The following is a 72,089-nucleotide window of genomic DNA, read 5'->3' as shown; positions in this document are numbered from 1 at the left end:
GCCATTAAAAAGAATACATTTGAATCAGTTCTAATGAGGTGGATGAAACTGGAGCCAATTATACAGAGTGAAGTAAGCCAGAAAGAAAAACACCAATACAGTATACTAACGCATATATATGGAATTTAGAAAGATGGTAACGACAACCCTGTATGCGAGACAGCAAAAGAGACACAGATGTATAGAACAGTCTTTTGGACTCTGTGGGAGAGGGAGCGGGGGGTGATTTGGGAGAATGGCATTAAAACATGTATAATATCATATAAGAAATGAATCGCCAGTCCAGGTTCAATGTGGTATACAGGAAGCTTGGGGCTGGTGCACTGGGATGACCCAGAGGGATGGTATGGGGAGGAAGGTGGGAAGGGGGTTCAGGATGGGGAACACGTGTACACCCGTTGCAGATGCATGTTGATGTATGGCAAAACCAATACAATATTGTAAAGTAAAAATAATGATAATAATAATAAAGAAAAAAAGAAAAAAAAATTTTACAATCTCATCGACTTCTAAAATTCTAATTTCTTGGTTTTCTAACTAGAAAAGATCTACTTAATATTATTTGATACTTAGCACCACAGATATTTTGGAAAAGGGGAGATACATTATACAAGCTATTCAGAGTACATAGTTAACCATTTTGCTACATTCTTAATGTTTTCTGAAGTATATGAAAGACACATTTATTGATGTAAGCTACTAGGACTCTCTTTCCTTCCATTTGTATCGCAGTGTATGTCCATTACAGACATATTTTTCAAAAAAACAAAATCTAGTACATTTTATTAATTCATTCATTTTGTTGAATATTTGTTTTAAGCCAGATAAAAGGATATAGCAATGACTCAATACACATATGCGCTTTTGAAACACTAAGGATAAATCCCTACCCATTGTTCTTAGCGGGCAATGCAGGGATGACTGATATCTTTCACTTAGTAACTCAACTCCTTGCATCATGCCCTTGGATGATATAAAGAACTTTTTGGATTGTTGAGTCTAGACATAGCCTCAAAACTGTTCACAAAACAATGCCCCAGGCATCCAATATCAGTTGGTTAGAGTTGTCACATGAGATGAAATCTATTTGTCATTATTGGGTGTATGAACAGTATTATCCTGTTGGAAAGAAGAAAATAGGCACAGTGCAGCAATATCTCATCCTAGAAGCAATATCAAACTGATATGACACTGAAAGGAATATAATACAAACCTTGAGATGTAAGTTTTGCTTGATTTTTACCTTTGAAAAGATTGACTAGGTTTCTGATAATCTTGTTAACTACTCTGTGAAATACTTAACTGGCTTGGATATAGTTACATTATTCTTAGCCTCAGATTTGTTGTTGTGTGCTCAGTCGCTAAGTTGTGTCAGACTCTTTCAACCCCATGGACTATAGCCTGCCTGGCTTCTCTGTCAATGGAATTTTCCAAGCAAGAATACTTGAGTGAGTTGCCATTTCCATCTCCAGGGGATCTTCTGACGCTTGTCTCTTGAGTCTCCTGCACTGTGCCACTGGGAAGCCCCAGGTTTGTTGCTACTAAAGTTTTAAATGATTTTGTCATAGTGGTTTGTTTGGGTATTTTTGTTTGTTTGCTTTCTGTTTTGTTGTCATTATTCTTGTTCACAATTCAGAAATTAGAAATCAAATTTTCAAAAGACTGAAAATAAATTTAAATATGTAGGAGGAAATCATATAATCAGGATATACTTCTAAGTGGGGATATACTTAAAGTGGGACAAACATGTCCAGTGTTATTTACTGCGCATAGAGAGGCTTAAGGAACACGGGTTATACTCATCCTACAAAGTACATATCTATAAGCAAATATCATGCAAAAGATTTTATACTTGTCTGTCCATCACTTGGTTGTGGATATTTCATTATTTGCTCTAGGGTGCCAGTACACTAAGACCTTCAGTGTACTCTGACTAAGTATTAGTGTGTTTTAATTCCTGAGCATATTAGATATACATGTGTGTTCTTGCTCCTCTAGTAAAGATATATGAGCTACCTTAATCCAGGTGGTGCTAAATGAAACAGGGTGAAACAGATACAGTGCTTATAGAATGGCTAACCATGAGAATATTTCTCAGAGTTTGACCTGATTGTAAGAAATGTTTTGGACTTCTCTAGCCCATGGAAATTGAGGGACAGGTCAAGAAAAATTCACTTTGAATGCAAAAGATTAGGAAACAGACTAGAAGCCATCTGAATTTCACAGGAGACACATTGGTAATCTCTGTGGGATATAAGTCATTTTAAGAGTAGGGAGAAACAGGGATAATAGTCATGTAAAAAAAAATCAATTTGTAACCACTGGGAATATAGAATGAAAAAAAAAATGTGTCTATTCCAATCAAAGTTAAGCTGAAACACAATTTATTTCTCCTGTCAATGCCATAAAAAGAGAATGATATTCAGAGATCTAACACCTGTATATCTTTAATAGATCCTTTATTCCTCTACATAAAACACTAAAATCTTTGCTCATTCTAGGCCAAGAGAAAATATCTTATGCTGAAATATCTGTCAGTCTTCTAAAAGTAAGATCCAGGAGCGAAGAGGATTGGAGCACAAATCAAATTATACTAATTTTGTTAACATTCTTTACTTATCAGAAAGATACAAATATACTGTGCTTTATTGATTACTACTATGCAAATTTTAAACTGTGGATTTTTTTTAACACCTTAATATGTGCACTGGAGAAGGGAATGGCAAACCACTTTAGTATTCTTGCCTTGAGAACCCCATGAACAGTATGATAAGGCAAAAAGATATGATACTGAAAGATGAACTCCCCAGGTCAGTAGGTACTCAGTATGATACTGGAGAAGAATGGAAAAATAACTCCAGAAAGAATGAAGAGATGGAACCAAAGCAAAAACAACACCTAGTTGTGGATGTGACTGGTGATGGAATTAAAGTCCGATCCTATAAAGAACAATATTTCACAGGAACCAAAATGTTAGGTCCATGAATCAAGGTAAATTTGAAGTGGTCAAACAGGAGATGTCAAGAGTGAACATTGACATTTTAGGAATCAGTGAACAAAAATTGACTGGAATGGGTGAATTTAACTCAGATGTCCTTTATATCTACAAGAATAGATATGGGGCAAGAACAGATATGTGGGCAAGAATCCCTTAGAAGAAATGGAGTAGACATCATAGTCAACAAAAGAGTCCAAATGCAGTTGTTGGGTGCAGTCTCACTCAAGAAAATGACAGAATGATTTCTGATCGATTCCAAGGCAAACCATGCAATGTCACAGTAATCCAAGCCTGTACCCTAACCAGTAATGCCAAAGAAGCTGAGGTTGAATGGTTCTATGAAGACCTACAAGACCTTCTAGAACTAAAACCCAAAAAGATGTCCTTTTCATTATAGGGGATTGGAGTGCAAATTTAGGGAGTCAAGAGATACCTGGAGTAACAGGCAAATTTAGACTTAAAGTACAAAATGAAGCAGGGCAAAGGCTAATAGAGTTTTGCCAAGAGAATGCACTGGTAATAGCAAACATCCTCTTCCAACAACACAAGAGAGGACTCTACACATGGACAATACCAGATGGTCAATACCAAAATCAGATTGGTTATATTCTCTGCAGCCAAAGATGGAGAAGCTCTATACAATCAGTGGAAACAAGACTGGCAGCTGACTGTGGTTCAGATCATGAACTCCTTATTGCCAAATTCAGACTTAAATTGAAGAAAGTGGGGAAAACCACTGGACCATTCAGGTATGACCTAAATCAAATCCCTTATGATTATACAGTGGAAGTGACAAATAGATTCAAGGGATTAGATCTGATAGACAGAGTGCCTGAAAAACTATGGATGGAGGTTCATGACATTGTACAGGAGGCAGTGATCAAGACTATTCCCAAGAGAAAGAAATACAAAAAGGCAAATGGTTGTCTGAGGAGGCCTTACAAATAGTTGAGAAATGAAAAGAAGATAAAGGCAAAATAGAAAAGGAAAGATATACCCATCTGAATGCAGAGTTGCAAAGAATAGCAAGGAGAGATAAGAAAGCCTTCCTCAGTGATCAGTGCAAAGAAATAGATGAAAACAATAGAATGGGAGAAGTCTAGAGATCTCTTCAAGAAATTTAGAGATACCAAGGGAACATTTCATGCAAAGATGGGCACAATAAAGGACAGAAATGGCATCAACCTAACAGAAGTGGAAGATATTAAGAAGAGGTGGCAAGAATACACAGAAGAACTATACAAGAAAGATCTTCATGATGCAGATAACCACGATCACTCAACTAGAGCCAGACATCCTGGAATGTGAAGTCAAGTGGGCCTTAGGAAGCATCACTATGAACAAAGCTAGTGGAGGTGATGGAATTCCAGTTGAGCTATTTCAAATCCTAAAAGATGATGCTAGAAAGTGCTGTACTCAATATGGCAGCACATTTGGAACTCAACAGTGGCCACAGGACTGGAAAAGGTCAGTTTTCACTCCAATCCCAAAGAAAGGTAATGCCAAAGAATTGTCAAACTATTGCACAATTGTGTTCATCTCACTCACTAGCAAAGTAATCCTCAAAATTCTCCAAGCCAGGCTTCAACAGTATGTGAACCATGAACTTTCAGATGTTCAAGCTGGATTGGAAGAGGCAGAGGAACTGGAGATCAAATTACCTACAATAGTTGGATCATTGAAAAAGCAAGAGAGTTACAGAAAAACATTTACTTCTCCTTTATTGACTATGCCAAAGCTTTTGGCTGTGTGGATCACAACAATCTGTGGAAAATTCTTAAAGAGATGGGAATAGCAGAACACCTTACCTGCCTCCTGAGAATACTGTATGCAGGTCAAGCAGCAACAGTTAGAACTGGACATGGAACAGCCTGGTTTCAAATCGGGAAAGGAGTACATCAAGGCTGTATATTGTCACCATGCTGATTTAACTTATATGCAGAGTACATCACGAGTAATGCTGGTCTGGATGAATCACAAGTTGGAATCAAGATTACTAGGAGAAATATCAATAACTTCAGATAGGAAGACGACACCACACTTATGGCAGAAAGTGAAGAACTAATGAAAATGAAAGAGGAGAGTGAAAAAGTTGGCTCAAGAAACAACATTCAGAAAGCTAAGATCATGGTATCCGGCCCCATCACTTCATGGCAAATAGATGGGGAAACAATGGAAATAGTAAGAGACTTTATTTTCTTGGGCTCCAAAATCACTGCAGGTGGTGACTGCAGCCTTGAAAACAAAAGATGCTTGCTACTTGTAAGAAAAGCTATAACTAACCTAGACAGTATATTAAAAAGTAGAGACATTACTTTGCTGACAAAGGTCCATGTAGTCAAAGCTGTGGTTTTTTCAGTAGTCATCTACTCATGTGAGAATTGGAGTATCAAGAAAGCTGAGAACGAAGAACTGATGCTTTTGAACTCTGGTGTTGGAGAAGACTCTTGAAACTCCCTTTGATTGCAAGGAGATCCAACTAGACAATCCTAAAGGAAATCAGTCCTGAATATTCATTGCAAAAATTATGCTAAAGCTGAAACTCCAGTACTTTGGCCACCAGATGCAAAAGAACAGACTCTTTGGAAAAGACACTGATGCTGTGAAAGGTTGAAGGTGGGAGTAAAAGGGGATGACAGAGAATGAGGAAAAGGGGATGACAGAGAATGAGATGGTTATATATGGCATCACCAACTTGATGGACATGAGTTTGAGCAAGCTCTGGGAGTTGGTGATAGACAGGGTAGCCTGGTGTGCTGCATTACATGGGATGGAAAAGAGTCTGACACGAGTGAGTGACTCAACTGAACTTAATGATATGCACGACAATTTTAGCCATTTAATTTAAATGAGTCTCCTTACATATAGTAATAATTAAAGTGTGGCAGATTAAAGATGGCTAGAGATTCTTTGATGCTCCACCATCCAGAGGTGTGTTCTCTGCCCCTCTCCCTGTTTTGATTCTGGAATTTCTCTGTGACTGCTCTGAACAATTAGATTCAGCAGAAATGGTGCTGTGCCAGTAATGGGTCCAGGCCCTCAGAGACTGGCAGCTTCCTTTCTCTCTTGGAACGCTCATGTTTAGGATACTGTCTGTCAGAACACAGCTGCCATGCTGGAAGAAGCCCTGCCGCATGGAAAGACTACATATTGGTGCTTCAGTGATCAACCGCAAATAAGAGCCTAGCCAAAAGGCCAGCAAAAACTGTGAGTCATGTAAGGGAGATATTTTGAACTCCCAATTCTGTCAAGCCTTAAGATGACTGCAAGACCAGTCTACATCTTCCTTCACCTACATGATAGGCCCCAGGAAAGAACCCCCTAGTTTTGTGCTGCTTCCGCTCAGTCATGTGGGATGATACATTATTGCTATATAATTATGTTCTGATTTTTAAAATTATTTTTGCACAACAATAGAAGGCTAGAACTTAAACTAAAAATTAAAAATCAGTGTGATCAAAGTTTCATTCAATCAGATTTTTTTCTTTCTTTCACTTTCCATAACTGTGTTCAGCCATATTGTGGTAACTATCACAATGTTGATATTCCCAACAGCTAGAACTGCAAAATGATAATGAAATAGAAGCATATTCTTATTTAGATACTAAAAAGGACATTGCAGAGTTGAGAAATAGCTGCCAGATTCTGCCTCCCTCTTGCCTTTTCCCCTCCCCCAAACACACAGATAAACTCAGCCAGGAAACTAAAGGCAATGGAATGTAACTGGCAGTGGTAATGCTGATATATTCTTTTTTGTGCCAAAGCAGTCTCTTGGCTATATCCACAGCACTGTTGCCCAAACAGAGGATCTTCTGTTTTAGGGCTGAGCATGGAAAGAATTCTAGTCCTTTGCCTTCTTCCTTTTACCATTTAAATTAGTAGAAAACATTTCCTTATTTTGCTCTCTAAATAATTTTGCATAAATGGAAATGGTACCTGTACTTACAACATAAAAGAGATCCTTAAATGCTTGCTGGAATTAGCAAAGTTAGTTTTCATTCAGGGACACTGGATTTGAATGCCCTGAGCTCCTTACTAAAGTGCTCATTGTTTTCATTTATGCCTTCACCCTTTGGGGCCTTGCTCTCTTCTCAATGCTGTTTAGGAGAGTAATACAACATGTGCTAATATCATAGCCCTTGGTGCTCAGACGCATAAAGCAGAAATAACAGGCTGATTCAGTACTGATCTTGGAAAACGCAGTCTGCTTAGACAGAAGTCTAGGAGAGAAAATTGGCAAGAATGAAGAAATCAGACAACTTCATGGGAAAACCACTGAGGAAACAGAGAAGTGTTGAAAGCAAATGACGCCCAAGTCTATTTTTCCATGAAGATATTGAGAGAAAGCTTGATGTCTATCTGTCTGGAGTACACTGAATGAAGACTGTGGATGTGGAAGGATACCCTTCATTTTTGGAGAGCCCTCTGAGCTCTATCTTTCTTTGGATTGTGAGCCAAGTATATATTTTTTTCTTCATCACTGTTAGTAGGAACCAGAAATACATCCTCTAAGCTAAAGAAAAATAGACTTCTAGCTGCTTCATGTTTGTTGAAGCTTCTTCTATATTTACTAATAGAAGTTATTCAGTGCCTATCACATTTAACTTTAATTTAACCTCAATTCTTCTGAACAGGAATTTCAGGCGACTTCAAATAAACTGATATAAACATAAAAGGAGGAAAAGGGAAATGGAATGACATTGATAATATTAACATATTCTATGATGAGCTTAAAATCTGGCTATGTTCATCCACAGAGGGTAGGCAGAAAGAAAATTTTAAAAGAAATCATAGCTCAGATATTATAAAAGAGATGTACTTTTGACAGTGGAGATATACTTTTATTTGATGTAAAATGTTCAGCATTGTCAATTACATGGGACTTTGAGTGACATAATAGGCAATATATTCACATCAGTTTATATGAAATGCAGAAGCAATTTTTTATACTCTTACAGAACTGATAGAAGAAACTCTGGGGTGAGAGATATGATATGAATTTGGCTTCAGATAAGACTACATTCAAATTTTGGCTGTCTTATTTTCTTCTCATCTGAACTTGGTCAAGTGACATCTCTTAAAATATGGAAATAATTGTTTTTAGCATCTTTTTTCATCTTTGTCATCAGTACCATAACTTGTATCTCCTACTCAGTGCAAAGCTTATTATTATGAATAAGGATTTGGGATTTAAAAAAATAAATATTGTGCATTTGTTATAGGCAAAGATTGACAACTTCATTTTTAATTTTGAACAAAATCAAGTTGTCATATTCATTACTCATAATTATTCACAATATCTTCTTCAGAGACCTCAAAGTGTAATATAATCAAGTTTGTGTCATTTTGTGTTTTAGTTAGTCCCAATATAGATTTATCAGCATAATCATTCCATAAGTATCCTAAATGATAAGTATATATTTGTCATTTGGTTCCTATTCTGGATTAGAATTTAATCCATCATCTTGACAGATGACCCTTCTGTAGGTAGTTTAAATTACAAAAGATCTATACCAAAAGTATCTCTTTTCAATTGAATTATTGTCTCCTTTATAGCAGGAACCATGTCTGATATTTTCTCATTACTCTTCAGGCTGCCTAGGAAAGGATTAAGCACAAGATTAGTGATGAATAAATACTTGGTGATTTATTGTTACAGGATTTAAGACTGATAATTTTCACATTTTTTTTCACTGAAACTCAGACTTTATAACTCTAGAAAAGACTGATCAGTGGTCCTTGAATTGATTGTAATGTTAGCACTGATTAGACATAGAGATATAATTTAGTAGTTATGACAGTCCTCTGGGCTTTCAAGTCAAAAGTAAAGAAGGCAAGATTTTCACTGTGAAAAATATATATATAATTAATGATTTATGAAACTAAGTTTAATTTGGGAAATCAAATTTCTTTGGCCAGCTCATTTCTGTTGGAGTAAATTTGACATAGAAAATACCTTGATTTAATTTTGTCATCCTAAAACTAACATAACAAAAAACTGGCCTAATAAAAATTCTCTGGCCTAGATATGGTTCAGAATTCCTGAAATTGCACTGTGAGTATATTTGCTTTAAATCACAGAATTCAATATTATAAACACATATATAAATATGCAGTTTTGTTTCTTATTTTTTTGAGATAAGACAGTCGTAGAAATGGGTTCAATTTGTTTTTTTGATGTTACAGTGTGTCTGGGAAATATTTCTATGTAAATATATGGAGATATAACCCTATTCTTTTTTCTAATTTTAAAGTTCAAATGTAAAATTTAATAATCATAAAAATACGATAATTTCATTTCTAAAATGAAAATGCCTGTAAAACCAACTCATCAGGTGGATAAATATTAAAATATTACCAGCACCTCAGATAGCCCTAATATGGCTCTCTCAGTCAATATACCCTAAAGATAACTATCATTCTGACTTCAATCATAATAATTTATTTTGCTGCTTCTAAAAATGGATTTATAGCACATGTACACTTTTGTTTTCATATTCTTTTGTTCAACATTATTTTGTGAGATTTAGTCATATTATTGTGAGTAGCAACTTCTTAATTCCATGTACTATTTCTTTCGGAGAAGGCAATGGCACCCCACTCTAGTTCTCTTGCCTGGAAAATCCCATGGATGGCGAAGCCTGGTAGGCTACAGTCCATGGGGTCGCTAAGAGTCGGACGCGACTGAACGACTTCACTTTCACTTTTCACTTTCATGCATTGGAGAAGGAAATGGCAACCTACTCCAGTGTTCTTGCCTGGAAAATCCCAGGGACGGGGGAGCCTGGTGGGCTGCCGTCTCTGGGGTCGCACAGAGTCGGACACGACTGAAGCGCCTTAGCAGCAGCAGCAACTATTTCTTTAAATGAACATTTATATGGATTTTTATGTTATTTATATTTTTGGTCATTTTAGATGAAGCTAGCATGAATATGTCTGTACATGTTTCAGTGGACAGAAGTACTCATTTTCATTTGGATATTTGTATAGGAGTAAAACTGGTAGGTCATCGCTTTGCCAGCAAAGGTCCATATAGTGAGGGAAAGCTGTTGTTTTTCCAGTCGTCATGTATGGATGTGAGTGTTGGACCACAAAGCTGAGCACCAAAGAATTGATGCTTTCTAACTGTGGTGCTGGAGAAGACTCTTGAGAGTCCCTGGGATTGCAAGGAGGTCAAATCTGTCAATCCTAAAGAAAATCAACCCTGAATATCCACTGGAAGAACTGCTGCTGAAACTGAAGCCCCAAAACTTTGGCCACCTGATATGAAGAGCTGACTCTTTGGAAAAGACTGGGAAAGATTGAGGGCAAAGGAAGAGAGGACGACAGAGGATGAGATGGTTGGATGGCATCACCAACTCAATGAACATGAATTTGAACAAATTCTGGGAGATAGTGAAGGACAGACAGACCTGGTGTGCTGCAGTCCATGGAGTCACAAAGTGTCAAACATGACTTAGCAACTGAACAACAACAAATTTCCTGTGATAAATATGCTGTTGTTCCCCCAAACCATAAATATATTTATTCATTGGCCCCACCATTTCAAGTATCAATGTAGAACTAAAATAACTGTCTCTCTGGCTCCACAATTCACACAGTTACATTTTACATAATTGGACTAAATATGATACATTCTGACTACAATCCTCCCTAGTTTAGTATAAAATTATACTTATCATATGATTAACAAAAACCAGTGAGCAAGTACAAAGTGTGTTGCCATGCTAGGTTGCATATAGTAGAATTTATAAGCATTTTTTTCAACTTAGACCTATGTAACAATAATATCTGTATATTATGAAAAATCTATATATTATTGTGACTCACCATTCTTGTTAAGTATAGGTTAGGATCTTTAACATAGAGAAAAGAATGTGTTCTACTCACAAAAATTCATCATAATTTATAGCTTCACATTTTTTCTTCCTTTCATATTTAATGCAAGTGAATGACAATGACATTTTTGCAGGAATAATCTTCAGTCCAGTTCACTAATTTGCATTTAAAAAATCAAAACAAACAAATGTTTACATATACATTTTATTGAAGTATACAGGTATGCAGAAACTTACAAAGATCATAAATGAACAGTTTGATGAATTTTCACAAACAAAACACACCTAGGTAACTGACCCCTGACTCAGAAATAGAATATCCGAAAAACAGGAAAAAAAAACTCTCATGACATTTTTCATTCATGAATATCCACAATCCTGAACTGTAATACTATCCATTATTTGTTTCTTGTTTTTAAACTTATATGAATATGCAGTATGAATTCTTGGTGTCTGCCTCCTTTTTCAGGATTATCTTTTGATATAAGCAGTTTTAATCTGTTCATTCTTATTATTGTGTAGTTAACTATTAAGAAACAAAAGCAGTATTTGTATTTTCAATTTTTGATTGTTAGCTAAATGATTTCCAGTTTTCTTATTATGAATTTAAGAATATAAATATGTGGGTAATGTATTTTAGTGACCATATACTTGCATTTCTATTGGATATATATAGGTAAAATTGGATTTTTCTGGGTAAATTATAATTCTTATTTAGACTTGGTACAAACTACGAAGTGATTTTCCCAAATGAGCTCAACTATTTATACTTTCACCAGGAATGTTTGAAAGATCTGTGACTATCTCCTCCAAATTCTTCTCTAATTTTTGTCTGTTATTTCTCTCATTCTTTTTTTCCCTCTGTATTAATATCTTATTCTTTATTTCTGCCCACTTCACAGTTTATCTCCCTTGCCCCCTCTTTCACACTTGTTCTCTCTCTCCTTTCTTTTTTCTTATTTTGTCCTTTTTGTTTTACCCTTTCCACTGGTATGCTTTAGTATCTGATTATGTTTTACATTTGCACCTATCAGAAGAATAATTATGTTGAGAACGTTTTCGTATGTTTTTGGTCATTTGGATCCCTGCCTTTGTAATGTGCCTGTGAAACATTTTGTCACTTCTTTTCTTGGACTGTAATTTTTCTTATTATTTCTTATTTATATTAAGAAATAATATTTATTATTATTTTCTTATATATTTTTATAATATTTTTCTTAAAATATGTTTTAAGAAAATAATATTTTTTATTATTTTTATACATTCTATACATAGCATAAAACAGCCCTGTTATCCCATGCTATGGCTTGCCTTCTTTCTGTATCAGTGGTGTTATTTGCTGACCAGTATTTATCCTTGATGTTGTCTAAACATCAGTCCTCTTTGATTCATGCTTTTTATGTTCTACTGAAGAAATTTTTGTGTATTTCAACATCATAAACATATTCTACCTGATTTTCTCCCAAAACTTTATTGTTTTTGTCTTTGCATTTAGACATATACTTCTAGAAGCGTTTCAGTCAATGATGACAGGTGGGATAAATTTCATTTTTTTTAATATGTGTTTCTATTTGAACTAGCACTGATTATTGAAAATAAATTTTTCTAACTCTACTGGATTATCAAGTTTGTCACACATACAATTTACTGTATGTATAGATTGCTGTTTCTGGATTCTCTATTTTGTAGTATTGTTTTGTTTTTTTTTTTTGCTCTGCTGTTGCTAAGTCGCCCTGGGATTCTCCAGGCAAGAACACTGGAGTGGGTTGCCATTTCCTTCTCCAATGCATGAAAGTGAAAAGTGAAAGTGAAGTCGCTCAGTCGTGTCCGACTCTTAGCAACCCCATGGACTGCAGCCCACCAGGCTCCTCTGTCCGTAGGATTTTCCAGGCAAGAGTACTGGAGTGGGGTGCCATTGCCTTCTCCATTTTTTTGCTCTAATACTACTTTATTTTAATTAGTAAAGCTTTTTAATAGATCTTGATTTCAGTATGTAATTCCTTCAGCTTTATTCTTTTTTAAGATTACTATTCTTCAGAATATCTTATCTATTTATACACTCCTCCACAAATGCACATGCACAAATAAGCAAACCCAAATACTGGGATTTTTACTAAAATTGAGTTTACAAGTCCATTTGCCTAAAATTGAAATTTTTATCAAGTTATGCCTTCCTACTAGGCACATGTTATGTCTCTCCATTATTTTGTGTCTTAATTAGTGATTTCTAAATCTCATTGTAGAGGTCTTTCAAGTCTGTTAGACATATTCCTAGGTTTTTGATGATTATTGATGCTATTAAAATTTAATTATATTTTCAAACATAATTTTCTAGTTGTCTAATGCTTGCATTGTGATATAATTTATCTTTGCATATATGTAGTTTATATAGAACCTTGAGAATTGTGAAGGTGAGACCATCAAACATCCGGGTTGACCAGAGACTGTGTATGTTTGCCACATGAATCGTGTTCATGTGTCAACCACTTGCATATCCCTGGCAGAAAGAGCCCACAATGCCCAGAGATGATGCCAGAGAGACCATATGAAACAGAAAGCGGACTGAAAAATGACCTGAATTAGTATTAATACATGCTCTCTGCCCGCCCCCCTCATCTTTCAGCACATGGTGGAAACCTTACTGGCTTGCAGTGTCTGAGCCCTATCTTTGGCTAAAATATAAGCTATGTAAACACAAGCTTGACCTTTAAACAGTCAGGCTTAAAATCAAAACAAGGAAGGCATCAGCAGCTGCACATTGTTCAGGAAACAGACTTCACAAATTGACTCCTGCTGTAATACTTGTACAAAATGCATGGGAATGGCCTTTGAAGGCTCTGAAATGTAATCATACTTGATAGACTGAGGAAGGGGCTTTCCTGATGGCTCAGAGGGTAAAAATTCTGCCTGCAATGCAGAAGACCCAGGTTCGATCCCTGGGTTGGGAAGATCCCCTGGAAAGAGAATTCTTGCCTGGAGAATACTATGGATAGAAGAGCCTAGTGGACTACAGCCCATGGAGTCACAAAGAGTCAGACACGACTGAGAGACCAACACACACATACACACACACACACACACACACACACACACACATAGACTGAAGAAGAAGACCATAGTGCAAAGCATCATTCACCTGATAATAAGATTGCTATTGTTTGCCTCCAACATTTCTGGCCAGTGAGGAAGTGAGCACTGGGTAACAGAAAGGGCTCCAGGAGAAACCTTCCAGTTCTGGCTCAGAGAGTAAAAGAACACGCATCATGCTCTGAGTGAGGCACCTCCTCTCCTTTTCTCATATTTTCCTTCCACTACTATGTGTCTCAGGCCATTCCACAGCAGCCTTGGCAGCAGCACAACAGGAGCCCTGAGGAGCCCAAACTCTAAAAGAGAAGCATCTTCAGCTCCCTTTGCTGGATCTGTGTTCTAAGGATGGTCGGATCAGCCCCCATTATTTTTTTTTATAATTAATTTTTTTTGGAGTATAGTGGATTTGCAATGTTGTGTTAGTTTCTTCTGTACAGCAAAGTGAATCAGTAGCCCCATTGCTTTTATTCTCTTTCTTTCTCTCTCTTTTTCCACTGCTTGAGTTACACTTTTATCCTTTTAGTGATGTCCTTCATTAATATAATGTGGTCTAATTTTCCCACTTTTAGTAAAATACAAAACATATAGATATCATATGATTCTACTGTACAAAGTTCAAAATAGGCAAGTGTTTAGAGAAGTATTTTGGGATGATAAACCTATTTTGAAAAGCATGGAACTAACTACCATACAAATCAAGATAGAATTTAATGGAAAGGGACACTGTAGTGAGCTCAGTCAAAAGCAAAAGTGAGTGAGTGACTCCAGGGTCATGAAAAATGAAAGTGAAAGTGAAAGTAGCTCAGTCATGTCCAACTCTTTGCGACTCCATGGACTATACAGTCCATGGAATCTTCCAGGCCAGAATACTGGAGTGGGTAGCCTTTCCTTTCTCCAGGGGATCTTCCCAACCCAGGGATCGAACCCAGTGTGCAATGGAAACTTGAACTGAATGCATACTACATAAGTAGAGAGAATAAAACTCCTTCCTCTACTTTGTACATATTTGTATTAAAGTTTTTTATTCATATCAAGTAACTTACTTTGGTTCTATGATACTCTTGGGTTTTAAAATGTCAGCTTGCTTTAGTCTCTGTGTGCAACTATTGGCTTCATAAATATCGGCCCATCATTTTACACACACACTCAGGTTACAAGGCATTCTCAGTGAGACATTTCATTTTGAATTACTGTGCTTTAACTTAGCATATATGCATTACATTACTCTTAGCAGGACATTCTTAGCCCTCTTCCTCAGTTTCATTTCTTGATGAGACACTGAGTATCCTTTGTGAGACTCTAAGTATCTTCATTGTCTGTCACTACCTCCTTTAGATTCTTTAGTGCTCCTTTTAGATATAAACTTTTTGAAAGACATCTGTAATAGCCATCACTTATCAAATGCTTGCTATAAATTTTATACACATCATCTCATGTCATGCTTAAAATAGTGAGGTTAATATTTCACAAGTTTAAAGAATTGAGATTCAGAGAAGTTGAATAGCTTGGCCAACATCAGTCAGATAATTTGACATACTTGAATTTTAGATCTGTCTGCTTCAGTCATTCATTCATCCATTCATTCATCCACTCAGTATATGTTAATGGCCTGCTCTCATGCCTGTTGTTTGTAACACACTGGCAATGGGGGACAGTCAGAATCCCCTCCCTCATGGAGTTGACAACTATATAAACACTAATGTATGAATAAACAAGCAACACTTACATAAATCCATAATTGCAAGTACTTTCTATATGCTATAGTGAATGCAAATCTTCTGTAGTAGAGATTGCTAATTGACTTGTACAGAGACTGACATGTCTAGACTAACCCTTTGCATTATACAACATAACCCTTCATATTAGGAGTGGTACAGCATCTGTTGAGGTGGGACAAGCATATCTGAAAATTAGTTTCAGAGTGATTCCACCAGATTTCTACCTCACAGAATGAGGTATTAATTAGTACTCAGTAACATCAGTCAGAACTTCAGTCATCCACAGACATAACACTGGTCCTCAGTGTAATGAACAAGCAGGAAGGGGCTTCAGAAGCTGAGTTCTGAGAGGCTGTTCATGAAAAATTGATCTAATTGATTTTTCATGTTTATCTTCTAAGACAGTGGTTTCCAGCTTTTGGCAATAAGAGGACCCCTTTTAATTTTATGTGTATTCACAAATAATAAAACATGTATTTTTGATAATTTTGAATTGGAAAAAATCCAAGTCTAAAAGCTTTCACAGTATCAAAAACAATAAAATTATTTTATATGTTATTAATTAGTAAAGCATCTTGATGTATTTAAAAACAATAGTATGTGTGTTTGGTCTCCAAGTGCTTTTATTAACTTTACTAGGGGACTGATGGAGAAGGCAATGGCATCTCACTCCAGTACTTTTGCCTGGAAAATCCCATGGACAGAGGAGCCTGGTGGGCTGCAGTCCATGGGGTCCCTAGAGTCGGACACGACTGAGCGACTTCACTTTCACTTTTCACTTTCACACATTGGAGAAGGAAATGGCAACCCACTCCAGTGTTCTTGCCTGGAGAATCCCAGGGACAGGGAAGCCTGGTGGGCTGCCGTCTCTGGGGTCGCACAGAGTCGGACACGACTGAAGCGACTTAGCAGCAGCAGCAGCAGCAGGGGACTGATGGATGTGTCCCCAAACTGTGGGTACAAAATGCCCTGGCTACATTACCTGTTAGTTGTGTGATCTGAGCATGATTACTTAACCTCTATATGCCTCAGTATCTAAACAATGATAATGTCAAGAACAGATATAATGAAATATATACAAGAAAAATTTAACGGCTTAACGGTATGTGTTTGTGTGTGTGGGTGTGGGTGTGAGAATGTGCACTATGCCTGCAGGAGACACCAGAGGCATGGGTTTGATCCCTGGATCAGAAAAATCCCCTGGAGGAGGAAATGGCAACCCATTCCAGTATTCTTCCTTGGGGAATTCTATGGGCAAAGGAGCCTAGCAGGCTACAGTCCATGCGGCCACAAAGAGTTGGACACAACTGAGCGACTGAGCACATTTAGCCATTTAGCACATGGTTAATATCAGTATAGTTAATGTAACAAAAGTGAAAGTATTAGTCACTCAGTTGTGTCCAACTCTTTGCGACTCCAAGGATTGTAGCCCACCAGTCTCCTCTGTCCATGGAATTCTCCAGACAAGAATACTCTAGTGGGTAGCCATTCCCTTTTCCAGGGGACCTTCCCAACCCAGGGACTGAGCCCAGGTCTCCTGCATTGAAGGCAAATTCTTTATCATCTGAGCCAGTAATAAAAAATATTAATATACTGGTATGTACACATTATGCCAATGTACACAATGGAAACAGTGAGAGACTTTGTTTTCAGGGGTTCGAAATCACTGCAGATGGTGACTGCAGCCATGAAATTAAAAGATGCTTGCTCTTTGAAAGAAAAGCTAAGACCAACCTATACAACATATTTAAAAGCATGGACATTACTTTGCCAACAAATGTCCATCTAGTCAAAACTCTGGTTTTTCCAGTAGTCATGTATGGATGTGAGAGTTGGACTATAAAGAAAGCTGAGCACAGAAGAATTGATGCTTTTGAACTGTGGTGTTGGAGAAGATGCTTGAGAGTCCCTTGGACTGCAAGGAAATCCAACCAAGGATCTCCTAAAGGAGATACTAAAGGAAATCAGTCCTGAATATTTATTGGAAGGACTGATGCTGAAACTGAAACTCCAATACTTTGGCCACCTGATACGAAGAACTGACTCATTTGAAAAGACCTTGATGCTGGGAAAGATTGAAGGCAGGATGAGAAGGGGATGACAAAGGATGAGATGGTTGAATGGCATCACTGAATGAGTTTGAGTAAGCTCTGGGAGTTGGTGATGGACAGGGAAGCCTGGCGTGCTGCAGTCCGTGGGGTCGCAAAGAGTCAGACATGACTGAGAGTCTGAACTGAACTGATGTACACATTTCATTTGAACATTATTTGTGTCTAACTCTTCACTTCCCCTGGTCTGTGCAGACGTGGCCTCAATACATGAGACTATAATATTATGTCCCTGAGTGATTCTTGAGTACTATCTAGAAGAAGTACCTCATGGGTCACTCCCTGGTGGCTATTCTGGGTGTAGAGAGAAACTAAGTGCAAAGAATGCAGACCATGTGCTCACTCGGGCACACCCTGGCACCTACTACCACAGTTAGTGTTTTTCATTAGATCTGCATCCCCAGAAGCTGCTTACTTGGTTGCCACACCCCATTTACTACTCAGGTTCCAGGATGGATGTACAATTGGACACCATGGACCCAGGCTTCCTGATCCACCTACCAGAGATCCTAAAAGAAAGAGGAAATGTTTGATGTCTCCTGAGACTGGAAAGAGGCCTGAAACTTTGTGATGGTCAAGAAGAAAGTGGTTGGAAGACTGGATGAATGTGTGATGCTCTGAGTGTGGTCTAAGTGAAAATGTCCATCTCTCTAGACCTTGCCTGGGGGCGGGGCCATCTAGGCATCACTGCTCCCAAAGCCCCTTCATATATAAGGTAGGAATGCTAGGGCTAAAGTGAGGACCTGGTGACACAGTTGGATCCTGACTCTTAGGCAGGATTCCTGAAGGTATTCACAGAAGAGGTCTTTAGGAAAAGAAGGGAGTTATTGATTTAGAGGAAGCATTTTCTGTGACTTTTCATAAACTTAGACATGGATGACTCTGTCTGTGACTTTCTTCTGTTTGCTGTTTTAAAACTTTTTTCATTAAACTTGAAATTGTCAAGTTAATCACTTTTGTGGTGACTAATAGTGTTTGTGGGAAGATGAGAGATGAAAATAAGCCCACACCAATATACACATAAGAAACAAATGGACATGATCCCCCTCTTTTTTTTTTTAATTTTATGATTTCAAGTGGAGTTTTGAGGAATGAAACTTCTTTGAAAGTCATCAGATCTCTCATAGCAAAATTCAAGGAATGATTATAAAGATAAATTTAACCTGAAAAAAATTTATAATCAGTGCAAATACCTGGGTACTCTCCAGACAAATCTTATGCTCATCTTCATAGATGCAGCAACTATTCCTTCTGAGTCTATACCTCTAACTGCATATTTGTACTCTCCATTCCTGTTTTCATTTAGAAAGGAAAGTTAGTCATGCCTAGAATTTCCTTAAAGTTTATAAACAAAATGATTTATATTTTCCTGTCTATAAGTATAAAGGAAAAAAAACAACTAAGTTTTCATACTATTTTGGAGAAAAAGGATGAAATTCCCAAAAACAAAACAATAGCAATGCCAAAAAATTCAACTAAATATAGATATAACAAAATAAGAAACATAATAATATAAGAAAGCAATAAAAGACAACATTTGTTTATAAGTTGTATAGTGATGAGGACTGGAGAAGGCAATGGCAACCCACTCCAATATTCTTGCCTGGAAAATCCCATGGACAGAGGAGCCTGGTAGGCTGCAGTCCATGGGGTTGCTAAGAGTCGGACATGACTGAGTGACTTCACTTTCACTTTTCACTTTCATGCATTGGAGAAGAAAATGGCAACCCACTCCAGTGTTCTTGCCTGGAGAATCCCAGGGACGGTGGAGCCTTGTGGGCTGCCGTCTCTGGGGTCTCACAAGATCTGACATGACTGAAGTGACTTAGCAGCAGCAGCAGTGATGAGGACATCTGTGCATTCAAAGGAAAGTATAAGGTTGAATTATTGTGGAAAGTTTCAAAAATATTACACAAAATTCCCCTTGATATTCTAGATGGGCAGCACATGAAATTAATTGAATTGAAGTAAAATACAAGTTATAAAGATAGAGAAATGGGGAAATGTCATGTGGATTTATCTGGTAGCGGGCTGTGCATTGGACTTCTTTAAACACTGACTAAGGCTGGCATATAGGGAAGAAGCTTCAATGAAGTCAGTCAGTTCAGTTTGCTCAGTCATATCTGACTCTGCGACCCCGTGGACTGCAGCTCACCAGGCTTCCTTGTACATCACCAACACCAGGAGTCAACTCAAACTCATTTCCATCCCATCAGTGATGCCATCCAACCATCTCATCCTCTGATTTCCTTGAGGATGGACTGGCTTGATCTCCTTGCAGTCCAGGGGACTCTCAAGAGTCTTCTCCAACACCACCTTTCAAAAATATCAAGTCTTAGGTGCTCAGCTTTCTTTATAGTCCAACTCTCACACCCATACATGACTACTAGAAAAACCATACCTTGACTAGATGGACCTTTGTTGATAAAGTAATGTCTCTGCATTTTAATATACTGTCTAGGTTGGTCATAACTTTTCTTCCAAGGAGCAAGTGTCTTTTAATTTTCATGGCTACAGTCACCATCTGCAGTGATTTCGGAGCCCCCAAAAATAAAATCTCTCACTGTTTTCACTGTTTCCCCATCTATTTGTCATGAAGTAATGGGACTTGATGCCATGATCTTTGTTTTCTGAATGTTGAGCTTTAAGCCAACTTTTTCACTCTCTTCTTTCACTTTCATTAAGAGGCTTTTTAGTTCTTCACTTTCTGCCATAAGGATGGTGTCATCTGCATATCTGAGGTTATTGATGTCTTCCAGCAATCTTGATTCCACCTTATGTTTCATCCAGCCTGGCATTTTGTATTTCTACATATAAGTTAAATAAGCAGGGTGGCAATATACAGCCTTGACATACTCCTTTCCTGATTTGGAACCAGAGTGTTCCATGTCCAGTTCTAACTGTTGATTCTTGACCTGCATACAGATTTCTCAAGAGGCAGGTCAGGTGGTCTGATATTTCCATCTATTTAAGAATTTTCCACAGTTTATTGTGATCCACACAGTCAAAGGCTTTGGCATAGTCAATAAAGCAGAAGTAGATGTTTTTCTGGAACTCTCTTGCTTTTTCAATGATCCAACAAATGTTGGCAATTTGATCTCTGGTTCTTCTTCTTCTAAATCCAGCTTGAACATCTGAACATTCCCGGTTCATATACTGTTGAAGCCTGGCTTGGAGAATTTTGAGCATTACTTTGCTAGCATGTGATATGAGTACAATTCTGTGGTAGTTTGAGAATTCTTTGGCATTGCCTTTCTTAGGGATAGGAATGAAAACTGACCTTTTCCAGTCCTGTGGCCACTGTTGAGTTTTCCAAACTTTCTGTTATATTGAGTGCAGCACTTTCACAGCATCATCTTTCAGGATTTGAAATAGCTCAACTAGAATTCCATCACCTCCACTAGCTTTATTCATAGTGATGCTTCCTAAGGCCCACTTGACTGCATTCCAGGATGTCTGGCTCTAGGTGAGTGATCACACCATCATAATTATCTGTGTCATGAAAATATTTTCTGCATAGTTCTGTGTATTCTTGCCACCTCTTCTTAATATCTTCTGCTTCTGTTAGATTGATACCATTTCTGTCCTTTATTGTGCCATCTTTGCATGAAATATTCCCTTGGTATCTAGTTTTCTTGAAGAGATCTCTATTCTTTCCTATTCTGTTGTTTTCCTCTTTTTCTTTGCATTGATTACTGAGAAAGGCTTTCTTATCTCTCCTTGCTATTCTTTGAAACTCTGTGAAGTACTTTGAATTATTTAAAGATTAGTTTTGACTCATCCTATAGTGTGTTTCATGTAAGAACAGTCAAGAAACACTGCATAAGAAAACCTGGTTTTTGCCACCTCTTAGTAATTCATTTAACTTTCAGTTTTCTAATAAATGATCTCTAACTTTCAAAACACCATGGGTATAAATGAAGAACAACTGCCTGAGCTTTTCACAAAGCTCTAAAGCCAAATAAAATAATGTGTGTGAATTTATTTAACATACTATATAGAGTAAACTAATAATCTTGACACTAATACATGCACTGTAAGTTAAGCATTATCAGGTGAAACAAGCTGTCTGGCTAAATTTTTGAAAAGACAAAAATTGAAAATGCCTTGGAATTTTATTTGGAAGCATTCTTTTATAAACTAGTATCCATCAAAATGTAAAATTATGTAGATTTTATCTCACAAAAAATATGTTTGAAATTCTCATTGTAATGTTCTTCAAATTATTGCAGAAAAATAACAACAAAAGGCAATAGGATGAGTGGTATCTTGAGCATAAAGATTACTTACATGTTTAGAAGCAGTTACTAGTCACTGTTTGTGAAGAATCCACCTGCCAATGCAGGAGATGTAAGAGATATGGGTTTGATCCCTGGGTTGGGAAGATCCCCTGGAGAAGGAAAAGGCTCCCCAACTCTAGTATTCTTATCTGGGAAATCCCATGGGCAGAGGAACCTCATGGGCTACAGTCCACAGGGTCACAAAAAGTTGGACACAACTGAGAATCTGTGCATACTAGTCACATGTCCTTAAGAAAACTTTTATCTAAGTACATGAAGAATTTGGCAGATAAAATCAAATTATTATGATTATAGCTCTCAAGAATTCCTTAAAACTATTTTCTCTATGCAATTTGGAAAATTGAGTAAGAGAGTATGGAAGAAACAGTATTCTTGACTTGTTTGAGAAGCAGTGTAATATGTTATGTTGTAAGTAAAACTGAGTTGAAAATACAGATATCAATGACAATTTAGTTTCAGAAGGGGGAGGATTCCCTCACAGAGCTCTCTGTTGTATAAACTAGGTTAATAAATGTAACTCTGAGAATTTTAGAAGAGAATCAGTAACTAGAAGTATGTAAAGTAAAATGTATATAAATAGTAACATAATAAAAAGATGAGACACCTTCTAGTTCCTTTCTAATGAGTGGACTAAGGGTTTTTTTTTTGGATATTGTTTAAGACCAAGAGGAACATGTGACATAATGATCAGAAGAAAATTTACTTTCCCTACAAAATGAACTATTTTTAGACAATGATATACAGAAAAGATTCAGGGAAACAGATTTTGGCATCTTGATAAATCTCTCAGGTGTGAATTATCTACTTAGGAATTTGTTTGAAAACAATTAATTCATAGAAAAAATGAATTGCTTATGATAGAGCAACCTACCTGGAATAAAGAACCAGAAATCTTGAGAGATGTGGCTCTTGGAAGTTCTCTCACTCGAGAAGAGAAAGTACTTGGGATCTAAATGAATATTTTCAACACTTCCTGAAAAATGCAGTTACCTCCGTTAGCTTCATTTATCTTTAATTGCTTTTTCCCATTCTCACTCTTTGTTAATGTTTCCATGCATTTTATTTCCACATATATTTTACACTCCCAGGCACTTAAAATGATCTTTTATACTTTTTCAGTATGCATGTATATTTACAATTTCATTTTGCTTCATTCCTTTGCATATTCATGCACGTTTCTAGGCTTGGTATTCTAGTGCCTTGAGAACTTTTATCTGAGGTTTTTAGGGTTGATTTTTCTGTTTGTTTGCCTGAAAATATTTTCATCTCATCTGCCTTTTGGAATTGCAATTGCATGCTTACTAGATCTTCTCATTATGTACGGTTGTCTCTCATTCTTTTCTTCACGTTTTTCTCTTTTGTTTTCTCTGTATGATTTTACCTGAGTATTTTACATTGATTTATATTTCTACTTACTGATTCTCTTCTAAAAGTATCTGATTTGCTGTTAAACTCATCAATTTGATTCATAATATTAGTTAATATATTTTTCAGTTCTTGAATTCTAAATTCATTTCTTAAAGATTTTCTTCTCCATTGAAATTATCCACTCTTTCTCTTGATTTTTTGCATATATTAATCATAGTGTTATGAATTTGTTAGATTAATATTTTTAAAGAAAAGTCACAGGGTACTGGATAGAGAACTTTGGTTCAACAAAAAGCCACAGGGGAAATTGATACAGGGAGTTTCTTACTTACATTCCTGGAGGAAGTAAGCCTCAAGGTTTCACATAGGAAGGTCAAGGCAGGGTATAGACAGAGACAGAGATGGGACCTGGGACATATGCTTTTATTAGAGTTATGGTGGTGGGTGTTTTGTGTTCCTAGACTAAGACTGATTGGTCAATTCAGACCAAAAATTTTAACTGGATTTTGGTAAGCATGGTTAAGGTCTTAACTGAGTGATGCACAAGGAAAAGACCCTAGAAGGCAAGGGAGACTGTCGATAACAAAGGCTATTGGAAAAGATGTATCAGGAACGTACATTTATTCATGTCTCTGCAGAATGTTGTCTACAGTAAGCAGTCATATGAAGGGTGTAATGTCATCTAAGGTGTTCCACGGGCTGCTCAGCCAAAAAAAAAAAAAAAATGGATGCTTAAGCAGCAATACCATGAGATTGCTTAAACTCTTGATGATATGCTTAAAACTCACATCTATTTCCCAGAAACCTGAAATTCTCATATTTATAGGACAGTCTAATGCTGTCTTAACGCTGTCTCTTGGGATGTTTAATAAATATGTTTTAATTGAAAACTTGGTTTTGCTTTAGACATGCAATTAGGGTATAGACAAACTGCTGCTAAGTCGCTTCAGTCGTGTCCGACTCTGTGCGACCCCATAGACGGCAACCCACCAGGCTCCGCTGTCCCTAGGATTCTCCAGGCAAGAACACTGGAGTAGGTTGCCATTTCCTTCTCCAATGCATGAAAGTGAAAAGTGAAAGTGAAGCCGCTCAGTCATGTCCGACTCTTAGCGACCCCATAGACTGTAGCCTCTCAGGCTCCTCCGTCCATGGGATTTTCCAGGCAAGAGTACTGGAGTGGGGTGTCATTGCCTTTTCCAGTAGACAAACTACTTGTATCAAAAAAACAAAAACAAAAACACACACACAAAAAAATCCTGAGTGAATTCAAAGCTGTTTTTCAGTCTTTATAAGAAATGAGTTATTCTGGTTTCTGTCTTACTCCTACATTATAGCTCTTCAGGGCTTCTAAGTGAAAATCTAGGATGTTTTTCATAGCCTCTTCTCTTTGACCATTTCTGAATTAAATCTTACAGCCTCTTCAGCATTGTAAAGCTCACAAAAGCTCTACTTTGCTTCAGTTTTTGACACTCTAGATCAACTTGGCAATTAGTAAATCCCTAATTGCCAAGTAAAATATGGTGAAATATCAGAATTTCCTGATTGCTTTTCCAGTGACTCAAGTATGTGTGCCTCTCAAGTCCTTTCAGTGTCGGTTCTTTTTAATGAACCAAAGGGATTTTTAATTTTTTTTTTTTAGAAATTTTTACCTAATTAAGAACCTACTGTATAGCACAAGGAACTCTACTCAATTTTCTGTAATGACCTATATTGGGGAAAGAATCTAAAAAATAGTGGAGATATATATGTATATATATGTGTGTGTGTGTATAACTAATTTATTTACTGTACAACAGAAACTAATACAACATTGTAAATCAACTATACTCCAGTAAAAATTAAAAACAAAGTTTTAGAAGTTTTATGTTTATTCTTATAATGGATCTACTTCTCCTTCAAGTTATAACCTCATAGTTAGCCATGGAAGCTCTTGATCTTTTTTCAATATTTGCTCTGAATAACATTCCTTTGTCTGTCCTGGGAATAATTGTATAATATAATGGTTATATCTTTTACAAAATACATTTTTTTAAATAAAATTCTGCTTTTTGTTCTGGTCTGCATTTATTTGAAGGAAATAATAAATTATTACCAAATACTAGTTCCATTTTGATGGATTTTTCTCAAACTATATCCATATAGTCCCTGAAGACAAAGTTAGTATCCATGGACCATGCTTTTTAGATTGCAATCAAAACTGCTATCAAATATCCTCAAGAGGTGAAATGAGAAAACAGAACAAAAGCAAAACAAACTGTTAATCACATTTTTTTTTTTTACTCTTGAATTGAAACTGCTTTCAGGAATAATATTTCAGAGTATTTCTGACTGCTGAATTGAATACAATAATAATTACTACACATTTTAAAAATTACATTCATTGTATCACTAAATATCGGGAAAGGACTTAAAAAGTCATCAACTCTGACAATGTATGAGTAAGGGAATGGAAGTCCTTAGAGGTTAAATAATTTTGGGAAAAGTCACCATAGAAACACTAAATTTGTATCACTATTTACACCAATGTGGAATTTTAATGTAAAATATTAGACATGTCTATAGAATCATAAATTGCCCATATTCTCACAATCTTAAAATGTGTAAATATATTCATATATATTTGAAACACCTTATATGCATTCATACTTGACTTCCCTGGTGGCTCAGATGGTAAAGCATCTGCCTACAATGGAGGAGACCCGGGTCCGATCTCTGGATTGGGAAGATCCCCTGGTGAAGGAAATGGTGACTCACTTCAGTATGCTTGCCTGGAAAATCCCATGGACAGAGGAGCCTGGTTGGCTACAGTCCATGGGGTCGCAAAGAGTCGGACACGACTGATTGACTTCACTTTCACTTTATACTTGATTTTAAAAGTGAAAAGCTAAAATGATTAAAGAGAGTCATTGAAGATGTACTAGAAAATAATGTGGGGCCCACTTTTAAAACATGAGTAAATGCATTGAAATCTTTTTAAACTGTATTAACATTTCCAAGCTCAACACTCAGAAAATAAAGATCATGGCATCCGGTCCCATCACTTCATGGGAAATAGAAGGGCAAACAGTGGAAACAGTGTCAGACTTTATTTTTCTGGGCTCCAAAATCACTGCAGATGGTGACTGCAGCCATGAAATTAAAAGACGCTTACTCCTTGAAAGGAAAGTTATGACCAACCCAGATAGCATATTCAAAAGCAGAGACATTACTTTCCCAACAAAGGTACATCTAGTCAAGGCTATAGTTTTTCCTGTGGTCATGTATGGATGTGAGAGTTGGACTGTGAAGAAGGCTGAGCGCCAAAGAATTGATGCTTTTGAACTGTGGTATTGGAGAAGACTCTTGAGAGTCCCTTGGACTGCAAGGAGATCCAACCAATCCATTCTGAAGGAGATCAGCCCTGGGATTTCTTTGGAAGGAATGATGCTAAAGCTGAAATTCCAGTACTTTGCCACCTCATGCGAAGAGTTGACTCACTGGAAAAGACTCTGATGCTGGGAGGGATTGGGGGCAGGAGGAGAAAGGGATGACAGAGGATGAGATGGCTGGATGGCATCACTGACTCGATGGACGTGAATCTAGGTGAACTCCGGGAGTTGGTGATGGACAGGGAGGCCTGGCATGCTGTGATTCATGGGGTCGCAAAGAGTCGGACACGACTGAGTGACTGAACTGAACTGAACTGAACATTTCCAAATAAGTCTGGCTTTCAAAAGAAAACTTACTCAATAGTTTAATATTTTGAATTTTTATCAACCTCTCTGTTATCTGTATCTTGCTGAGCTAAGGCTATATATATTATAAATAAATATATAAGAATATAAAAATCAAAAGCATGTGTATATTATTTTGGGAAGATGCTTTTAAAGAGGAACTCTAAAGAATGTCTCTAAGTGTATGAAAGTGGGACAGAAAGTTCCAATACTCTGTTCCATTTTTCAAAATTCAAAATATAAGTAATATTAAAAATTATTTTTGAATATAATAAATGTGAACACACTGTATCTGAGTGATTTTAAAGTCAATACTAAATTTAACCTTATAGCTAACATTTTAAATTTGTAACACTCTACATTGTGATTAGTTAGATAAAAATAAGTATCAACTTTCATTGTTCTGTGTATTTCCAGTTTCCCATTACATCATATATATTTTTTTCATATTGTGAGATATCTCTCATTTGTGACCTGACTTTTGACAAAGATATGCAGTTATTTGAACACAAAATATAGCCAAGTTTTTTGCTTCTTTTCCCTCCTATTTCATTTGCTTCTGGACTTTTTAGTGTGTAGAAGAATGACCTCTGTGTTTGGATTCAGTAATTTCTTCTCTTCTGGCTTCCTCAGTCAACTTCGTGAAAGTAAACCTTTCCTTCTACATTTTTGACTTCTTGATCATGAAAAAGAGTCAGTTTATCACAAAATATTTTAAAGGAAATCTTTAAATTATTCTTCAAAATAAGAACACTTTTTGGAAGGGACAAAGACTGAATAAAAGGAACAAAGGCAATAAATGGTGTGGAAATGCAAAAAAATAGAGGAAAACAACAGAATAAGAAAGACTAGAGATTTCTTCCAGAGAAGGCAGTGGCACCCCACTCCAGTACTCTTGCTTGGAAAATCCCATGGATGGAGGAGCCTGTTAGGCTGCAATCCATGGGGTCGCTAAGAGTTGGACACGACTGAGCGACTTCACTTTCACTTTTCACTTTCATGCATTGGGGAAAGAAATGGCAGCCCACTCCAGTGTTCTTGCCTGGAGAATCCCAGGGACGGGGAAGCCTGGTGGGCTGCCATCTATGGGGTCACACAGAGTCGGACACGACTGAAGTGACTTAGCATAGCATAGCACAGAGATTTCTTCAAGAAATTTAGAGATACCAAGGGAACATTTCATGCAATAAAGGACAAACATGGTATCAACCTAACAGAAGCAGAAGATATTAAGAAGAGGTGGCAAGAATACACAGAAGAACTATACAGAAAAGATTTTCATGACACAGATAATTATGATGGTGTGATCACTCACCTAGAGCCAGACATCCTGGAATGCAAACTCAAGTGGGCCTTAGGAAGCATCACTATGAACAAAGCTACTGGAGGCGATGGAATTCCAGTTGAGCTATTTCAAATCCTGAAAGATGATGCTGTGAAAGCATCATCAATAAGCCAGCAAATGTGGAAAAGTCAGCAGTGTCCACAGGACTGGAAAAGGTCAATTTTCATTCCAATCCCAAAGAAAGGCAATGCCAAAGAATTTTCAAACTACCACAGAATTGCACTGATCTCACACGCTAATAAAGTAATGCTCAAAATTCTCCAAGCCAGGCTTCAACAGTACATGAACTATGTACTTCCAGATGTTCAAGCTGCATTTAGAAAAGGCAGAGGAACAAAAGATCAAATTGCCAACATCTACTGGATCATTGAAAAAGCAAGAGAGTTCCAGAAAATATCTACTTCTGCTTTATTGACTATGCCAAAGCCTTTGACTGTGTGGATCACAATAAACTGTGGAAAATTCTTAAAGAGATGGGAATACCAGACCACCTGATCTGCCTCTTGAGAAATCTGTATGCAGGTCAAGAAGCAACAGTTAGAATTGAATATTGAACTACAGCCTGGTTCCAAATCGGAAAAGGAGTATGTCAAGACTGTATATTGTCACCCAGCTTATTTAAGTTATATGCAGAGAACATCAAGCCAATTACCAGGCTTTATGAAGCACAAGCTGGAATCAAGATTGCAGGGAAAAATATCAATAACCTCAGATATGCAGATGACACCACCCTTATGGCAGAAAATGAAGAGGAACTAAAGAGCCTCTTGATGAAAGTGAAAGAGGAGAATGAAAAATTTGGCTTAAAACTCAACATTCAGAAAACTAAGATCATGGCATCTGGTCCCAACACTTTATGGCAAATAGACGGGGAAACAGTGAGAGATTTTATTCTGGGGGGCTCCAAAAACACTGCAGATTGTGACTGCAGCCATGAAATTAAAAGACTTGTTCCTTGCAAGAAAAGTTATGACCAACCTAGACAGCATATTAAAAATCAAAGACATTTCTTTACCAACAAAGGTCCATCTAGTCAAAGCTATGTTTTTTTCCAGTAGTCATGTATGAATGTGAGAGTTGGACCATGAAGAAAGCTGAGTGCCAAAGAATTGATGCTTTTCAACTGTGGTGCTGGAGGAGACTCTTCAGAGTCCCTTGGACTTTAAGGAGATCAAACCAGTCAATCCTAAAGGAAATCAGTCCTGAATATTCATTCAAAGGACTGATGTTGAAGCTGAAACTCCAATACTTTGGCCACCTGATGTGAAGAACTGACTCATTGGAAAAGACCCTGATGCTGGGAAAGACTGAAGGTGGGAGGAGAAGGGGATGACAGAGGATGAGGTGGTTGGATGGCATCACCAACTCAATGGACATGAGTTTGAGTAAAGTCTGGGTTTGGTGATGAAGGGAAAGCCTGGCATGTTACAGTCCATGGGGTCGCAAAGAGTCAGACACGACTGAGCGACTGAACTGAACTGAACTGAACACTGTGTTAGAATGGACTAAATCTAGAGAACTGACAACACCAAACACTAATGTGTTTGTGGAACAGCAGGATCTCTCATTCACTGCAAGTAGGAGAGAAAAATAGTATAATTACTTTGGAAAACCATTTGGTAATTTCTTACAAAATCAGAAATATTATGATACAATCAGCAATCATTCTTCTTGGTATTTAGTGAAAGGAATTGAAAACCTTGTTGTTGTCATTCAGTGGCTAAGTCGTGTCCAACTCTTTGTGACCCCATGAACTACAGCACACAGGGCTTCTCTGTCCTTCACTGTCTCCCAGAGTTTGCTCAAACTCATGTCTATTGAGTCAGTGATGCCACCTAACCATCTCATCCTCAGTCATCTCCTTCTCCTATTGCTCTCAGTCTTTCCCAGCATCAGGGTCTTTTCCAGTGAGCTGGCTCTTTGCATCAGGTGGTCAAAGTATTGGAGCTTCAGCTTCAGCATCCAGTCCTTCCAATGAATATTCAGGGTAGATTTCCTTTAGGATTGACTGGTTTGATCTGCTTGCTTTCCGAGGAACTCTCAAGAGTCTTCTCCAGCACAACAAATCAAAAGCATCAATTCTTCCACACTCAACCTCCTACTCACATACATATAATACACAATATTTGTTTTTCTCTCTCTGACTCAACCTCACTCTGTATGACAGACTCTAGGTTCATCCCTATCTCTACAATGGAGCCAATATTGTTTCTTTTTATGGCTGAGTAATATTCTATTATATATATGTACCACATCTTTATCCATTTATCCATTAGTGGATATTTAGGTTGCTTCCACGTCCTGTTGTAATAGTCCTGCAGTGAACACTGGGATGAATGTGTCTTTTTGCATTACAGTTTTCTCAGAGTATATGCCCAGTAGTGGGATTGCTACATCATGTAATAGTTTTATTTTTAGTTTTTGAGGAACCACAATATTGTTCTTCATAGTTTGCTGTATTAATTAACATTCCACCCAATAGTACAAGAGAGTTCCCTTTTCTACACACCCTCTCCAACATTTATTGTTTACAGATATTTTTGATGATGGACATTTTTATTGATGTGAGATGATACCTTAAATATAAGACCAGACACTATAAAACTCTTAAAGGAAAACATAGAAAGAACACTCTTGGACATAAATTACAGCAAGATCTTTTTTGAGCTACCTCCTAGAGTAATGAAAATAAGCAAATGGCACCTAATTCAGCTTAAAAGTTTTTGCACAGCAAAGAAAACCATAAACATGACAAAAAGACACTCTTACAATGGAAGAAAATATTTGCAAACAAGGCAACTGATGTGGGATCAATTTCCAAAATAAATAAACAGCTTATGAAACTCAGCATAAAAAAACCAAGTAACCCATAGTTACTTGATATAAATAGACATTTCTCCAAAGAAGACAGACAGAATCAAGAGGCACATGAAAAGATGCTCAACATCACTAATTATTAGAGAAATGAGGGTCAAAGTATGTGCCTTTTTTACAGTTCTCCAAATGCATAGAATTTATAACATAGAGTGTGAACCCTGAAGTAAACTTTGAAATTTGGGTGACAGTAATGTGTCAGTGTATGTTTATCAGTTGTGACAAGTGTTCTTCATGGTGAAGGATGTTGATAATGAAGGAGATTATGCATGTGTGGGGCAATAAATATATGGGAAATCTGTGGACTTTCCCCCAATTTTGCTGTGAATCTAAAACTACTCTTTCTAAAACATAAAACCCATTTAAAAAAAGTCATTTCTACATTCTAACATGAATACAAGAGGCACAGATTGATGCCTATCCATCAGAGTTCAAGAGCAGCTAATTTTGAAAGCCTTTATTAAAAATTAAATTATAGAAACAAAGATTTTTAAAAACCTGGAAAATTAATTATGATGATCTTGTAACTCTAGAAATGAGATTCTCCCATGGTTTACTATTTTTTGATTGCTAAAAGATTTAGTTGTTCATTTCTTTGGTGACTTTACCACACTAGTTTTGAAAATGAATATTTGTATTTTTTAAAATAATTCCAGCTTTATTGAGGTGGAAGTAGTGTATAATATTATAATATATTTAAAGTTAATTATGTTGATGTGATACACATTATTTATTGTGAAAGAAATCCCCCCACTAGTTAATTTACATATGCAGAAAGGACTGTATTTCTTATCGTATATTGTCACTGTCTCTTCCTTTAGCTCGCATTCATCTACTATTTTATGCCAAAGACTTTGACTGTGTAGATCACAGCAAATTATGGGAAATTCTTACAGAAATGGGAATACCAGACAACTTTATCTGCCTCCTGAGAAATCTATATACAGGTCAAGAAACAACATTTAGAATTGGACATGGAGCAAGAGACTGGTTTCAAATTGGGAATGGAGTATGTCAAGGCTTTATATTGTCACCCTGCTTATTTAACTTACATTCAGAGCACATCATGTGAAATGCTGGCCTGGATGGAGCACAAGCTGGAATCAAGATTGCAGGGAGAAATATCAATAACTTCAGATATGTAGATGACACTACACTTATGGCAGAAAGTGAAGAGGAACTAAAGAGCCTCTTGATGAAAGTGAAAGAGAAGAGTGAAAGAGCTGGCCTAAATCTCAACATTCAGAAAACTAAGATCATAGCATACTGTCCCATCACTTCATGGCAAATAGATGGGGAAACAATGGAAACAGTGAGAGATTTTATTTTGGGGGGCTCTAAAATCACTGCAGATGGTGACTGCACCCATGAAATTAAAAGATGCTTGCTCCTTGGAAGAAAAGCTATGACCAACCTAGACAGCATATTAAAGAGACATTACTTTGCCAACAAAGGTCCGTCTAGTCAAAGCTATAGTTTTTCCATTAGTCATGTATGGATGTGAGAGTTGGACAATAAAGAAAGCTGAGCACTGAAGAACTGATGCTTTTGAACTGTTGTGTTCGAGAAGACTCTTGAGAGTCCCTTGGACTGCAAGGAGATTCAACCAGTCCATCTTAAAGGAGATCAGTCCTGAATATTCATTGGAAGGATTGATACTGAAGCTGAAGCCCCAATACTTTGGCCACCTGATGTAAAGAACTGCTCGTTGGAAAAGACCCTGGTGCTGGGAATGATTGAAGGCAGGAGGAGAAGGGGATGACAGAGGATGAAATGGTTGGATGCCATCACCAACGAGATGGACATGAGTTTGAGCAAGCTCCAAGAGTTGGTGATGGACAGGTAAGCCTGGAGTGCTACAGCCCAGGGGGTTGCAAAGAGTTGGACATGACTGAAAAACTGACCTGAACTGAAATATTTTTATAGTAACTTCCTCAAATTCCAAGAACAAAGAAACAGAAAACAAAGGAAAAAAGTCTTCTATTTTTGCAAACTGTTTCAGTTTGAAACAATTCTTAGCCAGCCTTGCACTAAGTCTTTAGAAAAGTGGGAGGACCTTAGGCTTAGGATCTCTTGGGTCCTTTCTGAACACACATCTTCTCTGATTATGCATGTGGCTTTACAAGCTCCCTAGTATGCAAGGGGTGCTTTCCTGGTGGCTCAGACAAGAAAGAATCCCCCTGCAATGAATCCCCCAGGGATTCAATCCCTGGTTTGGGAAGATCTGGAAGAGAGCAAGGCAACCCACTCAACTATTCTTTCTTGGAGAATCCCCATAGACAGTGGAGTCTGGCGGGCTACAATCCACGGGGTTGCATAGAGTCAGACATAACTGAGCAACTAAGCATAAAATGTACATGGGAGCTTTTGATTACCCTAATTTACCAAAATTTTCTCCCTAGCTATTCCTCTGAGGCTTTGGATAGTCTGTGTATGCCTCAATAGTAATCTTTTGGCCCAGGTGGCTACAGGTTGTTAGCTTTATAATATTTTTGTGTGATGCCTGTCACTTTTTCATTCTGAATTGGGTTGTCATTAAACAAAACAGAGGTGAGTGCCTTGGGTCAGTCGTTCAGGTTGACCTCTGTTTAGAGCAGATATACATAATCAGATCAGATCAGATCAGATCAGTCGCTCAGTCATGTCCAACTCTTTGTGACCCCATGAATCACAGCACGCCAGGTCTCCCTGTTCATCACCAACTCCCGGAGTTCACCCAGACTCACGTCCATCGAGTCAGTGATGCCATCCAGCCATCTCATCCTCTGTCGTCCCCTTCTCCTCTTGCCCCCAATCCCTCCCAGCATCAAAGTCTTTTCCAATGAGTCAACTCTTCCCATGAGGTGGCCAAAGTACTGGAATTTCAGCTTCAGCATCATTCCTTCCAAAGAAATCCCAGGGCTGATCTCCTTCAGAATGGACTGGTTGGATCTCCTTGCAGTCCAAGGGACTCTCAAGAGTCTTCTCCAACACCACAGTTCAAAAGCATCAACTCTTCAGCGCTCAGCCTTCTTCACAGTCCAACTCTCACATCCATACATGACCACAGGAAAAACCATAGCCTTGACTAGATGAACCTTTGTTGGCAAAGTAATGTCTCTGCTTTTGAATATGCTATCTAGGTTGGTCATAACTTTCCTTCCAAGGAGTAAGTGTCTTTTAATTTCATGGCTGCAGCCACTATCTGCAGTGATTTTGGAGCCCAGAAAAATAGTCTGACACTGTTTCCACTGTTTCCCCATCTATTTCCCATGAAGCGATGGGATAGGATGCCATGATCTTCGTTTTCTGAATGTTGAACTTTAAGCCCACTTTTTCACTCTCCACTTTCACTTTCATCAAGAGGCTTTGTAGTTCCTCTTCACTTTCTGCTTTAAGCGTGGTGTCATCTGCATATCTGAGGTTATTGATATTTCTCCCGGCAATCTTGATTCCAACTTGTGTTTCTTCCAGCCCAGCGTTTCTCATGATGTACTCTGCATATAAGTTAAATAAACAGGGTGACAATATACAGCCTTGATGAACTCCTTTTCCTATTTGGAACCAGTCTGTTGTTCCATGTCCAGTTCTAACTGTTGCTTCCTGACCTGCATACAAATTTCTCAAGAGGCAGATCAGGTGGTCTGGTATTCCCATCTCTTTCAGAAGTTTCCACAGTTTATTGTGATCCACACAGTCAAAGGCTTTGGCATAGTCAATAAAGCAGAAATAGATGTTTTTCTGGAACTCTCTTGCTTTTTTGATGATCCAGCAAATGTTGGCAATTTGATCTCTGGTTCCTCTGCCTTTTCTAAAACCAGCTTGAACATCAGGAAGTTCATGGTTCACATATTGCTGAAGCCTGGCTTGGAGAATTTTGAGCATTACTTTACTAGCATGTGAGATGAGTGCAATTGTGTGGTAGTTTGAGCATTCTTTGGCATTGCCTTTCTTTGGGATTGGGATGAAAACTGACCTTCCAGTCCTGTGGCCACTGCTGAGTTTTCCAAATTTGCTGGCATATTGAGTGCAGCACTTTCACAGCATCATCTTTCAGGATTTGGAATAACTCAATTGGAATTCTATCACCTCCACTAGCTTTGTTCATAGTGATACTTTCTAAGGCCCACTTGACTTCACATTCCAGGATGTCTGGCTCTAGGTCAGTGATCACACCATCGTGATTATCTGGGTCGTGAAGATCTTTTTTGTACAGTTCTTCTGTGTATTCTTGCCATCTCTTCTTAATAGCTTCTACTTCTGTTAGGTCCATACCATTTCTGTCCTTTATCGAGCCCATCTTTGCATGAAATGTTTCTTTGGTATCTCTGATTTTCTTGAAGAGATCTCTAGTCTTTCCCATTCTGTTGTTTTCCTCTATTTCTTTGCATTGATCACTGAGGAAGGCTTTCTTATCTCTTCTTGCTATTCTTTGGAACTCTGCATTTAGATGTTTATATCTTTCCTTTTCTCCTTTGCTTTTCGCTTCTCTTCTTTTCACAGCTATTTGTAAGGCCTCCCCAGACAGCCATTTTGCTTTTTTGCATTTCTTTTCCATGGGTATGGTCTTGATCCCTGTCTCCTGTACAATGTCACGAACCTCATTCCATAGTTCATCAGGCACTCTATCTATCAGATCTAGGCCCTTAAATCTATTTCTCACTTCCACTGTATAATCATAAGGGATTTGATTTAAGTCATACCTGAATGGTCTAGTGGTTTTCCCTACTTTCTTCAATTTAAGTCTGAATTTGGCAATAAGGAGTTCATGGTCTGAGCCACAGTCAGCTCCTGGCCTTGTTTTTGCTGACTGTATACATAATACTTTATGAATAAGTCCATCTCTGCCCCACCAGAACCAGGGAGCAAGTTCTCACACTAGGAATATGGCTCCTGTCTTTAAGCTCCTACTGAGCCAAAGAAGGGGGAGGGCAAAGAAAAGAAAAAAAAAAAATTCACAAAGCTTTTCTATCATTTTGAAGTAGGCATTTTCTTAACTCACTGTTTACTTGCTTTTTATAAACCTTTGACTGTTCTCCAAAATTATGATAAAGTTGGTTCTCCAATTTAGTTAATATAGTAAATGACAAGTACTCCACATTGCATACTGAGATGATGAGGCCACATGAGTCACCTTTGAAAATAAGTTTTCAGACCAAGAATACATCCAACCATTAGCTGATTATCCATCTATAAATTGCCAAGAGAAGTTGGAAAGGCCAGTGGGGAGGCAGTAAATTCAAGAGAGGAATTTCAGAATTAATCAGCTTATACTCTGGTAGTCTCATTTTTTTCCTTGAAAGATGGACATGCGGGTTGTTTTCCTTTTGTGAGAAGGGCTTGGGCTTCATGTGTACCCTGGGACTTTAGGGGCAAATTAAACTGTTCTCTATCCAGTATATGATAAATAAGAATAAAAGATTGCCTGAAGCAGCAGAATATACAGCTAGGATTTGGGAAATAACTTGATTATTACATATGATGGATCAAATGTGCACATTTTCCATTTACTCTAAGTGGACCATTTATGTGTACAAGCAAGAGAGAGAAAAACTGATGAATACTTGAGCTGAAAGGATTGCCGATTGAAATAATGAGGCCAAAACCAAGAAGCATTTTATCAGCTTCTCTTGGACTAAACCAGTACATTACTTCTTAATTATTTGTAAAATTGCTCTAAAATAGCACCTCTGTAGGCTGTCATGGCAAGACACATGTGGATGAGAACAGCCAAAGTTGACTTACGTGGATTATTGACATGAAACATTTTGCTTTACTCAAGCAACTGGCATCATCTCAGCTGGAATGCTTATACCATAAAGTTGACTTATACAGATATACAACTCTAAACCTTGGATATGTCCTACTCTTTGCAAGCCCATGGACTGTTGCCCAGCACTAAGCTCCTCTGTCCATGAAATTTTCCAGGCAAGAATACTGGAGTGTGTTGACATTTCTTGCTCCAGGGGATCTTCCCAGCACAGGGATTGAATCTGCATCTCTTGCATCTCCTGCATTGGCAAGCAGGTTTTTTCTTACCACTGGCCACCTGGAAATCCCTTAAAGTGTTAGTTGCTAATTCGTGTCCCATAAGTTCTTTTTTAGCAATCATAGTAAGATTTACTGGAAAAAATCAATATGTAGTAAAAAGCTGATATCTTTTATTTACTTTAAACAAAGATGTGGGGAAAAATAACTAAAAAACTTTGATGATTTACCCTCAGTTGATATGAATCTTTTAGCTCCTTGCTTTCTTTTTATTTTTAACTTTTTTCTCCCAAGAATATATTTCTTACATATGTCAAATATTGCCTTTATACTTCCCAAACCATTGAAAAAATAAGTCTGAAGCTGTATAAGCCAATGAGGGAAGTCTTCTCAAATCTCTATAACTGTTAAACTATAACTTGTTGAAATCATTTGTGAACTTAAGGAGAACAGAGAAAGCATATATTTTGCAAATTCTCTCTCACGACCACACACTGCTATGAACAAATTTGTTATGTGATTAACATTCTTAATTCATTAAAATAGAACCATTTTATAATTCCTGTAATTAGGAAATTATATTATTCTTAAATCAATTAGTGTTAGAATTTTTTAAACAGATCTCATGCCCAAACTACAGACATTCTAAAAATGATACTCAATTGATAGACAGTTCTCAAATCTTCCCTTATTTAATCTTCACTCAGTTGTTGATCTCTTTCAGTTTATTTATATTTGCCTCTAAGGATAATTTAATTCTAGTTGAGCTGTTTTCGTTCTTCATTAAAATACTGTGAAACTTATCTATAAGTCAGTTTTCAATTTTTGGTTAGAAATATGAAGAGATAACTTGGAAGCATATATATTAATTCTAGAAGCATTGTGTGAGAATGAGGACATTTCATTTGTGTCTCTCCATAAACAGTGATTATAGCCCTGTAATTATTCTGCTTCTGAAGTTAGTACTCATGAATTCAGCTAGTATTCATGTATCCATTATTTCACCCAAATATTTTTGTGTCTACCATGAGCCTGGCATGTTGCTACACCAGTGGCTATAGAAAGCAAGTCTGTCAAGTCTTCTCTATTCAGAGGAAAGACCATTATTTATTATTTAATACTAATACTAGAAAGTTTGTAGGAGAAGTTTTCAAGCAGAAAAATAACAACTTCAAGTAGTACAGGAAAGGATATGTTTTGTCCTCCTCTCTTTTTATTTAATTTGTTACAGTGATTTTCTACTACTTTTGAATAAGCCATATATAATTATGAAGTCAAATGTAAGTTTCTGTGATAGAAAGCTTTTTTAACCAAGTACTAAAAGCAATCTCAGCAAATCAGTAGTTCTTCTATTTAACTATTGCCAGGAAAATAAAAATATGGCTTACAAATGATTACTAATATATATATATATATGGGGCAGGTGTTAAAATTCCATAGAGGGAAACATATCACATGTGTTTCAAGAAGAGATAAAATCATTCAGTTCTCTAAGTATTAATAGTAAAATTGAGAACTAATTCATCATCAAATATTCGACTATGTGATCTAAATTTCTGGTAGATAACTGGTTTGAAAATGTTTTACACTAAACTTTATAGGCTGGTTTTCATGTATTTCAGTTGCATGACCATGCTGAGATGGGCAAGAATTGATATCTTAAGTAAGATTTTGGCTCAGCAATTGGTTCTTTCTTGGTACATATACATTTAGGACAGTGATGATTATCTCTTCAGTCATATGCCTTATTCAAGCTCATTAATTTTTACTACTGGTCATTAATTAAATCCCATACCTGGGATCCTAGTCAATAGTGAAACAAGCAAACAAAAAACTAATAAAATGTTACATTAAACACAGTTAAACAGGTTGCTCAAATAAGGGTATTTCAGATACCCAAATATGCTAATTTGGACTCTGCAGCCTAAAAAAATGGTATAAAAGTCTAAGTTTCATAAACCAATTTGTGTGAACCATGTTATAATACTAGTGTTCTGTAGATGATATTTCGGAAAGAGTTCTAGGTGTTCTAAGCTATTCCTTTAGACAAAACCAGAATGACATTCCTGGACCCCACTGATTTGAAAGTCATCAAATATATGTTTACTCAATTACACATTAGTATCCTCATAACCTGCTCCAAAGGATGTTGGAATCACTAAACGTTAATATTTTTCACTAAAATTGTGTCAGACACTGAACTAAGTACTGCACTAAACTTGTTTTTTTCTTCCCATGAACCTTGTAAAATATATGCCACTTTACTAACGAGCTCTTAGTTGGTCATAAGTATCTCATCTGTTCTAAAATCAGGATTCAACCCTAAACAACATGATTTCATCCATTCTTTCTTAACCATGCAGAGCATGTGTTATGCGGGGGAAAAAATGGATATCAAAAACATCACTTTCTTTATAAAAACCCATGGGAGAAATTGACAAAGGTCTCATTGAGGAAAAATTCAGTTCAGTTCAGTTCAGTTGCTCAGTCATGTCCAACTCTTTGCCACCCCATGAATTGCAGCACGCCAGGCCTCCCTGTCCATCACCAACTCCCGGAGTTCACTCAAACTCATGTCCATCAAGTCGGTGATGCCATCCAGCCATCTCATCCTCTGTCGTATCCTTCTCCTCCTGCCCCCAATTCCTCCCAGCATCAGAGTCTTTTCCAATGAGTCAACTCTTGGCATGAGGTGGCCGAAGTACTGGAGTTTCAGCTTTAGCATCATTCCTTCCAAAGACGTGTTTCCCTTAAACAACTCGTTTATTGGATGCTGTGATTATAACTTCACTTTTCCTTTGTGTTTAATCAAAACACAATCTTCACAATCAGATTGGGTATCCACATTTATAAACTGTATATGGTCACATAATATGCCTTTCTAGCTTACAATTGGAGAAGGAAATGGCAACCCACTCCAGTGTTCTTGCCTGGAGAACCCCAGGGACAGGGGAGCCTGGTGGGCTGCCGTCTATGGGGTCACACAGAGTCGGACACGACTGAAGTGACTTAGCAGTAGCAGCTTATAATCTTGCCTTTGTTAATGTTCTCAGATACGTTTAATCCCAATTTTGTTAATATCTGTCCTCTTCTTCATTTAAATCTGTTTTGGTAACAACGTCAAACCTTAGATAAAAATAAGCTATAAACAAATTCATTCATAGAGGTAACTGAAATTCATATTTGCATTCTTTGCTATATTAAAACTCAAAATAGAAAGTGTAAAATCAGTTTGCTAAAACATGTCTTCATTAAAAAAGTTCATTGGAAATATGAGCATTCAACTCAATTTTTATTTGAAAATATATTTAGATTCTCAAGTGATGGCATATGCTATATGGATTTTTAACATTTACAGCTGCAAACTTATCACATTGGTCTCTTACAAAGACAAATGCAAAATCTGGTTGTTCTCCAATATATCCTGGAACATTTTGTGTTAAAAAATATGCTTCTTATACCTGCTAATGATTTGTATGCCCAGTAATTGTAAACAATTGCTGCTAACCCCTATGATTTCAATGACAGAGACAAAAATGTCAGAGAACACAGCAATCGTTTCAAATGAAAATGTCAAGATATCCATTAGAGAAGCATCAGAGGCACATGATAAATGTGAAAAGGTCAATGTTCTACCATGCTGTCATTGCATGTAATGCTGCTTTTCTTTAACTTTTGATGAGGTACATATTATTTACGCAGCTTGAAACATGCTCCAAAAGCAGACATTATAAAATATGGCTCATAAGTCATGGTAGATTGGAGACTACACCATATTACAGAGTTTACCATTTACTCATAAGTAAGCCTCCCATATGCAAAGTCACAAACTAAATCACCATGGAGAGGAATTTGATATAAAGAATTAATGTTTTCCTTTGGGATGACTGGGGCTTGTTTTGTTTTTGGTGTATAACCAGGTAAATTCCCTGGCCCTAAGTTGACATGATTTCATCACCTACAGCAATGATAAGCTTCCCTCACCTCACTTATCATGTTTGTGTCTATGAAATGTCAGAGAAATATTGAGCTCTGACACTCTAATTTCAACATTACTGCTTCCAAAAGGATATTATGATCTGTCTTATTGGTCCTATAGTCAGTGAATGCTTCTCACATTGTGAAAAATTTGGCTTTGAAGAATTAAGATATTGAAAAGAGCTAACCTAGTATCCTCACCAACTGGTTTCAAGTGTAAGAAACTCATTCTCTTAAAAACAGTAATAGCTGAAAGGAAGAAATAAATAACTTGAGGGTTTTAATTGATGCATTGTTTTTACAGAAATCAAATCTTAAGTACAAATTCCTTCTCTGTAATTAGTTCTACAAACATAAATGACCACGATTAGGGTATCAGCATGAAACATTTTTTGGTGATAATGACAAACAAACAAACAAAAAAAAAACAAAAAAAAAAGTCTTTTTCTTTCTTTTCTATAAGCATGAAAAGAGAAAAAGTATATAGCTGCCAAGTGTTTCTCTGTTCCTTTTAACTGGGGATAAATGGAAAATAAAATTATATTTGAACTTAAATCCAATCAATTTCAGTACAAAATAAATGAAAATGTGAGACTTTTATTTCATCTCAAATGGTATTTATCATTAACTTGGTTATTATACTGTATGTGTGTTTTCATACTCAAGTTTAATTATATATAGATATAAATATATAGAGAGAGATGGGTATATACTTCCAATAGTAATATTAACTATTAATAATAGCACTGTGCAAATTATACTTTTCTTATCTAATCTTTGATATTAAAACACAGAATATTTTTGTGTGCTGGGTATTCCCACATATGAACATTTCTTTCTTCTCAATGGCATGATTTATTTTTCTATCATTTTAAAACATTTAATATTAAATTCTGTAAAGTTAGGTTTTTTAGAGTCTGTCTCAGATATTTTATGTGTAAAATGAAGCTATTTTGAGTATCTGTATCAAAAGATTACAATGAAAGGTAATACATGAACAGTATTTAATACTGTGGCATCTTAGTACATAATAGTTATTAATATTATTATTGTTGCTGTGTTTGCTGTTATGTAAGAGAAACTAAAACTGAATGAATTATCAGATATTTGGAAACCAGAAGATTTGCTTTTTGATAACATTCTCCAGCACCAGTTTTCAAGCATCAGTTCTTCTGTGCTCAGCCTTTATGATCCAGCTCTCACATCCATACATGACTACTGGAAAAAACATAGGTTTGGCTATCTGGACCTTTGTGGGCAAAGTGACGTCTCTGCTTTTTAATACCCTGTCTAGGTTTGTCACAGCTTTTCTTCCAAGGAGCAAGGTCTTTTAATTTCATGGCTGCAGTCACCATCGGCAGTGTTTTTGGAGCCCACAAAAATAAAGTCTGTCACTGTTTCCATTGTTTCCCCATCTATTTGCCATGAAGTGATGGGACTGGATGCCAGGATCTTAGTTTTTTGAATATTGAATTTTAAATCAGCTTTTTCTCTCTCTTCTTTCACCTTCATCAAGAGGCTTTTTAGTTCCTCTTCACTTTCTGCCCTAAGTCTCTTGGATCTCCTGCATTGTCAGGTGGGCTCTTTACCACTGAAACTCCAGTGTATTCTGCATATAAGTTAAATAAGCAGGGTGACAATACACAGCCTTGATGTACTCCTTTCCCAATTTTGAACCAGCCCATGGTTTCCCTGATGGCTCAGGGAATAAAGAATTTGCTTGCAATACAGGAGATGCAGGAGCTGTGGATTCGATCCCTTGGTTGTGAAGATCCCCTGGAGGAGGAAATGGCAAACTGCTCCAGTATTCTTGCCTGTAGAATCACATGGACAGATGAGCCTGGTAGAAACACACACATATAAAATCAGAAATGGGATTGATGGATCATGTGGCAGTTCTATTCGGTTAACTGATGATTAAGATGGTAGAGAATCTGCCTACAATGCAGGAGACCCAGGTTCTATCCCTAGGTCTTGAAGATCCCTTGGAGAAGTGAATGGTAACTTGCTCCAGTATCTTGCCTGGAGAATCTCATGGACAAAGGAGCCTGGCTACAGTGCATCTGGTTGCAAAGAGTGGGACATGACTGAGTGACTAACACTTTTCACTTTCATTGTTCCATGTCGGGTTCTAACGGTTGCTTCTTGAGCTGGGTACAGGTTTCTTAGGAGGCTGGTAAGGTGGTCTGGTATTCCTGTCGCTTTAAGAATTTTTCCACAGTTGTTTGTGATACACACAGTCTACCCCAAAAGGCTTTAGTATAGTCAGTGAAGCAGATGTTATGAAAGTAAGCAAATCGCTCCCTTGCCATTTGAGATAGGCTGTTGTCAGGGAATTCACCAGTTTCTTACTGTTTTTTCTGCCCCCATACACCTTTGGGGCCAAGATATCCTGAAAAAAAAATTATAAACTAATATTTCCTTTTCCCCAAAAGGAAAAATACACTGTTCTAGATTTCTCTGGAATTTATGATCCCTGAATTAAAATTTTAAGACCTCAAATAAACTGCCTTTTTTGCCTCCTTGTGGTATTTTTCAGTTGACAATGGAGACAGATGGATAAATAAGTGTATATATATATATATATATGCATACCTCCATCGTATTGGTTCTGTTTCTCTGGAGAACCCAGAATAATACAGTAATGGTACCCATTACATGGATTTTATATACATATATGTATCCAGTGTATTTGTGACAGTATTTTATATTGCACTGAGCCTAGCATAATTGACATTTTCAAGATTTTGTTTTTCCTTCAGTGATTTTTATCCTCATTTCTTTCTGTACTATTTTTCCTTCCTCCGCAGGCCAAGGGCTACACTGACTTCTTCAGTCTGGTGAAATAATCTGTATCCACTTAGTGGGAAAATATGCACCAAAAAGTGATTCTCTAAATGAATAAATATTTTTGGAGTAATAAATATCTAGTGTTGACATCTCACACAATATTCAGAGATTATTTGGAAACAGTGTATGTATTTTGAAGTCTTTACAGGCCTAGCCACCAAAGTGACCAGCTTTTACTTAAATCACATAAAATTGTCAATACTGGGGGGTCAATGGTCATTACATAAGAGTAAATTATACACATTTGAAACATGTTGTGCAATTGAATTCTTGTTGCAAACAAATTAGAGCTACAAGTTCCCTGAGCTTATTCATTTAAGATGTGGTATTCCAAGTGTAACTTTATATTTCTACCTTTAAAACATGATCTTCAAGAAGAATATTATCTCATAAGGCACTGAAAATTCAGTCACTTTCTTCTCATAGTTAGTGATCTACTACCATCTGTAGCATTAGAAATGCTTTCCATTTTCCTTTCATTCTAAAGTAGCTCTTTGCCATGAAGTGGCTGTTTTTATTCCTCAAAAACATTAAGGGTGACTTGTTTATTTAGCAGAGGATTCACTTCTCTGCAACTGAAGTGCATCTTTCTTTTCAGGAGTTCTTAGAGATGATTAGATGGCAAATATAGAACAGATCTTTTGGTTCTTTTAGAAATTCTCCTGGTTTACCAGTTGAGTCTAATACTGTCCCAAGGAATGCACAGTTTGGAATTTCAGATGTGTAAATATAACTCAAAATTGTATTCTTTTTTCCTCTTCTTAAAAACCTCTTTATTGGGGTTGTAATTGACATACAGAAAGCTATAGACATTTAATACATACAACTTGAGGAGTTTGGAGATAGTATAAAAAGCAAGAGAGTTCCAGAACAACATCTATTTCTGCTTTATCGACTATGCCAAAGCCTTTGACTATGTGGATCACAATAAACTGTGGAAAATTCTGAAAGAGATGGGAATACCAGACCACCTGACCTGCCTCTTGAGAAGCCTTTATGCAGGTCAGGAAGCAACAGTTAGAACGGGACATGGAACAACAGACTAGTTCCAAATAGGAAAAGGAGTTCGTCAAGGCTGTATATTGTCACCCTGCTTATTTAACTTCTATGCAGAGTACATCATGAGAAATGCTGGGCTGGAAGAAGTACAAGCTGGAATCAAGATTGCTGGGAGAAATATCAATCACCTCAGACATGCAGATGACACCACCCTTATGGCAGAAAGTGAAGAGGAACTCAAAAGCCTCTTGATGAAAGTGAAAGTGGAGAGTAAAAAAGTGGGCTTAAAGCTCAACATTCAGAAAATGAAGATCATGGCATCTGGTCCCATCACTTCATGGGAAGTAGATGGGGAAACAGTGGAAACAGTGTCAGACTTTATTTTTCTGGGCTCCAAAATCACTGCAGATGGTGACTGCAGCCATGAAATTAAAAGACGCTTACTCCTTGGAAGGAAAGTTATGACCAACCTAGATAGCATATTCAAAAGCAGAGACTATACTTTGCTAACAAAGGTCCATCTTGTCAAGGCTATGGTTTTTCCAGTGGTCATGTATGGATGTGAGAGTTGGACTGTGAAGAAAGCTGAGCACGGAAGAATTGATGCTTTTGAACTGTGGTGTTGAAGAAGACTCTTGAGAGTCCCTTGGACTGCAAGGAGATCCAACCAGTCCATTGTGAAGGAGATCAGTCCTTGGCGTTCATTGGAAGAAATGATTCTGAAGCTGAAACTCCAATACTTTGGCCACCTCATGCGAAGAGTTGACTCATTGGAAAAGACCCTGATGCTGGGAAGGTTTGGGGGCAGGAAGAGAAGGTGACGACAGAGGATGAGATGGCTGGATGGCATCACCGACTCCATGGACATGATTTAGAGTAAACTCCGGCAGTTGGTGATGGACAGGGAGGGCTGGCATGCTGCGATTCATGGGGTCACAAAGAGTCGGACACAACTGAGCGACTGAACTGAACTGAATATACCCATGAAATCATCATTACACCCAGGGTATAAATTTATCTATCACCTTCAGAAGTTTTCTCCCACCCATGTTTAGATTATTTTTATATTGATTTTTCTTCTGTGGTAAAAGACATAAAATAAGATCTGCTCTCTCACTCAATTTTTAATCTATTCTTTCTTTATAAAGCTCATCAAGGCAGTCCTAAGATGGCTGAGGAATAGGATGGGGAGACCACTTTCTCCCCCACAAATTCCTCAAAAGAACATTTGAACGCTGAGTAAAATCCACAAAACAACTTCTGAATGCCGGCAGAGGACATCAGGTACCCAGAAAAGCAGCCCATTGTCTTCAAAAGGATGTAGGAAAAAATATAAAAGACAAAAAGAGAGACACAAGAGGTAGGGACAGAGCTCCATCCCGGGAAGGGAGTCTTAAAAAAGAGAGAAGTTTCCAAACACTAGGAAACACTCTCACTGCCAAATCTGTGGTGAGCCTTGGAACCACAGAGGGCAAAATAACTGGGAGGAAAAATAAATCAATAATTAAAACCCACAGATTACGTGCCCAACAGGCAGCGCAGATGCCTGCACCCGCCACTAGCAAGCAGGGGCAGGGCAGGGAGGCATGGGCTGCATTGCTTAGAGTAAAGACGGGGCCAGAATGCCCCGAGGGCAATCTGAGGAAACTAACTTGGGCTAGCAAACCAGACTGTGGGATAGCTATCACGCAAAAAGCCCTAACCTAAGACACCATCAGGCCTGCTCACAGAACAAAGGACTGAGCAAACCCAGCCAGCTGCAGACCATCCCCCTCCGGTGACAGGCAACCAGAACAGGAAGGGGGCAATCTCGGCCCCAGAGAGGCAATATCTACCAAACTGCAGGCTGCTAACTAAGACTTCTTGGGATTCTGGATGGTCCATATCCGCCTGAGAAGTGCCCAGAGAACCTAGTGGCAGGGACGGGGGAGGCGATAAGTCTCAGCAACCGTGCTCGCCAAACACTTGGTCACCTGAGCTGCTCGGACCTGGGAGGGCACAAAATGCAGGCCCAACTGAGTCTGTGCCTCTGAGGACTACCCAAGTACCTGAACCTGAGCAGCTTAGACCTGGGAAGTGCATACAAGCCAGGGCTGGCCTCAGACAGTTCCCGGCAGAGCAACCCAGAGCCTAAGCAGTGTAGACAGTGAAAGCACACACTCTGTGAGCGGGGGCAAACCCAGAGTGGCCGAGAAACTGGGAACACACACCAGTGTTATTTGTTTGCAGCGTCCCCCCACCCAACCCCCACAGCACGACTGAACAAGTGAGCCTTAAAAAGTGTCCACCACTGCCCCCTTGCATCAGGGCAGAAATTAGACAATGAAGAGACCAGAAAACAGAAGAAGCTAAAACAGAGGGAACCTGCTTGGAACTGACAGGTGCAATAGATTAAGACCCTGTAGTTAGTACCGACTACATAGGAAGGCACCTAAAGATCTTGAGAAATATAAGCTGGATCAAGGAACTATCCGAAAATGAACTGACCCAACACTGCTCACAACAACACCAGAGAAAGTCCTAGATATATTTTTACTATCATTATTTATTTTTTTAATTAAAACAAATTTTAAGTCCTCTATTACTCTTTTAATTTTCATTTTTATAACCTATTACTTTGCAAAAAAAGAGATCCTATTTTTTAAAGCAAACTTCATATATATATATATTTTATAATTTTTGTGACTTTTTTTCTTTAATATTGTCTTTTTGAAAATTCAACTTTTATTCTAGATTTTTAATCTTTCCTTTTTGATATTTGTTATCAATTTTGTACCTTTAAGAACCCCATCGTCAGTACCCATTTTCACTTGGGAGTGAGATTACTGGCTTGACTGCTCTTTCCCCCTCTGGACTCTCCTTTTTTTCCATCAGGTCACCTCTATCTCCTCCCTCCCCCTTCTCTTCTCTACCCAACACTCTGTGAATCTCTGTGTGTGTTCTCGATGGTAGATAACACTTAGGGAATTGATTACTGGCTGGATCTGTCTCTCTCCTTTTGATTCCCCCCTTTATCCTCCTGGCCACCTCTGTCTCCTCCCTCCCTCTTCTCTTCTCCATGTAACTCTGTGAACCTCTCTGGGTGTACCTCACTGTGGAGAAACTTTTCATCTTTAACCTAGATGTTTTATCAACAGTTCTGTGTAGATGGAGAAGTCTTGAGGCTACTGTAAAAATAAGACTGAAAACCAGAAGCAGGAGGCTTAAATCCAAATCCTGAGAACACCAGAGAACTCCTGACTCCAGGGAATATTAATTGACAGGAGCTCATCAAATGCCTCCTTACCTACACTGAAACCCAGCACCATCCAATGGCCAACAAGTTCCAGAGCAAGACATACCACACAAATTCTCCAGCAACAGAGGAACATAGCCCTGAACTTCAATATACAGGCTGCCCAAAGTCACTCCAAACCCACTGACATCTCATAACTCATTACTGGATACTTCATTGCACTCCAGAGAGAAGAAATCCAGCTCCACCCACCAGAACGCTGACACAAGCTTCCCTAACCAGGAAACCTTGACAAGCAACCCATACAACCCCACCCACAGTGAGGAAACACCACAATAAAGAGAACTGCACAAACTGCCAGAATACAGAAGTTCAGTTCAGTTCAGTCACTCAATCATGTCCGACTCTTTGCGACCTCATGAATTGCAGCACGCCAGGCCTCCCTGTCCATCACCAACTCCCGGAGTTCAACCAGACTCACGTCCATCGAGTCAGTGATGCCATCCAGCCATCTCATCCTCTGTCGTCCCCTTCTCCTCCTGCCCCCAATCCCTCCCAGCATCAGAGTCTTTTCCAATAAGTCAACTCTTGGCATGAGGTGGCCGAAGTACTGGAGTTTCAGCTTTAGCATCATTCCTTCCAAAGAAATCCCAGGGCTGATCTCCTTCAGAATGGACTGGTTGGATCTCCTTGCAGTCCAAGGGACTCTCAAGAGTCTTCTCCAACACCACAGTTCAAAAGCATCAATTCTTCGGCGCTCAGCCTTCTTCACAGTCCAACTCTCACATCCATACATGACCACAGGAAAAACCATTACCTTGACTAGATGAACCTTTGTTGGCAAAGTAACGTCTCTGCTTTTGAATATGCTATCTAGGTTGGTCATAACTTTCCTTCCAAGGAGTAGGTGTCTTTTAATTTCATGGCTGCAGTCACCATTTGCAGTGATTTTGGAGCCCAGAAAAATAAAGTCTGACACTGTTTCCACTGTTTCCCCATCTATTGCCCATGAAGTGATGGGACTGGAGGCCATGATTTTCTTTTTCTGAATGTTGAGCTTTAAGCCCACTTTTCACTCTCCACTTTCATCTTCATCAAGAGGCTTTTGAGTTCCTCTTCACTTTCTGCCATAAGGGTGGTGTCATCTGCATATCTGAGGTGATTGATATTTCTCCCGGCAATCTTGATTCCAGCTTGTACTTCTTCCAGCCCAGCGCTTCTCATGATGTACTCTGCATAGAAGTTAAATAAGCAGGGTGACAATATACAGCCTTGACGTATTCCTTTTCCTATTTGGAACCAGTCTATTGTTCCATGTCCAGTTCTAACTGTTGCTTCCTGATCTGCATATAGGTTTCTCAAGAGGCAGGTCAGGTGGTCCAGTATGCCCATCTCTTTCAGAATTTTCCACAGTTTATTGTGATCCACACAGTCAAAGGCTTTGGCATAGTCGATAAAGCAGAAATAGATGTTCTTCTGGAACTCTCTTCTTTTATGATGATCCAGCATATGTTGGCAGTTTGATCTCTGGTTCCTCTGCCTTTTCTAAAACCAGCTTGAACATCAAGAAGTTCATGGTTCACATATTACTGAAGCCTGGCTTGGAGAATTTTGAGCATTACTTTACTAGCGTGTGAGATGAGTGCAATTGTGTGGTAGTTTGAGCATTCTTTGGCATTGCAAGGCCACCCCAAACACAACAATATAAACAAGATGAAGAGACAGAGGATACCCAGCAGGTAAAGGAACAGGATAAATGCCCACCAAATCAAACAAAAGAGGAAGAGATAGGGAATCTACCTGATAAAGAATTCAGAATAATAATAGTGAAAATCAGCCAAAATCTTGACATCAAAATGGAATCACAGGTAAATAGCCTGGAGACAAGGATTGAGAAGATGCACGAAAGGTTTAACAAGGACGTAGAAGAAATAAAAGAGTCAATATATAATGAATAATGCAATAAATGAGATCAAAAACATTCTGGAGGGAACAAATAGTAGAATAACGGAGGCAGAAGATAGGATTAGTAAGGTAGAAGATAGAATGGTAGAAATAAATGAATCAGAGAGGAAAAAAGAAAAATGAATTTAAAAAATGAGGACAATCTCAGAGACCTCTAGGACAATGTTAAACGCCCCAACATTCAAATCATAGGAGTCCCAAAAGAAGAAGACAAAAAGAAAGACCATGAGAAAATACTTGAGGAGATAATAGTTGAAAACCTCCCTAAAATGGGGAAGGAAATAATCACCCAAGTCCAAGAAACCCAGAGAGTCCCAAATAAGATTAAACCCAAGGCAAAACACCCCAAGACACATACTAATCAAATAAACAAAGATCAAACACAAAAACAAATATTAAAAGCAGCAAGGGAAAAACAACAAATAACACACAAGGGGATTCCCATAAGGATAACAGCTGATCTTTCAATAGAAACTCTTCAAGCCAGGAGGGAATGGCAAGATATACTTAACGTGATGAAAGAAAATAACCTACAGCCCAGATTACTGTACCCAGCAATGATCTCACTCAAATATGAAGGAGAAATCAAAAGCTTTACACACAAGCAAAAGGTGAGAGAATTCAGCACCACCAAATCAGCTCTCCAACAAATGCTAAAGGATCTTCTCTAGACAGGAAACACAAGAAGGATGTATAAACTCAAACCCAAAACAATAAAGTAAACGGCAATGGGATCATACTTAGCAATAATTACCTTAAATGTAAATGGGTTGAATGCCCCAGGCAAAAGACAAAGACTGGCTGAATGGATATAAAAACAAGACCCCTATATATGTTGTCTACAAGAGACCCACCTCAAAACAGGGGACTCATACAGACTGAAAGTGAAGGGCTGGAAAAAGATATTCCACACAAATAGAAACCAATAAAAAAAAAGCAGGAGTAGCAATACTCATATCAGATAAAATAGACTTTAAAACAAAGGCTGTGAAAAGAGACAAAGAAGGACACTACATAAGGATCAAAGGATCAATCCAAGAAGAAGATATAACAATTATAAATATATATGCACCCAACATAGGAGCACCGCGATATGTAAGACAAAGGCGAACAAGTATGAAAGGGGAAATTAACAATAACACAATAATAGTGGGAGACTTTAATACCCCACTCACACCTATGGATAGATCAACTAAACAGAAAATTAACAAGGAAACACAAACTTTAAATGATACAATAGACCAGTTAGACCTAATTGATATCTATAGGACATTTCTTCCCAAAACAATGAATTTCACCTTTTACTCAAGCACACATGGAACCTTCTCCAGTATAGACCACATCCTGGGCCATAAATCTGGCCTTGGTAAATTCAAAAAAATTGAAATCATTCCAAGCATCTTTTCTGACCACAATACAGTAAGATTAGATCTCAATTACAGGAGAAAAACTACTAAAAATTCCAACAAATGGAAGCTGAACAACACACTGCTGAATAACCAACAAATCACAGAAGAAATAAAAAAAGAAATCAAAATATTCATAGAAATGAATGAAAATGAAAACACAGCAACTCCAAACCTGTGGGACACTGTAAAAGCAGTGCTAAGGGAAAGGTTCATACCAATACAGGCATATCTCAAGAAACTAGAAAAAAGTCAAATAAATAACCTAACTCTACACCTAAAGCAACTAGAAAAGGAAGAAATGAAGAACCCAGGGTTAGTAGAAGGAAAGAAACTTAAAAATTAGGGCAGAAATAAATGCAAAAGAAACAGAAGAGACCACAGCAAAAATCAACAAAGCCAAATGCTGGTTCTTTAAGAGGATAAATAAAATTGACAAACCATTAGCCAGACTCATCAGGAAACAAAGGGAGAAAAATCAAATCAATAAAATTAGAAATGAAAATGGAGAGATCATAACAGACAACACAGAAATACAAAGGATCATAAGAGACTACTATCAGCAATTATATGCCAATAAAATGGACAACTTGGAAGAAACAGACAAATTCTTAGAGAAATACAACTTTCCAAAACTGAACCAGGAAGAAACAGAAAATCTTAACAGACCCATCACAAGCCTGGAAATTGAAACTGTAATCAGAAATCTTCCAGCAAACAAAAGCCCAGGTCCAGATGGCTTCACAGCTGAATTCTACTAAAAATCCAGAGAAGAGCTAACACCTGTCCTACTCAAACTCTTCCAGAAAATTGCAGAGGAAGGTAAACTTCCAAACTCATTCTATGAGGCCACCATCACCCTAATACCAAAACCTGACAAAGATGCCACAAAAAAAGAAAACTACAGGCCAATATCACTGATGAACATGGATGCAAAAATCCTTAACGAAATTCTAGCAATCAGAATCCAGCAACACATTAAAAAGATCATACCTCATGACCAAGCAGGCTTTAAACCAGGGATGCAAGGATTCTTCAATATCCACAAATCAATCAATGTAATACACCACATTAACAAATTGAAAAATAAAAGTCATATGATTATCTCAATAGATGCAGAGAAAGCCTTTGACAAAATTCAACATCCATTTATGATAAAAACTCTCCAGAAAGCAGGAATAGAAGGAACATACCTCAATATAATAAAAGCTATATATGACAAACACACAGGAAACATTATCCTCAACAGTGAAAAATTGAAAGCATTTCCCCTAAATTCAGGAACAAGACAAGGGTTCCCACTTTCACCACTACTATTCAACACAGTTTTGGAAGTTTTGGCCACAGCAATCAGAGCAGAAAAAGAAATAAAAAGAATGCAAATTGGAAAAGAAGAAGTAAAACGCTCACTGTTTGCAGATGACATGATCCTCTACATAGAAAGCCCTAAAGACTCCACCAGAAAATTACTAGAGCTAATCAATGAATATAGTAAAGTTGCAGGATATAAAATCAACACAGAGAAATCCTTTGCATTCCTATACACTAATAATGAGAAAATAGAAAGAGAAATTAAGGAAATAATTCCATTCACCATTGCAATGAAAAGAATAAAATACTTAGGAATATATCTACCTAAAGAAACTAAAGACCTATATATAGAAAACTATAAAACACTGGTGAAAGAAATCAAAGAGGACACTAATAGATGGAGAAATATACCATGTTCATGGATCAGAAGAATCAATATAGTGAAAATGAGTATACTACCCAAAGCAATCAATAGATTCAATGCAATTCCTATCAAGCTACCAATGATATTTTTCACAGAGCTAGAACAAATAATTTCACAATTTGTATGGAAATACAAAAAACCTTGAATAGCCAAAATAATCTTGAGAAAGAAGAATGGAACTGGAGAAATCAACCTTCCTGACTTCAGGCTCTACTACAAAGCCACAGTCATCAAGACAGTATGGTCCTGGCACAAAGACAGAAATATAGACCAATGAAACAAAATAGAAAACCCAGAGATAAATCCACGCACCTATGGACACCTTATCTTTGACAAAGGAGGCAAGAATATACAATGGAGAAAGACAATCTCTTTAACAAGTGGTCCTGGAAAAACTGGTCAACCACTTGTAAAAGAATGAAATTAGAACACTTTATAACATCATACACAAAAATAAACTCAAAATGGATTAAAGATCTAAACGTAAGACCAGAAACTCTAAGACTCCTAGAGGAGAACATAGGCAGAGCACTCTGCGAAATAAATCACAGCAGGATCCTCTATGACCCACCTCACAGAATACTGGAAATAAAAGCAAAAATAAACAAATGAGACCTAATTAAACTTAAAAGCTTCCGCACAACAAAGGAAACTATAAGCAAGGTGAAAAGACAGCCTTCAGAATGGGAGAAAATAATAGCAAATGAAGCAGCTGACAAACAACTAATCTCAAAAATATACAAGCAACTCCTGCAGCTCAATTCCAGAAAAATAAATGACCCAATCAAAAATGGGCCAAAGAACTAAACAGACATTTCTCCAAAGAAGACATACAGATGGCTAACAAACACATGAAAAGATGCTCAACATCACTCATTATCAGAGAAATGCAAATCAAACCACAATGAGGTACCATTTCATGCCAGTCAGAATGGCTGCTATCCAAAAGTCTACAAGCAATAAATACTGGAGAGGGTGTGGAGAAAAGGGAACCCTCTTACACTGTTGGTGGGAATGCAAACTAGTACAGCCACTATGGAGAACAGTGTGGAAATGCATTAAAGAATTGGAAATAGAACTGCCATATGACCCAGCAATCCCACTGCAGGGCATACACACTGAGGAAACCAGAATTGAAAGAGACACATGTACCCCAATGTTCATCGCAGCACTGTTTATAATAGCCAGGACATGGAAGCAACCTAGATGTCCATCAGCAGATGAATGGATAAGAAAGCTGTGGTACATATACACAATGGAGTATTACTCAGCCATTAAAAAGAATACATTTGAATCAGTTTTAATGAGATGGATGAAACTGGAGCCAATTATACAGAGTGAAGTAAGCCAGAAAGAAAAACACCAATACAGTATACTAACGCATATATATGGAATTTAGAAAGATGGTAACAATAACCCTGTATGCGAGACAGCAAAAGAGACACATATGTATAGAACAGTCTTTTGGACTCTGTGGGAGAGGGCTAGGGTGAGATGATTTGGGAGAATGGTATTGAAACATGTATAATATCATAGGTGAAACGAATTGCCAGACCAGATTTGATGCATGATACAGGATGCTCGGTTTGGTGCACTGGGATGACCCAGAGGGATAGTATGGGGAGGGAGGTGGGAGGGGAGTTCACGATGGGGAACACGTGTACACCCATGGTGCATTCATGTTGATGTATGGCAAAACCAATACAATATTGTAAAGTAATTAGCCTCCAATTAAAATAATTAAATTCATATTAAAAAATATATAAAGCTCATCAAATCAAATGGATAAATATTACTAGTTGTCAATGAGTACTTGATTTTAATTTCAGATAGTAGTGAATTAATGCATAATGGTTCTATTGTTGAGATGTAATAATGACATCATATAAGCTTGCCATCCCTTGAGTTCAGTTAATCTCCATTCTCCCCTCCAAATTATTAGCTGAGGGACCACTGACACAGGTGCCACACGCAAATCAAAGTAAAGTATCAGTTTTATTTTGGCTGTGTGGTATAAGCCAGTTTTGAGAATGGTTGAGATTTTCTTCCTATTCCTAAATCTTTAACTCACCTACTGCCATCTTCCCCAACCTGGGCCTTGGGGCCTTCCTGAGGCAGAGGGAGATCTGCAGAGCAAACTCTGAGGGCACACTTGTCCATTGAGCCTAGAAAACAGAGTCCGAGAGGTGCTGACCTGTACCTCAGCTGTGCTAACCAGGTTAGAAGCAAAACTACAGATTATACTCTGCTTGAGGGCCAGGTGGTCTGAGAGAGAAAAGGCAGGGCCACAAACAATGGGAAAGCCTTAAATGTGGCCAGATGTGGAGGAGCAAATGAAGACAGTGGGGAGAGGAAGCATTCTCCTGGAAATAGAGTGGAAACCACTTCTCTCACAAGGAGTAAGGGTCTATATATTTCTATTGTTCTTGGAGTTTTACTTCTTTTTGGTTGTTTTTCATTTTTGTTGCTGTCATTTGTATTTGTTGAATTTGTTGTTTTGTTTTTGTATTTTTTAGTTGGAGTATAGTTGATTTACAATGTTGTGTTAGTTTTGGGAATACAGCAAAGTTCAAGGCTTTTTACATTTCAGCTGAATTAAATCTATGATAACAAAGAAAGTATGTGTTGATGTTTCCTTTCTTCAAATGCATCAAACTACAGTTATTGCCTTGATCCCTGGTAAATTTCAAACACATACTTTATAAAAATTAAGTGGCAAAATTCCATAGATAACTTGGTATTTGGCCTGCTTTTTTGTGTTTGGCTCCACGATTTGCATGTATTTAATGAAATTAAAAGATGCTTACTCCTTGGAAGGAAACTTATGACCAACCTAGATGGCATATTGAAAAGCAGAGACATTATTTTGTCTACAAAGGTCCATCTAGTCAAGGCTATGGTTTTTCCAGTGGTCATGTATGGATGTGAGAGTTGGACTGTGAAGAAAGCTGAGTGCCGAAGAATTGATGGTTTTGAACTGTGGTGTTGGAGAAGACTCTTGAGAGTCCCTTGGACTGCAAAGAGATCCAACCAGTCCATCCTAAAGGAGATCAGTCCTCCAGTTCATTGGAGGGACTGACGCTGAAGCTGAAACTCCAATACTTTGGCCACCTCATGCGAAGAGTTGACTCATTGGAAAAGACCCTGATGCTGGGAGGGATTGGGGGCAGGAGGAGAAGGGGACGACAGAGGATGAGATAGCTGGATGGCATCACCGACTCAATGGACATGACTTTGGGTAAACTCTGGGAATTGGTGATGGACAGGGAGGCCTGGTGTGCTGCAATTCATGGGGTCACAAAGAGTCAGACATGACGAGCAACTGAACTGAACTGAACTGAATGAGATTAATAACTTGTTTAATTTATTTTCATTTCATAACACAACCAAATTTGTATCATAGATGACTTCCTAAAATCAGAAGCAAGTAGAGTAGAATAACTGTAATAGATTTCTCACTCTAATTTGCCTTTTTAAACTACATCATTTAAAAAACAAAGTTTGTAGTCCTGATAACCTCATTTTATCATTTTTTTCTTTATATTTTCCCCTGTTGTGCCATGCTTAGACAAAATAGTTTACTTAACTCAGTATCAAAAACATTTTTCTAAGCCTCTCCTGTAAGTTTAATAATTTTATCCCCTATACCTAGGTCTGTAGTCCATTTTGGAACACTCAGCAGTGGCCACAGGACTGGAAAAGGTCAGTTTTCATTCCAATCCCTAAGAAAGGCAATGCCAAAGAATGCTCAAACTACTGCACACTTGCACTCATATCACACACTAGTAAACTAATGCTCAAAATTCTCCAAGCTAGGCTTGAAGAATACGTGAACCGTGAACTTTCAGATGTTCAAGCTGGATTTAGAAAAGGCAGAGGAACCAGAGATCAAATTGCCAACATCCGCTTGATCATTGAAAAAGCAAGAGAGTTCCAGAAAAACATCTATTTCTGCTTTATTGACTATGCCAAAGCCTTTGACTATTTGGTCACAATAAACTGGAAAATTCTGAAAGAGATGGGAATACCAGACTACCTGACCTGCCTCTTGAGAAACCTATATGCAGGTCAGGAAGCAACAGTTAGAACTGGACATGGAACAACAGACTGGTTCCAAATAGGAAAAGGAGTATGTCAAGGCTGTATATTGTCACCCTGCTTATTTAACTTCTATGCAGAGTACATCATGAGAAATGCTGGGCTGGAAGAAGCACAAGCTGGAATCAAGATTGCCGGGAGAAATATCAATCAAACAAAGATCATGGCATCTGCAATCACCATCTGCAGTGATTTTGGAGCCCCCAAAAATAAAGTCTGACACTGTTTCCACTATTTCCCTATCTATTTGTCATGAAATGATGGGACCAGATGCCCTGATCTTAGTTTTCTGGATGTTGAGCTTTAAGCCAGCTTTTTCATTCTCCTCTTTCACTTTCATCAAGAGGCTTTTTAGTTCCTCTTCACTTTCTGCCATAAGGGTGGTATCATCTGCACATCCGAGGTTACTGATATCTCTCCTGGCAATCTTGATTCCAGATTGTGCTTCTTCCAGCCCAGCATTTCTCGATTTTGTAAGTATTGTCAAATATTATAGTTATTTAACAACCATTACATAAAGATCTGAAATAGTCAACTTCTGTTCTTCAGCCACACCATCACCCCTATATCCATTTGTAGTCTGTCATTCCCCAACCTGAGACTCTGGAGACTACTCATCTATTCTTTAAGTTCTATAGTTTTGCTTTGTAAAATATTAGGTAAAGGAAATTATATAGGATGCAGTTTCGAGTCTGGCTTCTTTCGTTTACATCTTTCACTGAAATTTATTCATGATGTCACATGTATCAGTACTGTTCTTCATTCCACATTATTTCTCTGGTTATTATTTCACTTCTTTTAGAGAAGAGGAAATGGAAAATCAAAATATATATGTAACATTCCAAAGGACACACAGCTAGCAAGTGGTTAAACTAGTATTTATATTCAGTTTTGTCTGACTCTAAAGCCCATATTTTTTTTTCCACACAGCCATTCTGATTCAAATATGTTCATATATGTGTTTTTGTATGCATGAAAAAACACTTTGAAGTAGCATACCATTATATTAATAACAGATATCTATAGATGATAAAAATTTGAATATTTTATTTTAATCTCCATTCCTTTCTTTGTATTTCACTTTTAAAAATAAGCCTGCCTTAACTTTACTAATCCATATATATGCACACATGTACACATGCACTAAATATTATTTTTAAAGGCAACTTATCTTCTCATCATTATGAATCACATTTGGATGATAGATACATTCCATTATCAAAACTAAACAAGTCCTTACATACCAGGCCCTAAAAATCTACTCAGAAAAAAAAAATTCCTTATTAAAAAATTATGATTCCTGAAGTATATTTTAAATACTAAAGATGACTCAGTGGTAAATAATCTGCCTGCCAAGCAGAAGACCCAGGTTCAATCTCTGGGTCAGGAAGATCCCCTGGAGAAGTAAAGGGCAACTCACTCCAGTATTCTTGCTTTGGAAATCCCATGGACAGAGGAAACTGGCCAGCCACAGTCCATGAAGTTTCAAAGAATCAGTCACAATTTAGTGATTAAACAGAAACAGCAGCAGCTGTGGCTGTTGGGTTCTCATTATTACCCCTGTTGGGTTCTCATTATTACCCCAGACTGGAAACCTCTGCTTTACATCCTTGAGCTAAATGCGTTTTCTTTAGTTTTTAACAAGGTTCATTTTTTTAATTTGACCATAATTTCTTTATATCTAGTGTTTTTTGAAGACTTAGCTATCCTTTATTATTGTTATGTAAAACAGTTATTTATCACAACCCATCTTGACACTTCTTGGTCCTCAGATATGACATGAACATATCTATTTCTGTTTCCATTGCCTTTATCTCAGTGAAGCCACGATCATCCCTTACCTGAATGGATTACTTAGTTTCTTAACTGTTATTCCCACTTTTACTCTCTGCTTGCCTTGCTATAGGGTCTCATTATGCAATATCTGTAGTTTTTCAGCTCAGTTCAGTTCAGTCACTCAGTTGTGTCCGACTCTTTGCAACCCCATGGACTGCAGGACACCAGGCCTCCCTGTCCATCACTGACTCCCGGAGTTTACTCAAACTTATGTCCATTGAGTCGGTGATGTCATCCAACCATCTCATCCTCTGCCATCTCCTTCTCCTCCTGCCTGCAATCTTTCCCAGCATCAGGGTCTTTCCAATGAGTCAGTTCTTCACATCAGGGGACCAAAATATTGGAGTGTCAGCTTCAGCATCAGTCCTTCCAATGAGCATTCAGGACTGATTTCCTTTAGGATGGACTGGTTGGATCTCCTTGAAGTCCAAGGGACTCTCAAATGTCTTCTCCAACACCACAGTTCAAAAGTATCAATTATTTGGCACTCAGCTTTCTTTATAGTCCAACTCTCACATCCATACATGGCTACTGGAAAAAACATAACTTTGATTAGATGGACCTTTGTTGGCAAAATAATGTCAATTATTTTAGTCAACTATTTTAGCTACCACTTTTATACTTAAAGGTTGGCAGTTGCTCCATACTGCATTAAGAATAAAATCCAAACCATTAAATATACTTTACAAGGACCTGTATGATCCAGCCATTACACATAGCACCAATCTCAATTTCAGGTCTTTTTTTTCCACTTTCTCTTCTCCGGTCTTTGATAATTTCAATATTGTTAAATTATTTTCTGCTTCATTGTTCTCTGAACACACGTATTTGCTTCTGCCTTTAATGCTCAGTCTCCAGGCTCTTCGTTTGACTGGTTCTTTCTCAAATTTCAGGTCTTACTGTCTTAATAAAGCTTTCCCTTGACCACTCTTTCTCATATTATCATCTTCAAGGTACATTGTACATAACCATTTTATGTTTATTTCCTTATTTGTTAACTTTCCTATCCCTCTAAACATAGATTATTGAGCATTAACATCATACTGGTTTGATTTATCAATATATAAAGCATCTGGCAGAGGCCTGCCATTTTATACAGCTCTATATTAAACAATGGAGAAGGCAATGGCACCCCACTGCAGTACTCTTGCCTGGAGAATCCCGTGGACAGAGGAGCCTGGTAGGCTGCAGTCCATAGGGTTGCTAAGAGTTGGACACGACTGAGCGACTTCACTTTCACTTTTCACTTTCATGCATTGGAGAAGGAAATGGCAACCACCTCCAGTGTTCTTGCCTGGAGAATCCCAGGGACGGGGGAGCCTCGTGGGCTGCCGTCTTTGGGATCGCACAGAGTCGGACACGACTGAAGCAACTTAGCAGCAGCAGCAGCATATTAAACAATGTAATTGGTGCTCTTGTAGGACAACCTTAGCAGTCAGGTTGTATTTGTGAATGGGTGTGTGTGCCTGTTTGTGTATGCGCCCGGATGTGCAACCATGTATTCAGATACTTACTTTCATACATATGTACGTATATACATATGTAAAATTCTTAATACATTTGTGTTGATCTATTTAATTATCATAGTAACATGCATAATTAAATCCTACACTTATAAAATCTACATAGGCTCATCACCAGCTCATATAAATAGAACATGGTTTGTAAGCAGCAGGGTTATATTGGTGATGTCTCTTGTTCTGAGTTTTAGAAAGTCTACCACTTTTTTATCCTGCTGATTGTGGATATTTTGTACATAGAAAACTAAGGTTCAGAAATTCAAGAATTATTGATCTCCAGAAACATTTCATCAAAGTTCCTGATGTATCATCTGCCCTGTCATATAGTTTGAAACCATGACATCAAAACAGGGACTTTTCTCAGATGTATATTCACTCTGTTCCAACATCAAGATCCTCCTATTAAACCAAGGTAAAGGGGTGTTAAAACTAGAAGATGTGTGGGTCAGTTGTACATACAGAATGGTATATAATCTATTAAAGCTGTCAGACATTATCACATAATCCTACAGGTACAAAGGAGCATAGAGAGACTCGTTGGTTTACTTGATTAAAATTATAATACAGCCAAAGAACAGTCTTTTTAGAAGCTAATTTATAGATATTGAATATATTGAAATATGTTGAATGTATTGAATATAACCTAAAGGGAAAGAGCAGCCAATTTTAAAAATACTGTTGCTTTACAAACTCCTTATAAGCTGCATTTAGCACAGTGTTCTTTTAGTGAATGGAGCGGTACCCATTCTGCAGTGTGTGCAGTGAGGTCTGTAACATGACTGTAATAAAGATGTTTCTAGGACACGAAAATAAAACAGTTTACTAATGTTTTATAAGCTTATTCATTATCAATTCACAATAAAACATGAAAAAATCAGAGGATATTAATTTCTATGTTTCTATTGGATTTATTAAAATTGAGATATATATGTAGACACTGTGAAAGCCAAAATTGACATGGAAATATGTATTTAAAGCATATAGGACTTATAGTTGTTCATTTTCATCACAAGATAATCAATAACTATTGTCATAGGGTCAAAAGAGATCCTTTTATCTTTACTGCCTGACCACAGGACACACAGCATTATATTCCTTTGAATCACTTATTTCTTCTGAATCTCCTACAAGTTCAAGCAATTGTCAAGCTTCTCTATGAAGTGGTGTCTCTACAAAGATTTTTCTAATAGAAATTATGCAATCAGCAGTTAGGTCTTCATTGCTAATGGTTCTATTGGACAGGAACAATGTCGGATCCAAGTCTGGGACACTGTTTTGCTTTTATGATACTCAGAATATCTGAAACCTTGAAATGGGTTTTGAGTTACATCATCAAATTTTATAAATGCAGGGTATAATGTTTTATTACTGACTGAAAGGGGAGGGAAGGGTTATTGCTGTAGTGGATTCCTGGTAATTCCTCAGATAATTCTAGACAAGGAAGATTCAGTAAAAGCTTTTTTAAATTGCTGTTTGAAAACAGTAAACAAGTAATAAGTGTTTTATATGTTCCCAGAATTATTCTAAGTATATATATAGGACTGTATGTCTTATTTATATGTTGTATTTTAATCCTCACAAAAGACCTCTTTTATGAATAAGAAAACTGAGGTCCAGGTAGTCATATAACTTGTTCAATATGCAAATAGTTAACAAGTGGTAGTTTGGTATTCAAACCTAGGAAATTGCCCATAACAGAAACTGGAAAGTTGTTTCCATCAAAGGGCCAGATAGTAAAAGTTTTAGTCTTCACCAGCCATGCAGTCTTGTTTGCACCTATACCATTCTGCTTCTGCAGTATGAATGCAACCACAGATACTATATACACAATGGTCATATCTCAATGAAACTTTCCTTGAAAGAAGTAGCTACAGACCAAACAACAACAAAAAGCAGACAAGGGGAATGGATATGGTTAAAGTATTAGAAGGCTCCGAAAACTTGAAAAAAACAAAACAAAGCCGGTAGTCATCGACATTTGCACTGTTGACTGCCTTCTACGGGACAATGGTCAAAATAAATAGGTCATCTGAAAGATCAAATGGACTTATCAGCAAAGAAGAAATTGACACTGACCTATCTCTATCCAATTCTATATTATACTTGGAGATGTCATTTGAAATGCAATATATAAATATGCCAAGTTTTAAATTAATGCATGTATTAAAATCATTCTCTTTCAACTCTCAAAAGATTATATTTTTCATAAGTTTGATATAATTAAGTGAAAAATATTAAAATAGGAAGCTTCTACATAAATAAAAAAATCACACATATTTTATACTCTATTTATTAGAAATGTTCCTGGTGGCTCAGACTGTAAAGAATCTGCCCACAATGCGGAAGACCCAGGTTTGATCTCTGAGTCAGGAAGATCCCATGGAGAAGGGAATGGCTACCCAGTCCAGTATTCTTGCCTGGAGAATCCCATGGACAGAGGGGCCTGGTGGGCTACAGTCCATGGGGTGGCAAAGAGTCAGACATGACTGAGCGACTAATGCTTTCAATTCTTAAGGTTAATAGTTTATCCAAATTCAAATGCCTATTGTTAATGATTATGATTTTTATAATATTTTATTGTCTTAAGTTACATATTCAAGAATAATAATGTGGTAAATGTGGGTTAATTTTAGAGTACAGATTTTTTTTTCCTGTTTAAAACTATTTAAAAATATCTTTTCCCATTGGTAATATCAATTAATATAATAAAAAAGAATATTAATATGATATTATATTTAACAAATAAGACAGAATCATAAATGTAAATGACCACTTATTTTTATAACCTATTTTTTTGATTTTTCAATGAGGAATTAAGTAACATGTTTAATCAGTTTTAAAGCATAATAAAAGCAAGTGAATTATCATTAATTTTCCCTCTACTTTGAGGCACTGAGCCAAGTGGTTATTTTTACTTAATTTCCTTTTATAAATTCACATATGTTTTGATCCAAAATAAGTGCATGTGTGTACTCAGTCACTTTAGTCTTGTCCAATTCTTTATGACCTTATGGACTGTAGCCCTACAGGTTCCTCTGTCCATGGGATTCTCCAGGCAAGAATATTGGAATGGGTTGCCATGCCCTCCTCCAAAGGAGCTTCCTGACCCAGGAACTAAATAAGCATCTCCTACATTGCAGACAGATGCTTTACCACTGAGGCACCAGGAAATCCCTGATCTAAAATACAAAACGTTAAAGACTGAATGTCAGACTTTTGGACTCAGTGGGAGAAGGTGAGGGTGGGATGATTTGAGAGAATAGCATTGAAATGTGTATATTACCATATGTAAAGTAGATGTCCAGTGCAAGTCTGATGCATGAAGCAGGGCACCCAAAGCCAGTGTTCTGGGACAACAGAGAGGGATGAGGTGGGGATGGAGTTGGGAGGGGGTTTCATGATGAGGGGAACACATTTATATCTGTGATCGATTCATGTTGATATATGGCAAAAACCACCACAATATTGGAAAGTAATTACCCACCAACAAAAATTAATTAATTAATTGGAAAAAAAGACTAAATGACAATGCTACTAAGTCATGTTTTGGGCTTTTAGGATCTTTCCCCTTCCTAACCATTTCAGTTCAGTTCAGTCGCTCAGTCATGTTCGACTCTTTGCGACCCCATGAATTGCAGCACGCCAGGTCTCCCTGTCCATCACCATCTCCCAGAGTTCACTCAGACTCACGTCCATTGAGTCCGTGATGCCATTCAGCCATCTCATCCTCTGTCGTCCCCTTCTCCTGTCCCCAATCCCTCCCAGCATCAGAGTCTTTTCCAATGAGTCAACTCTTCGCATGAGGTGGCCAAAGTACTAGAGTTTCAGCTTTAGCATCATTCCTTCCAAAGAAATTCCAGGGCTGATCTCCTTCAGAATGGACTGGTTGGATCTCTTTGCAGTCCAAGGGACTCTCAAGAGTCTTCTCCAACACCACAGTTCAAAAGCATCATTTCTTTGGCACTCAGCTTTCTTTACAGTCCAACTCTCACATCCATACATGACCACTGGAAAAACCATAGCCTTGACTAGAAGGACCTATGTTGGCAAAGCAATGTCTCTGCTTTTCAATATGCTATCTAGGTTGGTCATAACTTTTCTTCCAAGGAGTAAGCGTCTTTTAATTTCATGGTTGTAGTCACCATCTGCAGTGATTTTGGAGCTCCAAAAAATAAAGTCTGACACTGTTTCCACTGTTTCCCCATCTATTTCCCATGAAGTGATGGGACCAGATGCCATGATCTTCATTTTCTGAATGTTGAGTTTTAAGCCAACTTGTTCACTCTCCTTCTTGAAGAGGCTTTTTAGTTCCTCTTCACTTTCTGCCATAAGGGTGGTGTCATCTGCATATCTGAGGTGATTGATATTTCTCCCGGTAATCTTGATTCCAGCTTGTGCTTCTTCCAGCCCAGTGTTTCATGATGTACTCTGCATATAAGTTAAATAAGCAGGGTGACAATATACAGCCTTGACGAACTCCTTTTCCTATTTGGAACCAGTCTGTTGTTAAATGTCCAGTTCTAACTGTTATTTCCTGACCTGCATACAAATTTCTCAAGAGGCAGATCAGGTGGTCTGGTATTCCCATCTCTTTCAGAATTTCCCACAGTTTCTTGTGATCCACACAGTCAAAGGCTTTGGCATAGTCAATAAAGCAGAGTTAGATGTTTTTCTGTAACTCTCTTGCTTTTTCCATGATCCAGCAGATGTTGGCAATTTGATCTCTGGTTTCTCTGCCTTTTCTAAAACCAGCTTGAACATCTGGAAGTTCACAGTTCATGTATTGCTGAAACCTGGCTTGGAGAATTTTGAGCATTACTGTACTAGTGTGTGATTCTCCAGGCAAGAACACTGGAGTGGGTTAGCATTTCCTTCTCCAGTGCATGAAAGTGAAAGTGAAGTCACTCAGTAGTGTCCGACTCCTCTCAATCCCATGGACTGCAGCCACCAGGCCCCTCTGTCCATGGGATTTTCCAGGCAAGAGTACTGGAGTGGGGTGCCATCGCCTCCTCTAATGATTATAATTACATTATTTTTTCATTTTTATTTATTGTCTTTCTTTTATCTTTATTGAGGTATAATTGGCATATAAAATTGTAAGATATAAAGTATACTTCATGATTTGATATACATTGTAAAAGGATTCATGTCATCTAGTTAGCACATATCACCTGACATGTTTATCTTTTTTTATGCATACTTTTTCTTGTTTTTTTAACATACATTTTTTTTGTTTTAGTTTTTATTTCTTTGTTTTTTGGCTTCACTTTGCAACATGCCAGACCTTAGTTCCCTTGCTGCTGCTGCTGCTAAGTCGCTTCAGTCTTGTCTGACTCTGTGCGACCCCATAGACAGCAACCCACCAGGCTCCCCTGTCCCTGGGATTCTCCAGGCAAGAACACTGGAGTGGGTCGCCATTTCCTTCTCCAATGCATGAAAGTGAAAAGTGAAAGTGAAGTCGCTCAGTCATGTCCGACTCTTAGCGACCCCATGGACTGCAGCCTACCAGGCTCCTCCGTCCATGGGATTTTCTAGGCAAAAGTACTGGAGTTGGGTGCCATTGCCTTCTCTTACCTGGGATCAAACCCATGTCCCCTGCAGTGTAAGTGAAGAGTCTTAACCACCGGATGACTAGGGAGGTCCTGTTTATCTGTTTTTTTTGTATGTATGTAAATGTACATTTACATTCTATTTTCTTAGCAAATTTAGATTATACAGTATAAACTAATCAACTATAGTCATCATATTAACACACTAGGCACTTATTCATCTTGTACCTGAGAGTTTCTACCTTTTTATCAACTGCTCTCTATTTTCCCAACCCCTAGTTCCTGGTAGCCACTTTTAAACGTTCTGTTTCTATGGATTTCACATTTATTTTCATATTCCACGTAGAAGTGATACCATACAGTATTTATATTCTCTGTTTGCCTTATTTCACTTAGCATACTACCTCAAGATCCATCTATGTTGTGGCAAGCTGGAGAATTTCTTTCTTTCTCATGACTAGAGAATTTTCCTTTCTCATGACTGAAGTATATATATATATAATCTTCTTTATCTATTCATCTATTAACGAACATTTAGATTATTTCTATATCTAGGTTATTGTAAACAATGTTGTAATGAACATAGAATGCAGATATCTCTCTGAAATATTTTCTTTGGCTATATACCTAGAATTAGGATGGCTGGATCATGTGGTAAAGTTCTAGTTTTAATTTCTCAAAGAACCTCCATACTGTTTCCCAAAGTGACTATACCAATTTACATTCTCACCAATGTGCATGAAGATTCCCTTTTCTTTCTCATCAACACTTATTATCTCTTCTTTTTTATCACAGTCTTTGTCTTTAATTTTTGACATTTTAATTATAATGTGGTTTGATATGGATCCTTTGGGTTCATCTTATTTTGAATTCTCTGGGCTTCCTGAATCTGGATGTTTGTTATTTTCCCCATATTCAGCCATTATTTCTTAGAATAAGTTTCTAATCTTTTCTCTCTCCTCTTCTAGGCTCCTCTAGAAAGTGTATGGGGTCACAAAGAGTTGGACATGACTTAGCGACTAAACCACACCACACACAAAGTGTATATTGGTCCACTTGATGATGTCCCATAAATTCCTTATGCTGTATTGATTCAAATTTCTTGTTGTCCCTCTGACTGGATAAATTCCTCCGTCCTGTCCTACAGTTCACAGATGCTTTATTCTACTTCATCCAGTCAACTATTGAATCCCATGATTTAATTTTTCAGTTCATTTATTATATTTGTCATCTCTGTGATTTATGTTTGGTACTTCCTTACATATTCTGCCTCTGTTGATATTCTCATTTTCTTCATGCATTTTTTTTTCCTTCTGACCTCTGTGAACAATTTTATGACTGTCATTTTGAACTTTTTAGCCTATAAATTACTTATCGCCATTTCATTAAATTTTGTTTCTGGGGTTTTATATTGTCCTTTCATTTGGAACATATTCCTATATCTTCATTTTTCCTTACTTTCTGTGTTGATTTCTGCACATTAGATAAAACAGCCATCTCTCCTAGTCTTGAGTGGAATGGACTTGTGTAGAGTAGGAAACATTGATAAGCTTAGCCTGAGCTTATGGTTTCCTCTCCAATTTCTATGTTTGTCCAAGCTTTCTTTATTGTTCTTAGTAACTCCCAATAGTTTGCTAACATTTGCCAAGGTTCCAAAAGGGAGAAATCACAGTGAGCACCTAGAAGCAGGTTGGTTGGAAGCCAGGTCATCAGGCAGCTGCTAAAAATGTATGTAGTTTCCCTTTCCAGAGATAAACTGAGAAATAGGGTTTTTGCTTGCTCCCTCTGTGCGAATCCCAAGTGTATAGCCAAGTGTCAAGAGTAGGGGTGTGTGAATTTACTCCACTAAAAACTGCTTCTGTGTTTGCTACAATCCCGTAGGACTCATAATACAAGACCCAGTGGCTATCAAGCAAAGTGATCCAGCAACCTACCCTTTGGGTAGTAGTCACAAAAGCTGGGGCACAACACCTGCATACAAACCCCTTCTAGGGAGACAGTGGTGATTTGGAGAGAGGGAGTGAGAAGGCAAAGGTGGCGTCTGCTGGCTACTCTGGTCTCTGGAAGGTTTACAGTCAACCCCTACATAAACTTAACTTTCTTACTTGAACTTTACTTAAGAAGTTTAGTCCTTCCTATCAATCATTTTGAAATATTTGCTACACAAAAATTATTAATTTCAGCATATGTTTTAGTTGGCTAGAAAAGTTCTTAAATAATACTTTTCTGTATTTTCTAAGAAAATACATAGATGATAGGGTTTCTGATTTCTTTTTTAAACTTCAGAATACTCATAAATTCCTTTTCCACATGAATTGCAATCTTTTAATTTTAAAATTCTTGGCTATATGAAATTTTTCTTTCAGATATTCATAATTTCTGTTCTATTATCTTTTAAATATTTTTCTTCCTTAATGTTTATTCTTTTTTTTTTTTTTAATTATTCCTTTATTTCTCATGTGTTCCCCATCCTGAACCCTCCTCCCTCCTCCCTCCCCATACCATCCCTCTGGGTCGTCCCAGTGCACCAGCCCCAAGCATCCAGCATCGTGCATTGAACCTGGACTGGCATCTCGTTTCTTAATGTTTATTCTTTGTGCTGGATTATGTTTTAAGTACACATAAGTTAAAGTGGCAGTGCTTTCCAGGTTTTGTGCAATAAGTTGTCTGTCTTGTAGTCAAAATGTCCAATAGTAAATTAAATTCTTTTCTTTCTCCTTATTTTGGTACATTTCCTATTTATTTTTCTTTAGTATAACATTGAGAGAATTTGTGTCAGAAATTATTAAGCAGGACTAATAGTAAGCCTAAATCCATATGTTATTTTGCTTGTGCTGTTATCACGTGGTAGAATGAATTCCATAATCTCACAGTCAAAGAATAACAATATTTAGAATGAGGTGACCATTTAGAAATTGATGGTTACCACTCCTTTAGACATGAGTAAACTGAGGCCCAGAGACATGTTTTAAAGAAGTTCATAGAGTTGTTTGTCAATAATATCAAGACTAAAATTTTCATCCTTTTTTCTTCCAGTATTTACTTACCTGACTATTCCATTTTTCATTTCCTTCTTATTCATTTCTGTCTGAATCTCTACTCTTCTCATGGCACATTTCTAGCCCTTTGTGAACCAGGCCTCTGTTCACCCTGCTTGAAGAACTGTCAGATATCACTGTCCAAAGGACCTTTTCTTTTTAGAACGAGGTATAAATACCCCCATCTGATTCGTGCATGAGCTTTACTTTGTTCAAAAAGACATTTTCATTTTGTTTTTGTTGTTGTATGTTTTCTGAATTCTGTGTGGTCACTGAATTAATTTTGCCTAAAAGAAAAAGTTACTTGTTTTTTAGTATTATACTTTATTCTGTTCACTTGTTCTATAGGTTGGTGTAAAATTTAATTTTATTTTGTAAAAAACTACAATTTAAAACATGTTTTGTTCTGGGTTTCAATTTCATGGGTTATATTTTATTTTTTGGTATTTATTCCACATGTTTGTATTGACTGAGACTTGAATCATTAATTGTTGTTTTGTAAGAGTCATTTAATGTCTAAACATTAATTTAATCCACTTAAAATAATTTTATACTGTTTTTTTGAAAACAAGAAGTTGATGACAAAAAGCCAATAAAACTAAATCTGTCTCACTTTAAATTCAGTAGCTCTTTTTTTCTTTTAACCAAATCCTGTTTTATCAACTTTTGTTCCTTCTATCAATACATCTAGATCACAATGGATTCTTGACAAATGATAATATATAAACTTAGAGATTCAAGTGATGCCAGATAGATACATAGGTGATAAATCTATATAGATATGAATTTATTGGCTGGTTGAGTTTGTATTTCAAATGACAATATATAAATTTAGAGTAAAATAGGAGGAAGTAATTCAAGTGATGCCAGATAGATATATAGGTGATAAATTGATATAGATATGAATTTATTGGCTGGTTGAGTTACGTATGTCCTTCCTCATTAATGTGCTCTTTTATCAAATAACCTTCACCCACGCATTTAACAAAGCTAAGTATCTTGTTTTTTGTTTTCATTAAAATTTATTAAATTACCAAATACCATATATTAGGCAGCCAGGATAAATTACTAGTCTTTTACTCAACTCATTTTCTCAGTAAAGAGATTAGCAGGATTTGTTGCAAATAAATAGAATTATCAGTTGCTTAAAACAGAAAATCATAGAGATCCTTGCTACTCAATGTGTGGTTCACTAACCAGCAGCTTGACATCAAACATACAGAAACACATGGAAAATATATAACATCTTCCATACATCTACCGCCAAGAATTAACAAATGGTTACATTTGCTTCAAGTATTTTTTTTCTTTGAATAAAATGCTGCAGATATAACTGAAATTTTTTGAACCTTCTGGTCCCTTTAACTTCTTTGTCTCCATATCCAGTATTGAAACCTGTTAACATAGTTTATTTTTGAAATTATGTATGTATACTGATATTCAATATGTAGTACTGTTTTCTATGCTTTATATATTTTATATAAATTGTGTGATACTTGTTTATAATTCTGTGACTTCTTGTTTCACTCAATATTTGTTCTGAAATTACCCATTAAGATATATTTCTATATTTAAAAATTTTTTATTCTATACGCTTTAAAATTTTGCCAGTCACATCCACAATTTAGTCTAACTAGTATTCATGTGTATTTCTGCAACCTGATATAGAAAAAATATATTTAAATCTTTATAAAAATTACTTCACCTTGATCTTTGAAATCTTCTTGGCTTTCTTTTTTACCTATATATACATGTACATGTGTATGTGTATATATATATATATATATATATTCTCTGCTTATATTTTTTCCTATTAAGAGGAGTTATATCATAGAGAAATTTTGTAAAGATCCATGAAAAGTTCTTTGGAATGTTCATTGAAATTGAAATGAATGTATAGATTGGAGAAAAACTAACAGTTGAATAATACTATATAATACTGTCACTTTTATTTATAAACAAAATGCATCTATTCTTGCACTTTTTTCATGCCCTTCAAAAAGTTTTGTATTTTTGTGCATTGAATTTCTTGTGCTACTTTTGTAAATGTAACCTGAGATAACCTATACATATTCTTCTGTTTTGAATAGTATTTTACTTTACATATGCAGATAGAGACAGAGAAATAGACAGAGAGGCAGATATAGGTTGTGTATGTGCACGTGTTTATCCAGCCATCTTGCTGAGTTCTTTTCTTTTTCTACATGTGTATACTCCTGTCCTCTTATACACATACACAAAAACACACATACAAACTTGTATGCCTTTTTTCTATCTTATGCCTTATTTTTTTTTATTTTATTTTGCATTACTGTATTGTATTTTATTTCTTTTTGACATCACTGAATTGGCAAGGACTTCCAGTTATTAAGTAACAGCAGGAAGTCTTGTGTTTCAGTGATTTCAGTGGGACTATTCCAGCAACTATATACTTGACATTTCCTCTAAGTATTTTTTGTTTTTTACATAAGACACACCTTTTGCCTATAAGGACGTTTCATCCTATCTGTAATTTGATAAGTTGTGTTTAAAATCATAAATAGTTGTTGAATTGCATGTTGTT

Source organism: Bos indicus x Bos taurus, chromosome 8 (assembly GCF_003369695.1).
Source record: "Bos indicus x Bos taurus breed Angus x Brahman F1 hybrid chromosome 8, Bos_hybrid_MaternalHap_v2.0, whole genome shotgun sequence".
Classification (NCBI taxonomy): Eukaryota; Metazoa; Chordata; class Mammalia; order Artiodactyla; family Bovidae; genus Bos; species Bos indicus x Bos taurus.
Note: the sequence above shows the minus strand (reverse complement) of the source record.